This window comes from Solanum lycopersicum, chromosome 8 (genome assembly GCF_036512215.1).
Source record: "Solanum lycopersicum chromosome 8, SLM_r2.1".
Classification (NCBI taxonomy): Eukaryota; Viridiplantae; Streptophyta; class Magnoliopsida; order Solanales; family Solanaceae; genus Solanum; species Solanum lycopersicum.
The window spans coordinates 19011046-19083134 of record NC_090807.1 but is presented as its reverse complement, the minus strand read 5'-3'; the positions used below and the strand labels follow the sequence as shown (position 1 = coordinate 19083134).

The 72089-nt window shown below is 34.9% G+C and overlaps 3 protein-coding genes and 1 long non-coding RNA gene across 5 annotated transcripts; 1 reads left to right on the top strand and 3 right to left on the bottom strand.

The window, feature by feature from the left end:
* Positions 1 to 39638: 39638 nt before the first annotated feature.
* LOC101245186 (uncharacterized) lies at positions 39639 to 45453 on the bottom strand. The gene is made up of 2 exons (XR_183008.5): positions 45254 to 45453; positions 39639 to 39897 (listed from the first exon to the last, which is right to left on the bottom strand). It is a non-coding gene; the product is annotated as an uncharacterized lncRNA (long non-coding RNA).
* A 2573-nt stretch (positions 45454 to 48026) lies between these two features.
* Positions 48027 to 48590, top strand: LOC138337841 (uncharacterized). Its single transcript, XM_069288275.1, has 3 exons — positions 48027 to 48032; positions 48151 to 48225; positions 48339 to 48590. The coding sequence occupies exons 1-3, from the start codon at positions 48027 to 48029 to the stop codon at positions 48588 to 48590; spliced, it is 333 nt and encodes a 110-aa protein (XP_069144376.1).
* Positions 48591 to 49496: 906 nt separating this feature from the next.
* LOC138337688 (uncharacterized) lies at positions 49497 to 52813 on the bottom strand. 2 transcript variants are annotated; one of them, XM_069287938.1, is made up of 6 exons: positions 52144 to 52813; positions 51778 to 51945; positions 51467 to 51571; positions 50960 to 51383; positions 50678 to 50813; positions 49497 to 50399 (listed from the first exon to the last, which is right to left on the bottom strand). In XM_069287938.1, exons 1-4 carry the CDS (start codon positions 52348 to 52350, stop codon positions 51084 to 51086), a joined length of 780 nt encoding a protein of 259 aa, XP_069144039.1. In that variant the 5' UTR covers positions 52351 to 52813; the 3' UTR covers positions 49497 to 50399; positions 50678 to 50813; positions 50960 to 51083. The 2 variants fall into 2 exon arrangements, 1 of the variants encoding a protein (XP_069144039.1); XR_011211086.1 differs by lacking the exons at positions 49497 to 50399; positions 50678 to 50813; positions 50960 to 51383; positions 51467 to 51571; positions 51778 to 51945 and adding an exon at positions 52013 to 52080 and having other exon boundaries at positions 52144 to 52219.
* A 7386-nt stretch (positions 52814 to 60199) lies between these two features.
* On the bottom strand, positions 60200 to 64776 carry LOC101245385 (pentatricopeptide repeat-containing protein). The gene is given in 5 exon segments (NM_001346570.1): positions 60200 to 60503; positions 60681 to 60863; positions 61180 to 61251; positions 61363 to 61515; positions 62969 to 64776. Coding segments are annotated over 4 exon segments (2100 nt in total). The 5' UTR covers positions 64733 to 64776; the 3' UTR covers positions 60200 to 60503; positions 60681 to 60752.
* Between the last annotated feature and the right edge of the window lie 7313 nt (positions 64777 to 72089).

Sequence of the window (72089 nt, the reverse complement as noted above, 5' to 3'; positions counted from 1 at the left end):
GTAAGAACTCATACTACCCTTAACTTATGAACATCAAGACTAAACATCAACCATACTAGTTAAGCATAACACCCTCCTCTTTGGATTCAATCTAGGACAAACACTCTTAAAGATCTTCTGATTAAACTCTTAGGCATCACATAACTCAACTCATGGAAATGAAATTCCCTCTTTCTCCTTCCACGCACTAAGGTAGATTCATTTGGAAACAAACATTCTAGGTATATGGATTCCTCCATTTGCTTGGTAGACATAATATCTTTCCTCCTTAGAGTAAACCTACACAAGAACTTCAATACACTCATAAGCAAAACTATGCCACATAACCCACACAAGAGGGCAGATATCAACTCTTACCAAACTACCATATTCTCTTCAACACTTCTCAAACTTACACCTTAATACTCTACTATCATTGTACACAACCATAAGATAACTCATTTTCCCCCTAAAAGACGTCATTCAACCATTTTAACTCTTACTATTTTTAGAACTTTATCACTATACAAATTCACATCATAATACTTCCAATCTCATAAATCACACATATCCATAAATGGAACACATCATAATCTTCAAATCTCTCCTTCACATGTACTCTTCTAGCCACATAACCATTATATGCATCAAAATTCATATTCCTCCCTCTGAACTTAGAAACATATGCCCTTCCAAGCAATTTAGAAAATCATGATACAAGTGAAAAGAAGATAGAGACCTGATGGAGTTAAGTCATATGGCACGGTACAAGAGTAATGAAGAAAGTTAAACTTCTATCGCCTTAATGCCTCTCACTCATGGGTGTGTCATCACTCAACCCGAAGAATAAGACTCTATAGACGTGGTTTGTGAGCCTTTATACCCTAAACTGTTTCCCATAACTTATTCTCTAATACAAACTTTATCAAGACCGAAAAATACCCCGAAGAAGTTAGGCAACCCATAGGTAAGAACAATTAAGCACTTGACATTACGGAGGTCTTCTTCTAGCCATTTTCTATCATTCATTACATAAGACATGAAAATCAGTGCAAAATTAAAACTTTTCACGACATTAATAATAAAAAGGAAATATCTTTTATAAAAACTAAAGAGTAGTCTCATCGTCACAAGCCAACTTAAATCCACATCTTAAATATCTTAGAGACACGGCCCTTTACATTGAAACTAAATATATAATAAGTCTTAAAAGTAGAAATTAAAGAAATAGGACTATGCCCTCGAATATATGAGGACATACTTAGTCTTGAGAGAGTCGATTACCAATCTTGCCTTCTAGTCTTCAACTTGCCTCCAACTTATACTTATAGAGTATACAAAAGTACGGGGTTGGTTCAAACAATGTACGAAGTATGGCATATGCAAAATATGCAAAAAGGGACGTTTTGGTAGAAATAAGTTTTCATGCTTATTAAGTAAACTTTCATGAATATAGAAGTGAAATAACACCAAGATCATAATTAAACACATATGATAAAGTTTACGTAATCTTAACCTAAAAAAATGCACATTACAGTGATCCCATCAAAATATTACAGTGAACTCATTTGCTGAGAAGTTTCCCTAACCAAGGTTATCCTGCGACTCGCAAAGGTAAACATGAAGGAACCGCCCATACAATTCCTTCAATACGCACCTTAAGTGATTCTCAAGGCTACCCATTACAGTCTTACTTCGCATGGGTAACAAGTCCACACTCCTATACCTAAACATTAGAGAAACATACTTGTGTTTAGAACTTCACATAGGTTCCCTTCTCCAAGTGGTCTTGCAAGTTACACAAACTGCAATGTGAGAATAACATCCCATACTACTTCTCCCACTTTGTGCTCCTTGAGGATTCCATGATATTAGATAGACCACATTAATCACTCATAAACTTCATTATACAAGACAGAATATTAACATGGTTTCTTATCATTAGACATTAAGTCACGTAACTCCATTTTCATTACATGCTAGCACATTCACACATTAAATATAAAGACACACAAAGATTCCTCTTTTAAGTGCGTACTTGTGAAAGGATAAATAGCATCTCATACCACCACCTACCCTAAGTAGTACACTCTTTAGAAGACTTAGTTCATTACATTCGTTTGTGTGGGATGGCTTTAACCAAAATAGACCATAAGAGCTAGACATGGAATCCCGCAATTAACCCTTATCGGATGAGAGATCCCTACTTGCCTAGGGTATGGTCATTCTTTTAGCCATTACATGGAATCTCCAATAGCTACACCTATGCAAGCACATTGTTCAGAAATAAGAAGATTTATTTAAGAAACTCACTCTCTACTCACGACGAGTACTCATCTCAGCAGGTACATTAGGTACAACATCTCTACTCACAACGTGTAACCACCTCTTTTTCATATCTTCTCGGTTCTAAGAATAACCCCCCCCCCACAGAGTCTTAAACATTCATTTACTATAGGTTAAGGGATAACTAATTAGCATCACATATCAACTCACGAAGGGTACTTGTCCTTATAGGTTACAATGGAATACCACATCTCAACTCACGAAGGGTATCCAACCTCCAACCTATCTTAGAAAACTATTGGGAATAGTTATGTTGCTACTAAACACTACATCTCAACTTGCAACAAGTGTTCATCAAAAAACTCCCCTTTTCAATCACATTCTATAACTTCATTCATTCATTCAAATTGTAAGTGTCTGTATATGTGAGCACACCTTTCACATAATCACCCTTTTTAAAACATTGACTTCTAAACATGCTTACATCTTCATTGATCATATTACACACACTAGCATTCTTAAGATATACATAGTATTCACTTAAACATAGTATCATCAAGAAACACATTTCAATCTTCTAAACCATATCGTTCATAAACACAATAATCACCTTTTTCACTTCACATTATATGCCGTAAATGCCACATCCACAATACATACAATTATACAAAATAATCATGAGGTAAACACCACCATCAGAGGTGGACCATACCACTCAAGAATCATTTCAATGGAAACTAAGCAAGATGGAACAACTTACACTTCATCCAAGCTTTCACCACCTTTCATCAATCCCTCCAATAATTCATCATAAATTATCCCTTATGGGAGTATCTAAATCAAAAAAAACTACAAAGAAAACATAATTGTAACACCCTCTAATCATTATCATTAAACCCATTTCATAAGCTAAAAGTTGATAAAAAAAAACATAAACATGGTTTCATTTGACTTTTGACATTAATAATAATCTAAAACTAAAAACAACTAATATTAATCATTAAAACATTTTCATGCAAATACCATACTTGAAGTCAAGGAATAAAGAAGATTGAAATTTGAAACCCTTTTTGTAATTTCTTTGAAGTGACTTATTGAATGAAAGAAGGTTCAAGGATGACTACCATACCTTAATGAGAAGAAATGTAAAAAAAAATTCTGAATAAAACGTCCACAACCAGCCTCCTAGCAATTCCTTGATTCTTAGCTTCAATCGAGTTTGACAGAGCCTTTCTTGAGGGAAGGGTTTTTGGATTTTGAAAATGAAGTCTAAAATTAGGGATTAGTGTTTGAACCCTCTAGAAATACCTAAAATACGTTAAAATAATCATCCATGGTTCATAAAAGACTTGGGGTGAAATTACCAAACACCTCTAGCCTTGGCAGAATTTTTTACACCTTTACAGGCACAACCAACGACCCGCTAGCGAAGGACCGTAGACCACTCTACAGCCCTTTGATAGGGGTCCGTCATTTGTGTCTGAGCCTCCCCATGTGAAGGCCTTGCATATCTTGATGTTTCAATTGATGTCCAAGGTCAACAGGCAGTCGTTTGACCAACGGCCCATCCCTTGTTGCCATTGTTTGCCACTGTTTGGCAGCATCCTGCTAAAGAGATGTGAACCTCTTCTAGGGCCACTCGTGGGTCTTAGGTGAAGTCGTACCCAGACATTGAACCCCTATACATGGTAATCTAGGTATTAGGAACCTCCACCTTCAATTTCAACCAAAACGAACACACAACACTTGCAAAAACACATAAGATCACACAAGAACATTCCTGGGCATATCTTCCAAACATCATGGACGTTCTTGGATGTTTGACCTCCAAACATTACAAAAATTTATATACTTCCTAAAAACATCATCATTAAAATTTTAACACAAAATCAACTCATGAGACACATGTGAAGCTATAGTTCAACCTTGTTCTTTTAAGGGGCGTTACATTCTCCCCCACTTGGATCAACATTCGTCCTTGAATGACACTAAACACTCTTAACGACATCAAGGACTTAACTAGCAGCATATAACACATCACATCAAGGTTAAAACATCCATAGCTAATGCACCAACTTAACATGTAACACAACTATACATTGATAAGCATTTGATAGCAACACAGGCAACTTTTGGAACAAATTCTACAATTCAAAACACACCCTCATTTCTTTATTTATGGAGGACCTACCTTCTCCAACAGTAGACATGCTCATCTAAATCATTCCTAAACATATTGAAACTATTATTCATAAAATGTAATTTTGTAAAATCTTGAACTTCTTTACAGTGAACACCAGAACTTTAACATTAAAACATGCATAAAATTCAATAATTCACCTTTCAAGAAATCTAACATGAAGGCATGACAACATAATAGAAAAGACCATATAGACTCATCTTATAACACAAAGAAAACAACTTTGAATCAATTCAAAAATATCGTTAGCTAAACCTTAACGTGAGAGATATATGTTGACTACCATTCTTCCCATGTAATCATGAAATCATCAAGAGCATACAAAACATTATACCATCAAAGGTACTCATAGCATAAAGAGAAAGAAACTATTACTACTATGCAAGACACCTAATCATTACTAAACTACCAAGGATTGTTGTCTCAAGCATGAATACGAATAAAAGGAAGGATACGGGTATCAACTATTTTTCCACAAAAGTCATTCTCCCCCACATCAAGAGCATACAAAACATTATATCATCAAAGGTACTCATAGCATAAAGAGAAATGAAACTCTTACTACTATGCAAGACTCCTAATCATTACTAAACTACCAAGGATTTTGTTCACAAGCATGAATACGAATGAAAGGAAGGATACGGATATCAACTATTTTTCCACTAAACTCATTCTCCCCCACTAAGGGTAAAGTCATCTTCAAGGTCTTATACTCCTAAGTATCATTACACCTCTCATAAGGTAAGAACTCATACTACCCTTAACTTATGAACATCAAGAGTAAACATCAACCTTAATAGTCAAGCATAACACCCTCCTCTTAGGATCTAATCTAGGACATACACTCTTAAAGATCTTGTCATTCAACTCTTAGGCATCACATAACTCAACTCATGGAAATGAAATTCCCTCTCTCTCCTTCCACCCACTAAGGTAGATTCATTTGGAAACCAACATTCTAGCTATATGGATTCCACCATTTGATAGGTACGCATAATATCTTTCCTCCTTAGAGTAAACCTACATAAGAACTTCAACCAATCACAAACACATTTATGAAACATTACCCACACAAAAGGTAAGAACTAAACTCTTACAAAACTACCATATTCTCTTCAACATTTCTCAAACTTACACCTTAAATTCTCTACTATCATTGTACACAACCAAAAGATAACTAATTTTTCCCTAAAAGGACTTCATTCAACAATTTTAAATCTTCTTATTCTTAGAACTACATCACCATACAATTTCACATCATAATACTTCCAATCTCATAAATCACACATAGCCATAAATGGCATCACATTATAATGTTAAAAACTCACCTTCATATCTACTCTTCTAGCCACAACACTATTATATGCATCAAAACTCACAGCCCTACCTCATAACTTAGAAACATCTTCCCTTCCAAGCAATCACATCTAGAAGACCACTGGACAAGTGCTAAAAAGAGAGAGACCTTATGGAGTTGAGTTCTATGGCTCGGTACATAAGTAATGAACTCATGGGTGTGTCACCACTCACACCAATGAACAAGACTCTACGAGACGTGGCTTGTGAGACTTTAGACACTAACTATTTCCCATAACTTATACTCTGATACCACCTTTTTCACAACCCAAAAGTACCCCCGAGAAGTTTGGGGAACCCATAGGTCAGAACAATTGCGTTCTTGACCTTTCGGAGGTCTTGTACTAGCCTTTTGCTGTCATTCATCACATAAGACACAAAAAGTAGTGTGGAATTAAAACTTTTTATGATATTAATAATAAAAATGAAATATCTAATATAAAAACTAAAGAGTAGTCTTGTCGTCACAAGCCAACTTAAAGACACATCTTAAATATCTTATAGACACGGCTCTTTACATTGAAAAAAATTTACAATAACTCTTAACAGTAGAAGCTAAAAAAAAGGACAGTGCCCTCGAATATATGAGGAAATACTTATTCTTGAGAGAGTTGATTCCCAATCATTCCTTCTAGTCTTCATGTCACGACCCAAATCCGGGCCGCGACTGGCACCCACACTTACCCTCCTATGTGAGCGAACCCAACCAATATAAACCTTAACATTTCAAGGTAATATCAACATAAAGTAATGCGGAAGACTTAAACTCATTAATAAAATCAATAACTATTATTATCCCCAAAATCTGGAAGTTATCATCACAAGAACATCTATAATCAAATTACTAAACTAAGAGTATTCTAAGAAGATAAAAATACATAAGAAGCTAGTCCATGCCGGAAGTTCAAGGCATCAAGACTTGAAGAAGAAGATCCAGTCCAAGCTAGAAGCATTAGCTCACCCTGAATTTCCGATGTAGTAAGACTGGCTTGAGTTACTGTTGAGTCGAACATGACGGCACGTTTGCTGCACTCCACAAATAAACAAGAAGAAAACAATAAAAGTAGGGGTCAGTACAAAACACGGGTACTGAGTAGATATCATCGGCCAACTCAAAATAGAAAACAGTATGTATTAAGCAATATCATAAAATCAACTAATATCCTTAGCATGCAGCATTTACAGTTACCATAACCCTTGGTTATAATACCAAGCACATCAATGAGGACTCACACCTCCTCATCATACTCATTTGGGAATTTAGTTCATTAGATTGGATATATTAACATATTTCAAGATTCATTATCTTTATTCCCCTCGTGTCGGTACGTGACACTCCGCTCCTCAATATACTATCCTGGTGTCGGAACGTGACACTCCGATCCTCATTCTATCCTTGTACCGGAACGTGGCACCCGATCCATATTCTATCCTCGTGTCGGAACGTGACACTCTGATCCTCATATACTATCCTGGTACGGGAACGTGGCACCTGATCCATATTCTATCCTGGTGTCGGAACGTGACACTCCGATCCTCATATACTATCATGGTACTGGAACGTGGCACCCGATCCATATTCTATCCTGGTGTGGGAACGTGACACCCGATCCATATTCTATCCTGGTACCGAAACGTGGCACCCGATCCCCTAATCTCACTACTTTCATTCATCAAGCCTTCTTTTATACCAAGGCATCATCATTAACAAAGTAGATTAGGGTTTTTTTTCAAGATTTGGGATTCAATAGCTTCATCATGCTTATTTATTCATAATTACATAATCACATCATTCATGCAAGCATACAATTAAGCATATAGAAGGGTTTACAATACTACTAACACATATCATTCACTATTAAGAGTTTACTACGAATAGCATGAAAACCATAACCTACCTCCACCGAAGAATTGAATCAAGCAAGAATTTTCCCAAAGCTTGGTGTTTTCCTCTTCTTCTCGATCGTTTCTCTCTCTCCCTTCTTGTTCTTTCTATTTTCTTATTCAAACCCTCTTTCTTTTACCCTAATTAGTATATAATTAAGAATAAAAGATGGCAATAATACCCCACTAATTAACTTAGGGTTACCTCTTTTAACCCCCAAGAATTTGAGTTATTAATATAAACCCACGAACTTTATAATTAAGGCAAGAATAGTCAAAAACGTCCCTTAAAACTTAACCAGAAATCCAACCAGACTGGGATTTTGCAGTCTATGACGGCCCGTCGCGCCTGCGACGGTCCGTCCTGCTGCCCGTCACAGAGTTCAGAGACTTGATTTTGGGTGAATGGCCTGTGACGGTCCGTCACACCTGTGACGGTCCTTCCTGCCACTCCGTTACAAAGTTCAGAGAGTCGATTTTCAGTACCCAATTTCAGATTTTCTAAGTGTTTTGAAACGAGACCCTGCGACGGTCCGTCGTGCCCATGACGGATCATCATTTGGTCCGTCGCCTCAGCCTGTTTTTCCAGAATTGAAGTTTGTTGCTCAAAACGACTAAACAGGTCATTACAATAGATACCAATTTACCCATCGTTCGTCCCCGAACGATCAAAAGAGGGAAAACAAGGGCGAGAAGGAGTACCTGAATCTTTAAACAGATGTGGGTATCTTTCTTGCATATCCGCCTCCTTCTCCCAAGTGGCTTCTTCAACCGGTCGATTCTTCCATTGCACCTTGATGGATGCAATCTCTCTTGACCTCAACTTGCGAACTTATCTATCTAAGATAGCAACAGGCTCCTCCTCATAAGACAAGTTCTCATCAAGCAAGACTGAATCCCAACGGATAATGTAATTTCCATCCCCATGATATTTTTTCAACATAGACACATGGAAAACCGGATGCACTCCGGACAGCCCTGGAGGCAAGGCTAACTCATAAGCCACCTCTCCTACTCGCTTAAGTACTTCAAATGGTCCAATGTACCTTGGACTTAGCTTACCCCTTTTACCAAACCGCATCACCCCTTTCATTGGTGAAACTTTCAACAAGACCTGTTCACCCTCCATGAACTCTAAGTCTCTAACCTTTCGATCTGCATATTCTTTTTGTCTACTTTGCGCCGCTAGAAGCTTTTCTTGAATAGACTTCACTTTCTCTATCGAGTCCCTCAAAAGGTCAGTACCCTAAGGCCTAACCTCAAACGCATCAAACCAACCAATGGGAGACCTACATCTCCTACCATACAATGCTTCAAATGGAGCCATATCAATGCTTAAGTGATAGCTATTATTGTATGAAAACTCCACTAAGGGTAGGAAGCGATCCCAATGACCACCAAACTCTATCACACATGCACGAAGCATATCTTCCAACACTTGAATCGTTCTCTCAGACTGACCATCGGTTGAGGATGGAACGCAGTACTAAGGTCCAACCTAGTACCCAATTCCGCATGCAATGTTTTCCAAAACTTAGAAGTAAACTGCGTACCTCTATCTGATATGAGGGATAGTGGAATCCCATGCAATCGAACGATTTCTGAGATATAGATCTTGGCTAATTTCTCGGCATTGTAAGTCACCTTAACCTGAATAAAATGAGCAAATTTAGTTAACCTATCAACAATCACCCAAATGGAGTCATACTTACCCATTGTCCTTGGAAGACCAACCACAAAGTCCATTGCAATTATCTCCCATTTCCATTCAGGAATGGGCATTCTCTGAAGTGTTCCTCCGGGCCTCTGGTGTTCATACTTTACTTGTTGACAGTTTGGACATTTGGCAATAAAATCCACAATGTCACGCTTCATTCTACTCCACCAAAAGTGTTGCTTTAGGTCACGGTACATCTTGGTTGCACCTGGATGTATCGAATACCTTGAACTATGAGCCTCTGTCAGAATAGTGTTGATCAAATCATCGACGCGGGGTACACATACCCTTCCCTTGATCCTCAAAACACCTTCCTCATCGATTTGTGCTTCCTTAGCCTCTCCTCGCAATACCTTATCTTGAATTCTGTGCAGTTTCTCATCATCAGACTGTCTTCCCTTAATCTTGTCAAGGAAGAAAGATCTTGCCTCCACAGAAGCCAACAATCCTCCCCTCTCATTTACTTCTAATCTCATCAAGTCATTAGCTAGAGTTTGAACCTCTCTAGCCAATGGGCGTCTAGAAGCTTGCAAGTGAGCTAGACTTTCCATTCTTCACGCCTTCCTACTTAAAGCATCCGCTACAACATTCGCCTTCCCCAGATGATACAAGATAGTGATATCGTAGTCCTTTAGTAACTCCATCCATCTCCTCTGTCTTAAGTTCAAATCTTTCTGAGTAAATACATACTGAAGGCTACGATGATCCGTATAGATCTCACACTTAACCCCATATAAATAGTGTCTCCATTGTTTTAATGCAAACACTACTGCGGCCAATTCCAAATCATGAGTAGGATAGTTACGTTCATGCACTTTTAATTGTCTTGAAGCATAAGCAATCACACTCTTCTCTTGCATTAGTACTGCACCCAAACCAGAATAGGATGCATCACAATAAACAATGAATTTCTTACCCTCTACTGGCAAGGTAAGGATAAGTGCGGTAGTCAACAAAGTCTTGAGCTTCTGAAAGCTTTCCTCACATTCGTCCGACCATACAAATGGAACATTCTGCTTAGTCAAGTTCGTCAATTGGGAAGCAATAGAAGAGAATCCCTTGATGAATCGGCGGTAGCAGCTAGCTAACCCAACAAAGCTCCTTATTTCTGACACATTAGTAGGTCTTACCCAATTCTTCACTGTCTCAATCTTAGAAGGATCCACCATCACTCCATCCTTAGAAACCACGTGTCCCAAGAAGGACACTGCATCTAGCCAAAACTCACACTTAGAGAACTTGGCATAAAGCTTTTTCTCCCTCAACATTTCCAATACCATTCTCAAATTCTCTTCATGTTCCTTCTTGCTCTTTGAGTATACCAATATATCATCAATAAATACGATCACGAAGAGGTCCAAATATGTCTTAAAAATCCCGTTCATCAAACTCATGAACGCAGCAGGGGCATTTGTAAGACCAAAAGACATCACTACAAATTCGTAATGCCCATACCTTGTTCGAAAAGCAGTCTTTGGCACATCCGTTCCCCGTATTTTCAATTGATGATAACCGGATCTCAAGTCAATCTTAGAGAAGACACATGCACCTTGTAACTGATCGAACAAGTCATCAATGCGAGGAAGAGGATACTTGTTCTTTATGGTTACCTTATTCAGTTGTCTGTAGTCTATGCACATTCGAAAACTGCCATCCTTCTTCTTTACAAACAAAACCGGAGCACCCCAAGAAGATGCACTTGGTCTAATGAAGCCTTTGTTCAATAACTCTTGAAGTTGTGCCTTTAACTCTCTTAACTCCGCGGGAGCCATTCTATAAGGGGGTATAGAAATGGGGCGTGTGCCCGGTTCGAGATCAATACAGAAGTCAATATCCCTATCCGGTGGCATACCAGGAAGATCTGCAGGGAACACATCCAGAAACTCACGAACTACTGAAACTGACTCAATCGAAGGTACTTGGGTAGTGTCATCCTTGAGATGTGCCAAGAAAGCTAAACACCCTTTACTAACCATTTTCTTAGCACGAAGAAAGGAGATGATACGTACCGGATTGGATGTGTAGTCACCCTCCCACACTAATGGGTCTGTCCCAGGCTTGGCTAACGTCACCGTTTTAGCATTACAATCCAAGATTGCAAATTGCGGAGAAAGCCAAGTCATACCCAGAATCACATCAAAATCATCCATTTCTAAGATAACCAAATCTACATAAGTTTTGCTCCCCACAAAGTTTACCAAACAAGACCTATATACCTTTTCAACTACCACAGACTCACCCACCGGAGTAGAGACACGAATAGGCATATCAAGTAATTCACAATGTAAATTTAGACCATTAGCAAATGAGGAAGATACATAAGAAAATGTGGATCCAGGATCAAACAATACAGAAGCCATGCAATCACAAACCAAAAGATTACCTGTGATGACAGCATCAGATGCCTCCGCTTCAGACCGCCTAGGGAAAGCGTAACAATGGGCCCTATCGTTCATATGTCCGTTGCCCCTACCTTGTTGTGATGTAGTGGCTCCACTTTGCCCATCACCTCGGCCGTTTTGGTGACCACCATTTCCTCGACCACCACGTCCTCCAAAATAACGGCCTCTGCCATGACCACCTCTACCTCTAACATTTGGAGGTCTGTAACTCTGTTTTGGACAATATCTCTTAATATGTCCAATCTCCCCACATCCATAGCACTCTCTGGGTTCATGCATAGGTCTCTCAAAGAAGTGTTGACCGGTCGGAGGTGGACCCCCAACTACAGTCTATAGTGAAGATTGAATGGGTCGAACTGCGTAACTTCCCGAACCCTATCCTTTAGTGTAAGAACCATTAAACTCACCTCCCTTTCGAAACCTTTTTGATGTCGATGTTGTGGTGAAGTCGTCTGGCTTGACTCCTTCCACTTCTATCACAAAGTCTACCACTTCTTGGAAGGATTTTGTCGTTGCCGCTATCTATAAGGCCGAAATCCGCAATTCTGACCTCAACCCCTTCACAAACCGGCGAATCCGCTCTTGAGGACTGAAACAGAGTTGAGTGGCATACCTGGATAGTGCACGAAACTTAGCCTCATAAGCATTAACCGACATCCTACCTTGCTCTAGGCTCAAGAACTCATCCCTTTTCCTATCCCTCAAAGTCCGGGGGATATACTTCTTCATAAACAAACTAGAGAATGAGGCCCAAGTCATAGGTGGTGCCTCTATTGGTTGACACTCGATATGTGACCGCCACCACATTTTGGCGTTCCCTTGAAACTGATAAGTCACAAACTCCACACCAAACCGTTCTACTATACCCATCTTGTGTAGTAGCTCGTGGCAGTCAACCAGAAAATCATAAGCATCCTCCGATTCAGCACCCTTGAAGACCGGAGGTTTCAATTTCAAGAACTTACTGAAAAGTTCATGTTGATCATTTGTCATTATAGGCCCAGTAGTCAGACGTGGAAATGTGCCTATGTCCAATGGAACATCCATGCGGGGAGCCATAGTAGCCGCATGTTGTACTTCTGAAACCGGAGGTGTTGGCACAGAAAACACTGGAGGTGCCTGACCTTGATCAGATAACTCGCTAAGATAAGCCAGAACCTGATTGATCGTCTCTGGGGTAGGTTGGGCTGGCATTTCCTCATTTTGCACATGTTCAGTTTCCCCATCCTCCCCTTCTCTTATTACTTCCTCAGTCGGTGGAGGAGTCACTGCCCTAGTATCAGATGGGCTAGGTGTTCGTCCTCTTCCCCTAGAGGACGTCCTCCCATGACCTCTTCCACGGCCCCTCGCCGTTGTTATTCCTCGAGCCACAGCCCCAGTGGCTGGCTCAGTTGTTTCTTGTCTGGCTGGTGTTGGTGTTGACGTAGTCGTTGCTCTAGTTCTAACCATCTGCGAAAGAGAGTGAAGATGGTCAGATACCAATTCGTATCTCCTAGATACCAATTGGACTCAAGTAGTAGCACGAAAGAAAGAATGAAAGAGTGAAATTTTCCTAAAGTCTTATAGCCTCTCAAGGAAAAGTAAAGGCGTCCCCCTACCGTTCCTTAAGACTCTACTAGACCTGTTCTTGTGTGATGAGACCAACGAACCTAATGCTCTGATACCAAGTTTTGTCACGACCCAAATCCGTGCCGCGACTGGCACCCACACTTACCCTCCTATGTGAGCGAACCCAACCAATCTAAACCTTAACATTTCAAGGTAATATCAACATAAAGTAATGCGGAAGACTTAAACTCATTAATAAAATCAATAACTATTATTTTCCCCAAAATCTGGAAGTCATCATCACAAGAACATCTTTAATCAAATTACTAAACTAAGAGTATTCTAAGAAGATAAAAATACATAAGAAGCTAGTCCATGCCGGAAGTTCAAGGCATCAAGACTTGAAGAAGAAGATCCAGTCCAAGCTAGAAGCATTAGCTCACCCTGAATTTCTGATGTAGTAAGACTGGCTTGAGTTACTGTTGAGTCGAACATGACGGCACGTTTGCTGCACTCCACAAATAAACAAGAAGAAAACAATAAAAGTAGGGGTCAGTACAAAACACGGGTACTGAGTAGATATCATCGGCCAACTCAAAATAGAAAACAGTATGTATTAAGCAATATCATAAAATCAACTAATATCCTTAGCATGCAGCATTTACAGTTACCATAACCCTTGGTTATAATACCAAGCACATCAATCAGGACTCACACCTCCTCATCATACTCATTTGGGAATTTAGTTCATTAGATTGGATATATTAACATATTTCAAGATTCATTATCTTTATTCCCCTCGTGTCGGTACGTGACACTCCGCTCCTCAATATACTATCCTGGTGTCGGAACGTGACACTCCGATCCTCATTCTATCCTGGTACCGGAACGTGGCACCTGATCCATATTCTATCCTGGTGTCGGAACGTGACACTCTGATCCTCATATACTATCCTGGTACCGGAATGTGGCACCCGATCCATATTCTATCCTTGTGTCGGAACGTGACACTCCGATCCTCATATACTATCCTGGTACCGGAACGTGGCACCCGATCCATATTCTATCCTGGTGTCGGAACATGACACCCGATCCATATTCTATCCTGGTACCGGAACGTGGCACCCGGTCCCCTAATCTCACTACTTTCATTCATCAAGCCTTCTTTTATACCAAGGCATCATCATTAACAAAGTAGATTAGGGTTTCTTTTCAAGATTTGGGATTCAATAGCTTCATCATGCTTATTTATTCATAATTACATAATCACATCATTCATGCAAGCATACAATTAAGCATATAGAAGGGTTTACAATACTACTAACACATATCATTCACTATTAAGAGTTTACTACGAATAGCATGAAAACCATAACCTATCTCCACCGAAGAATTGAATCAAGCAAGAATTTTCCCAAAGCTTGGTGTTTTCCTCTTCTTCTCGATCGTTTCTCTCTCTCTCCCTTCTTGTTCTTTCTGTTTTCTTATTCAAACCCTCTTTCTTTTACCCTAATTAGTATATAATTAAGAATAAAAGATGGCAATAATACCCCACTAATTAACTTAGGGTTACCTCTTTTAACCCCCAAGAATTTGAGTTATTAATATAAACCCACGAACTTTATAATTAAGGCAAGAATAGTCAAAAACGTCCCTTAAAATTTAACCAGAAATCCGACCAGACTAGGATTTCGCAGTCTGTGACGGCCCATCGCGCCTACGACGGTCCGTCCTGCTGCCCGTCACAGAGTTTAGAGACTTGATTTTGGGTGAATGGCCTGTGACGGTCCGTCACACCTGTGACGGTCCGTCACACCTGTGACGGTCCGTCCTGCCACTCCGTTACAAAGTTCAGAGAGTCGATTTTCAGTACCCAATTTCAGATTTTCTAAGTGTTTTGAAACGAGACCCTGCGACGGTCCGTCGTGCCCATGACGGATCGTCGTTTGGTCCGTCGCCTCAGCCTGTTTTTCCAGAATTGAAGTTTGTTGCTCAAAACGACTAAACAGGTCGTTACACTTCAACTTGCCTCCAACCTGTACTTATAGAGTATAGAAAAGTATGGGGTTAGTACAAATAATGTACTAAATATGGCAAATGCAAAACATTCAAAAAAGAACATTTTAGTAGAAATAAGCTTTTACATTAATTAAGTAAATCATTTATGAATATAGAAGTGAAAGAACACAAAGATCATATTTTAGCACATAGGATAGAACTTACATAATTTTAACCTTCAAAATACACATTACAATGAACCCATGAAAATATTAGAGTGAACTTACTAAATATCACAGTGAACTCATTTCTCTATTAGTTTCACTAACCAAGGTTATTCTACGACTCACAACGGTAGACATGAAGAAACCGCGCATACAATTCCTTCAATATGCACCTATGTGATTTTCAAGGCTGCCCATTATAGGCTCACTTCGCATGATTAACAAGTACTCACTCCTATAACTAAATTTTAGAGAAACATACTTGTATTTAGAACTTCACCTAGCTACTTTTCTTCAAGTGGACTTGCAAGTTACACAATGTGAAATGTGAGAATATCATCCCATACTACTACTCCCACTTTGTGCTCCTTGAGGATTCCACGAGATTAGATACACCACATTCATCATTCATAAACTTCATTATACAAGACATTGTACTAACATGCTTCATTAATATCAGACATTGTCACATACCACCATTTTCATACTAGCACATTCATACATTTAAGATAAAGACACACAAAGACCCTTTCAAGTCCCTACTTGTGCATTGGATAAATAGAATCTCATGCCACCACCTACCCTAAGTAGTACACTTTTTAGTAGATTTAGTTTATTACATTCGTTTGCGTGGGAGGGCTATAATCGACATAGACCATGAGAGCTAGACAAGGAATCCTTAAATTTACCCCAATCAGATGAGGGATCTTTACTTGCCTAGGCTACGCTCATCTTTTAGCCTTTACATGGAATCTCCAGTAGCTACTACATCTACGTGGGCTCATAGTTAAGGGATAATTACATTGATTCTAAATAACTCACTCTCTACTCACGAGGAGTACTCATATCAAAAGGCACATTGGGTACAACATCTCTACTCACAACGTGAAACCACCTCTTCTTCATATCTTCTCTGTGCGAAGAATCAATCCTCCACAGAGTCTTAATCATTCATTTACTATATGTCAAGGGATAGCTAATTAGCAACACATCTCAACTCACGAAGGGTACTTATCCCTAGAGGTTACATTGGAATACCACATGTCAACTCACAAGGGCATCCAACCACCAACCTATCTTAGAAAACTCTTGGGAATAGTGAGGTTGCTACTAAACATTACATATCAACTCACAACGAGTGTTCACCCGAAAACTCTCCTTTTCATTCACATTCTTTAGCTTCATCCATTCATTCAAAGTGTGATTGTTTTTACATATGAGTACACCTTTTACATACTCACCCTTTTCATAACATTGACTTCTAAACATGCTTAAATCTTCATTCATCATATTATACACATAAGAATGCTTAACATAAACATATTATTTACTTAAACATAGTATCATCAAGCAAGACATTTCAATCTTAAAAAATATATCATGCATAAACACCATGATCACCAGTTCACTTCACATTATATGCCGTCAAGGAGACATCCACCATACACACATTTATATAAAATAATCATGAACTTCATGTAAACAACGTCACCAAAGGTGGACCATACCACTCAATAATCATTTCAATGAAAACTGAGCAAGAAAGAACAACTTACACTTCATTCAAGCTTTCACCATCTTTCATCAATTCATCCAATAATGCATCATAAAATAGACATTAGGTCAGTATCTAAATAACAAAATAACTATAAAGAAAACATAACTCTATCATTTTCTAATCATGCTCATAAACCCATATCATAAGCTAAAAGTTCATAAAAAGAATAAATATGGTTTTATTTGGGTTTTGACATTAAATCATCATTTAACACAAAAAAAAACTAATTTTAATCATTAAAACTTTTTAATGAAAAGATCCATACTTACAGTCAAGGAATAAACAAGTTTGAAGTTTGAAACCCTTTTTGTAATTTCTTTGAAGTGGCTCCTGAATGAAAGAAGGTTCAAGGATGACTACCATACCTTAATGAGAATAAAACCACGAACTTTTGATGAATAAAACGACCACAATTATACCTCCTAGCAATCCCTTGAGTCTTAGCTTCAATCGAGTTTGAGAGACTCTTTCTTGAGGAAGGGATTTTGTGATATTGAAAATGAAGTCTAAAATTAGGTCTTAGTGTTTGAACCCTCTTAAAATACCTAAAATACCCTAAAAATAATATATTCTTCATAAAATACTTGGGGTGAATTTACCAAAAAACCCAAGCCTTGGCAGAATTTTCGACAGCTTTAGAGGCACAACCAACGACTCTCTTGCGATGGATCGTCGCCCAATCGATGCCACTTTAATGGGTTTCCGTTATTTGGGTATGAGCCTCTACATTTACAGGTCTTTAGTACCTTTAAGGTTCAATCGATGCCACAAGTCGAAAGGCCATCTTTTGACCAGCGGTCCAAACCTTGTGGCTGTCGTTTGCCACTGCTTGGCAGCATCCTGCCAAAGAGATGGGGCCCTCCTCTAGGGCGCTTTGTGGATCCTAGGTTGAGGGGTAACCAAATAATGAAACCCTATAAATGTTAATCTAAGTTTTAAGAACCTCCACTCTCAATTTCAACCAATACGAACAGGTAAGACTTGCCAGAACACATATGGAAACACAAGCACATTCCAAGGCACATCTTTTGAACGTCATGGACGTTCTTGGACGTTTGACCTCCAAACATTACCAAATTTTATAAACTTCATCAAAGAATCATTATAAAACAGTTTTACACAAAATTAACTCAGGAGACACATGTGAAGATCTAGTTCAACCTAGTTTGTTTAAGGAGAGTTACGTTCATACATAATAAACGAGAAGTCTAAGTATACTTCATATGCAAAAGTTCTAAATTTTCCACATTTTTTCTCAACCAATGACATGATATGATGTATGCAAAGGGAATATATAAGGACTCTTCGAGGAAAAGAAGACAGTTGTGTAACTCTATCCACAAAGTTGGGTGGAAATCGTTGTGAATTAGTCCTCTTCTTGAAGCTCCAAGGTCCTTTTAATGGAGGTTTATAGAAGTGAGAGAAAGTAGAGAGAAGTGAGGGTTTTTTTGCAATTTTGAAGTGTGAAATATTGTTTATTGAGTTAAAATACCTTAATATACCTCAAATAACTAAAGTAGACTTGCTCTATATTTAAATAGCCAAGGGTGGAATGTACCAAACAACTCTTGGATTGGTTGTGTGTTGCACCTGTGTGCAGGCCTCAAATGACGTCCATGGTTGACGATCTTTCAATCCATGAATAAACCGTCCTGCCTACTCGTCGTTTGGATGAGCGAGTTCTCTAATGGAACAAAGGCTCCATAATTCTATGTATTGACTCACGACCTCCATTGACGAAGCGTGAGACCATCGACGGGGAATCATTAGCACTCATCAAGTGCAAGTTGTTTTTGACTTTTTGACCCTAAACATGCACTAATGTATACGCTATGTATTTTTACAAGGTTGAACCTTCATAAGACTCTTCAAACCCTTTAAAAGACCTAAAGGCAAACTAAATTATTTTCGCTCGTCTTTGAACGTCATGGTCATTTCTTGAAGTTTGGACTCTAGTACTGCAAAATCAAGTTAATTACAGTTTTAGATCTAGAATCACCATTATCCATTATGTGTGTCTCAAGTCTAGGTCATAGAATTTTTGGTTCTTGAGGAGTTTGCTTAGTATGAGTGAGGAAATGAGACTTCACTCATACATTGCACAAGTGCACTATAAGGGAGGTTATGATTAGGTTTAATTATGTAATACGGAATATGATTTACGAATATGGATATGAATACACACTTATGACTTTTTGATATTTTTTGCTTAGTATGTGTGGGGGTATGGCACTCCATGTGTACATTGGATAAGTAAGCTTGTGAAGGGATTGTAAGGGTAGTTTACCTATTATATGAACGAAATGGATTATTACTAAGATGTAAGAATTAGTTCTTATATGAAATTAATAAAGTATGTTAGTCTTCTGAATAATGTTAAATGAATATGTTGTGACTTGTTGAATATGATGTGCCTAGCCTTAGGTGGCCTGCTAATAGCACTTGGTGTTAGTAGTATTATGGGATGCTACTTTCACATTGCACTATTGTGACTTTGGGTTTTCTTAGGTGATGGTTCTTATGTGAAGGTTATGTTTATTATGTGCTTATGTCCTTATGAATGTATAGGTTGGAGTGATGGGAAACTATTCAAGCATTTCACTAAGCATTAATAAAGGGTTGCTTTAGGTAAGGAGTTAATTTTAAAAGGAAGGTAATGCGTTGTAGGTTTTGTGCCTCAAATGTGATAATTGACTTTATATGTTCTTGTGAATGGTATTCATGTATATTATGATGTATATGAACTATATTGTGCATATTGTATAAAATTTGCATGAAGTTTCTCTAAAAGAACATGATGCATAGTTTCCAACTAAATGTCCCATTTGATCATGTTTTTCATGGTTATCATACTTAGTGCATTCTTCTATCGAAACCATTCTTCTTCATCTTTTCCACCAAGAGTAGGTGGTGGTGGCTAAAGGACATTTCATAGAATGGAGTGCTTGGATTACCCAAGGTTTGGAATGCCCTCAAATCTTCGACATCTATCTTAAATGTTATATTCGAATTCATGTAATAAGCTAGTAGTGTTTCTTTTAGTATGGAAGGGTGTGTCCATATTATATTGAAGTTGTGTTCACATGGAAAAATGAGACTAAGTATCCCAACTTCGTATTAATGGTTTTAAATAAGATAGTTGTCATGATCGGGGAACACCTCCTAGAAGTAACATGGCATACTTGACTTCTCGGAGGTCTTGTACAAGCCCATCGACATCATTCATCACATTGTCATAGGAAATTTAGCAGAATATTTAAAACTTTTCATAGTACATCATATTCTAGAACCATCACTTGTATAAACATAAAATAGGTCATAATACATAGTAAGACTCTAAGTCTCTTTTGCGTTTGTAGTTGCAAATACAAAACCACCATGTATTTTTGTCTTGCCCGAGAGAGAGGTCGCGAAACCAAGGCCACTATATTGATGTCCTAAGGAGTGGGTTGACATGAGATTTAGCTCGAGAGGGTGAGCCCTAGAACCATATCCTAACACTTAGCTCGAGAGAGTGAGTGGGGTAAGGCGTATGTTGGCCTTCATACGGCAAGTGGGTGTCTGAGAGAAACCCTTTTGAAATGGGGTAAGTTTCTCGAGAGAGAGAACTCATTTCCATGTAAAGCTTAGCTTAGTCACTATTATCTTGACACATTTGTGTCACCCCCTTTTAATATATGTTATTTTTATTCGTAAATCTCCTTAGCTACGACTAATTAGAATGAAATTTTAATTGACTACATATTTTTGAAGCTTCTCCCTTGGGACAGGACCCCGACCCTAGGTTGAGTTACTATATTATTGATGATCGTGGACACTTGAACCGTAGGTTAGTGTCATTTATCATGATAAGAAAAAATCAAAATTGTGCCTCTACCAGGGCGTGGTGTTACTTAAATATGTTATTAAGTTGAGTTTTTGTTCTGTTTAGTGTAGTTTTACTCATTTTACTTTTTGTTTTGTTTTTTGTTTTTTGTTTTTAGTTGTTTGTGTATGCAGGTCCTCTAATCATGGCTGAGGGAGTGGGTGGAAATTTAGTTGAGGAAGATCAAGAATTTGAGGGTGACTTTAGGTTAACTACCCTGGTATCTCAAATAAATGACTCGACCACCAAAATCTCTAAGGTTGAGAAAATTTGTTTTGAGGACATGCTTAAAATCATTCTCCAAAAGATAACCAATCAAGAGTGAGTGTTGGACAGAATGAGAGAGAAAATGTAAGTGATAAATAATTGATTTGATCTCATTCTAGATCAATCCAGCACATCAGATCACTCTTGATGTATCTTGTGCCTCAGCTCCATCCAAATAATACGTTGGGGTTACCTAGTGACACTAGGTCTAACTCTGATAACAGAGATTCAGGAAGGACCTACATCATGCCACGACGTTAATTACGGGTTATTGGAAGGCAACCCAAGTTCTTAAATATTTTTAGGATTTACTTTTATAAATAATTATTTGTTGATGTTGAAGGATCAATCGAGGAAAGTGTGGAAAATTTTATGATGGCTAGCAGAAAGTCTATTTTGGGAATCGTTAAACAGACTAGTGCAGATTCGTTATTAGGCTTAATGTTGAAGCAATATAGAGCCTATAAACTCACTGAACATGGGAAGCATCTCGGCACATTGTCAATCAGTTTTGTGATCCCAATGCAAACTGCAATTTTATCCCCAGAAAGTTAAAGATTTTTAAGAAAATGAGAGATAAATGATTACTAGGTGTATCGCCGAGTGGTTTCGCGAGTGCAACTAATGACACTGAATGGACAAGAACTGGACGGTTATATAATAGTCAAAGGTCAAAACTTTTGAATTTATTACTTTACCTCATTTCAAACTCCTCAAAATCAAACCAAAGGTTAGTCTTTAAAAGCTCAAACTTATTTTTGATAATTTTGCACTCTTTTGCATGTTTAATATAAGTATAATTTGTGTTGGGACTCTCTAATAGAAATAAGTTGTCATGATGTTGTCTTCAATTCAAATTTTAGTTGCCTGAAATAATTTAATAGTCGAATAGATTGTGTTTGTGCTATAATTTAATTAAGGTTGTATTGGGTGTTTCTTGATTGTTTTTATATTGGTTGGGTGAAACCTAAATAGCCCAAATTCGTGATAAATAATGAAAATTTCTCAAAGAGATAATTGGTGACAGCATTCTTAAGGGTTTCATTGTTAAATGGTGAAGGTTTGGCAAGACCGGAAGAAGTCAGAGTATTCCGGGATGATGGAAAGCATTGTTGGGAAAGACAAGGCACTAACAAAGAATGCCTGACAGGATAACAGCGGAAGAATACCCAAGTCTGTACTTTCCCTTTTCGATTTGAACCAAGAGAAAACAAACAACCACAAGCAATATGATAGTAAGGCAGCAAGTAATTCAACCAAACAAATATAACAAGACAATAATAAACCAATCACACAAGACACCAAGATTTACGTGGAAAACCCTTCGATGTGAAGAGTAAAAAACCACGGGACCAAAAGCTCCACTATAATCACCAAGAGTTACAATATTGTTCTCCAAAATTTTCCACAAAACAAAGTGCCAAACAACGAGCAACAACAAAATAAGATTGCACCAAATCTAGAGAATTAAAGGAGCAAAATCACCAATTTCGCAGCTACTATTCACGACAGCAAAACTGAAGCTGAAGGCCACCAAATCCAACTTTGTCAGTTCCTAATCAAAGATTGAGATGAAGATAATATGCTATCCAAAAATCAGCTCAATCGGACAAGAAACGAAGCGGGAATCGCAATTTGAATTTGGCTGTTATGGCTGAAATTTGACTGCGAAAATCTGCTCTTTTTCTCTCTTTTTGGCTGATAAAAAACTCTCTGTATGTCTGAAAATAAGACCCTAAATAGGTTTATATTTGCCTCATAAGAATGGGCCTATGGGAAAAAATGGGTTGGTCCAAATTGGGCTTTTATTTATCCACATAGGAAAGGAAAAAAGACCCATAACCCAACAAGCATGGGTCTCGTGCGAATTTTATATATGCATGCTTTGATTTTTTTCCGGTCTTGTAGGGTTGGTTTCATGTAAATTGTAGAAAAATAGGCACGTAAAGCCACACGGCGAACTGAGTCAAACTCATTAAACGTCTGGGTGGATCTCAATGGTAATCGAATGCCCTTACTCCATACCTAAAGCGTTGGTAGATCTGTAATATTTGGCAGAAAATCTTTCAATCGCCGAAAGTAGTTGGTACTTTGCCGAGTAGAATGTTAAATCACAAATTTTCCTAGACTTTAAGCTAATCCCTTTGGCGAACTCACTTAGCTCGCCAAAGAGACTTGAAGTTCGCCAACTATAAAGGCGACCCTTTTTGTAGCACATTTATTGTGCTCGAATATGATTGTTCTTTTTACTAATCACAAACTTTTGCATATATGGTACGCACTAGCTTCAACACGCAACCCCAACAATTAAAAGGAAGCACCAGAAATTCTTATTAACAAAGGAGTCTCAAATCCATCGAAGAGGGGAGGATAAGAACTCTAACATGGCAAAGGCAAAAAAACGAAATGTATGTCAAAAAAGAGTAGTCGCTGAGGCTAATAAAGAGTAGGATGAGTTCGTGGATGATCAACCAATGATTAATTGAAAAAATAGGCTTCGAAAGAGATCTACGTTTACATCCACCAAAATTGCATCATCCGTAGTTTCTCCTATGCCATTTCGAGAATCAGCACAAACACGTACAGTGATCCCCATGCTCATTCCCCATCTACCGCGACTACTAAACATATTCAAGGGTGATGGACAGCGAACCATCATTGAGGAAAAGCTCTTGTTTGTAGAGTACCTGTAAAGGAAATACCTTCATGCCTTGCAAACCTTACAGTTCGATGAGTATGAACAATTCACGAGGCCCCGAGGCCTATACATTCCTTCTTGGCTCAGGGATTTCTACACAATCTAGGAATTATCGGTGCCTAAGAATAAGAAGCAGGCAAGTGAGTTCAGGTCAGTGAGGTTAGTTATAGTCCAATGCTTGGAGGTAGAGTGTTACAGCGAACATGTCAATGTTGGGATGGGAAGGCGGCTACACTCACTACGCCCTTATGAGAAATTACCCCCTGTTGCATCATTAGACAAGCTAAAGGGGTGGTGGGGTACTATGATTTCTAAAGACACCGAGAGATGGATCGGGATTGGCACTCCTATTGAGAAGAGGGATTTGAACATTGTTGCCAGATTATGGTTTGGTTTTATCAGCAGAACCATCATGCCATCCCAGAACGAGGGTTCTTGCACCTCCCTAAGGCGTCTTTCATTGACTGAATCATGTACAGAAGTAGTATCAACTTTGGGTTGCTGATATAACAAGATATGGCCATGAGGGACAAACAGAAGAAAACATCTCTCCCATTTCATGTCATGATCACGGAGTTGTACCGCCGAGCTGGAGTGCCTTTCGACACTAATAGGGATGTTAAGGTCATTAGATTGTCCTCCACAAACATCCACCATATAGATGCCGAATACATGTTCAGGAGTCTGACAGTAGGAAACAACTATAGCAGATATTTCTCTGGAGATTGATGTTGACGTGTTATCTACATACGCAGCCACACCGACTTACGTCCTTGGACCATCATGTACATTTGTTCCTTCTTATTCTAAATAGGATCCAAGTGCTTCTTCCTCTAGTTAGCCGATCAGGATCTTTCATGCCATGGTCCTAATTATGGGGGCGTCTCCCAATCAGCTAAGGCATGGGCGACAAGACTGGAGAGATAATTCCCAGGAATGACATAGAGTGTCATATCTGTTGCACTTGAATGACTTCATGCTCTAATGATGCCTTAAATTTGAGGATTACATCTTGTGAGACTAGAGAGGTGAGACCATTTGAGATACCGACTATGAAAGCCAACATCGCATACCAGCGGCATGACGTATATTATCTGAAATGTGTCGATTTCAATGATACGATGAGGATGGTTGAGGATGAAGGTGCCCCTGCAACTTCAGATATTCCTACAACTACCACTTGTATGTACAGAGTGGATATGCAGTATATAGAGCTTCAGATGCAGAGACTAATGAAGACCTAGCAGCTGAATAGAAGAGAAAAGGAGGAAAGCATTTTCGTCAGTTTACTTAGTCTGGTGGAAAATATTGTGCAGCAGGTGACCCATACACTAATGGATGCGACATCCACAGCAGCTGCTAGTGGTTCAGGCACTTCTACTCTACTTGAGACCACCACGAGAATTGATGCCAAAACATAGACAGCTGACCAAAGTATTCATGTCCCGACATGAGGGGAGACTGCATAGACAATATCAGTCTTTATCTCTCTCATCTTACTTTTAGTATTGTCACGAGCCAAAACGAGTCGTGATGGCACCCACCCTTAACTATGTAGGTGGATGAAAAAACGAACTAAACCTTAAATTATATTATAAAATAATAATGTGAAAGCTAAAAATCTAAATAAATATTGTTTTCCATAACTTAAAGCTCATCACAACAAGGACATCTAATCTCCAATTACTAAGTATAAGAGTATCAAAGACACCAAAATAAATGAAATACAATAATTTGTGCCTGAAAACTAAAGACATCATGTATGACTGAGAGAATCCAACCTAAGCTCGAATGAATAGCTCACCCTTGAACCTGATATGCTAGGAGTGGATAGAGATGACGGTGAGTAAAATTCCTTGGTATACTTGTTGCACCACATAAAAAGAAAACAAAGAAAAAATCACAAGTAGGGCTCAGTACGGAGAAACATGTACGGAATAGGTATCATTGGTCAACCCCAAATAGAAACAAATATACGGTAAACAATGGTATGAAATTAAAAATGACACTTAACAGGTGGCAAGAAAAAACAATAGTAACGAGTGACAAGAACAATAAAGTAATAGGCAATCAATCACAATATCAAGAACACAAATGAGGACTCATGCCTCCACACCACGCTCATTTGGGAAATGGGTTCCTTCAGATTGAGTACATTGAATCAATTTAATATATTCTTTTAATATTTCATGTCGGAATGTGTCATTCTGATCCAATTATACTGTATCGGAACGTGACACTACGATCAAATTATACCTCCTTGAAACGTGACACTTTGATCTAATTATACAGTGTCTGAACTTGACACTCCAATCCAATAATACCATAAATTTATCCTTTGTTATTTATTTACCACTTTTCTATTCATTGATAATATTTCATTAAGTCTTCTTTATTCAAGGCATCACTTCGATAAAGAGATTTTCAAATTATAAATCTCATCGTTTGAGGATTTCAGACCAATCACAAACCACACAATCAAGTACATACAGGACTTAACAATATAAATAAATTCATATCAATCACTATTAAGAGTCTATCCATTAAAAAGAATAAATTGTAACCTACCTCTACCAACGAACCAAAGTAAATCAAGTTACTTCTCCAATGCTTGTCCTTTCCTCAATGCCTTCGAACCTTTCCAATCTATAAAGTATGCATAAATTGTAAGTTAACGAGTCTCTAGGCACCATAATACTATATGTCTAGCCTAGACCTAAAACTCACCCAATTGTATGGTCAGATTTCTAAAGATCAAGCCTAAGGGTAAATCTTATTCCTCCATTTAACATAACTTTAATATAATCCATATAATATAAAAATTAATATTAATTTTTCTATCTCAATATACTCAAAAATAATTTATAATATAGTAACACAATAAATAACAAAGATTGAAAGATCGTTGAGGGTTAAAGCCATTGGTCGCCTAATACAGTTGCAACACAATAAAAAAATAAAGGTATAACTTTTTTTTCTCTAAGTCAAACATATACCATATGTAATACATTTTAATTATTTCCTATTGAGTAAACACCATAACCTATTAACTAGTTAACATCCACATTGTAAAGAGAAATTTTCCAACCCAATCTCTTTTCAACCAAGTACGTATCCAATTTCAATTCTAATGTTACTTGTAAATATAATAGTATAAACCTCACTTTGTTAAATTTATGTTGCACTGTTTAATTCCTTTAATAATCATTAGGAAGTCAAAATAATCAAAACACTAATTAATAACCAAAACCTTGTCCCCCAATATCAAAAACATTAACAGTAAATTCCGAAATCAAACCCTAGAAGTTAGGGTCAATCTCGGATGCAACTGGCGTACTTGACCTCTCGGAGGTCTTGTACAAGCCCTTACATATTTTTCATCGCATATACATAGTGAAAAGTAGTGCGGAATTAAAACATTTCATAAACTTTAAAAACCCTTTCATATAAAATCATAGGAAATACTAAGTCTCAATGTCATCAATCTTAGACAGGAGAATACTTGGGGCACGGCCTATAAACAGTACTAATATAGAAATACTTATTTATTACAATACTTTAAATAGAAACATAAAAAAGACATTTATGCCCTCGAGTCAAATGAGGACATACTTGAACTTCTATTGAGGGATGCTATGGTCCAAGTCTTGCTTCCCAAATGATCCTCACCTACCAACAACTATAGATATAGATAAAAGGATAGAATTAGTACAACCACATGCACTATGTATGGCATAATGCATAAAAATCATTAAAACGGACATTTATTGCAAATATGCATATTTTCATTTAAAATTCATGATATAATCATAAGAACAACATTTATCAACTTAGAAACACATAAGAGAACATTTAGCAAATTATTCACATTTTTAGGCCACTTAGTAAGCCATATTCACTGTACAGTGAATCAATTCACTGTAACAGTGACTATTTGACCTTCCTTTTTAACACTTCCTAGCATGTAATTATTCCCATCAAATCTATCATAAGACTCACTCAAGCAACACAAAGATAGACTGTCCATACAACCTCCCTAAGCATACATAAATGACCCTCAAGACTTACTTATAATGAGGCACATAAACACTTACAAGACATCATACATATTAACATGAAATTCTCCTACCAATGGTGATTCGAAGTCTCATTTGAGTAAGTTGTGAAGGGACCGCTCATACAATCCCTTGCACACACACTTAAGGGATCCTATAGACTACCTAGGATTATCATTCTTTCTTAACACATCAACATATAGATAATATGACATTCTCTTTCCAAAGGCTATCAAAAGACCTACTTAAGTAAATCAAGAAGATAAATTCAATGATTTACCTCTTCAAGATTACCTAAGTAATCCTTAAGACTACCAAAGTTTAGATCATGTCGACATAATCAACCATCTTCCCTAACTAGAGTCATCCTTAAGACTTATCTAGGTAAGATAAGAAGTGACCATTCCTATGCCCCCTTCACACCTTAACTAGGCAACTCTTAACTTCTCTAGATAAGTACTTATTCACTTAACATACCTTCATAAATAAGTCATTATATTCATTAGTTCATTTAGGATACATTTATCACATAAAGGACATTCAAGTAATGGTCTTGAAGAAAACCTAGAGACTCTCAATAACACCTTCAAAGCCTATTGTGCAATGTCTAGATAGCGTTCCATACCACCACCTAAACTTTATAGAATTTCTCTAATTCTAGTAAATATACCACAAGATGAGAATATTCATTAACTGACATGGACCATGATAGCAAGACATGGAACCCAAAGTTCCAACCTACTCTGATGAGGGTTCTGTACTTGCCAATGGTAGAACTTAGACACATCCCATGTAAGCACATGGTTAAGGAATATGAAGAGAATGCTTTGTAATATAGTCTCATTCTTTAACTGTAACTACTTCCCTTACCATACTCATTCGGTGCTAGATCTTCTTTCTCATAGAGTACTTCACATTAAGGTTCATATATGGGGTTCCATACTAGTTCATAACCCAATCACATTTACCCTATCAAAGAGGTCTTCTAGGGTTACCTTACAATGGAGACAAGAAGCTCGTGATGAAATTTCCTAAGGTTTGATATGATGTCGTTGCATCCAATCAACCTTAAATCTATCATTCCTTTACTCTGAAGGATACCATTACGGCTTTCGACTTCAACATTCATAACCTTACCACTAGGTTCAAATTTTCACATAAAAGACTCTCTTAACATCATTTAAGGTCTCATGTCATTAATACATAAAATAATAAGATGCTTTAGCATCCTAAGTCAAGACATCACATATTCACATTCATACATGCATCAAGTAAGGGACACAAGTCAACCAAGACAAGACACAACATACTTCACATTAACACATATTACATGTCATTCTTGAAACACATAGACATAACCATATCCTTTTTAAGTCACCCTAAACACTATCACACCATCATCAATATGATCAACATAGACTCATATAGCCAAGTAGGAATAACCAAGTATTAACCCTAAGATTATACACTCAAAGCAAAAGTCATAATCTAATATGATCATCTAAATCACATCTGTAGAAGATCACATATACTTTCACATTACTTAACATGTAGAAAGATATTTTCATACTTAACATAATCAACCACACAAATAACCACATCACTTCAAGTAGTTGTCGACAAGTCCATGATCATCATAATACATAAAATAACGCCGACAAGGCCACATCAATTGCAGGTAAAATGCATAACACAACCACCATATGTGGAACATACCAATCACAATTAGTTGGAGTCTAATTAACATCAAAATAAGGGAAATAGGTCAGTGTACCACCACTCCATCCTCTACACGTCAAGTCGATGTTAAATCATCCAATTCAATACCATAAGGCCCTTACCAATGGCCGTGAACAAGAATATAATGTAAAAACTATAATACTAAATGAAACTGGGTAAATTAAATGTAATTTCATTAATATAAGACAACCTACATGTCAATTGAATACAATTATTACATCATTAGATAACTCATAGAAAACTACACCATTATTCATAAACATTAAGTCAATATTAAGTAACCCATAAAGGAGTCAAAACTATGGTTCATCAATTACATGGGTTCATAGGTTAATTGAGTTAAAATCATAAATTATATAACAATTCAATCAATATTCAATTATCAAAACTATTAATGCAAGAACCAATGATAGATCATTAAATTGGTAAAGTTCATTTTTGAAAACTTTAGAAAACATCTTTGAAAGTTGGGATCCTTTATGAATAGAGTTTAAAGGATAAAAAATCATACCTATATGAATCTAATTATTCAATTTAATTAAGAATATCCACTCAATTCTCCAATCCAAGCCCTTTCTTGAGTTTTGACTTCAATGGAGCTCTAGGGAATTTCTATGGGATTTTAGGCTTTTGGTTTGGAAGAATGAAATCTTCTAAGTGTTAAAGACTTATATACATGTTGAAAATTCCCAAAAGACTCTTAATAAAATTCCAATACTCTTATTTTGAAGTGGTGTGAATTTACAACTTCACCCCTCAAATTACAGTGAACTGCACGCAGGAAGGCAGCCCACCAACGGTTGCCAAACGACGGCCCGTCCCTTGACCAACGAACGGTCCTGTTGGTACGTTGTTGGGGAATGACACAAGTATTTGGATTCCTATCCCCCAAATCTAATTTCCAAATGATGATACTCCACCAACGGGCCATCAGCTGACCCACTGGGCGTCGATTGCCTCCGTGGTTTAGGCTGTCTTGGGCAGCCTTGGGAACCAACTTTGGGTCCTTCATCAAGGACCCTTGGATAGTCCTTGGGGATGTTTTCCTGGACATTTCCAACCTAAAAATGATCATACATGAGCTAAGGACCTCTCTCACGAATTTCTACAAAACGAACACGTAAAACTTGACGAAACATACTTAGACACACAAGGTCATTTCAAGGAAAACCTTTTGAACGTCATGGTCGTTGTTAGACGTTTGACCTCCAAACTTCATGAAACTTGACTAACATCCTTTATAAACCATAATAAATCATTTAAGTAACTTATAACCTAAGGAATCACACATAAAAACATAGAACAACATTTGAGGCACATAGGTGACTTAGTCATCAAACGTCTGAGTCGTGCCTTGACGTTTGACTTCTAATTCACCTAAACTCTTAGACATTGCCTCAATATCATATTATATACATATTTAGGACCTTATACCATCCTAATGAACATTTTAGTCTCTAGTTCAGCTAAGTTATTTTCGAGGTCTTACAGCCTCAATGTGTTGTTGATAGCCATGATGTAATCATGTTGACCAATGTACACACACCCTCTCTCTACATGAATGCTTAAAAGTAGTATAGGATCATAATGTCTAATGAAATTTTGTCCACATATTCACTAGTATCTACTACTATGCATGTTAACTTTATGTCTATGAAAGTATGATATGTGTTTCCTTAGCTAGGATGACTTGATAGGTGTACTAGTATGGGCAACGGAACGGGACCTTGTCTATGAATTGCTTATGTGTACCTTGATATGATTGTTCCTAGGTTTGGTTTCTATGTACATGAAAATGAATATATGGGCATATTATGAATATGACTTATATGATATGATGAAGTATGAATGTGCATAGTGTCTTATTGTGTTTATGTGAAAGGATTGCTCATATAGTTATACCTATAGACTTATGCATTGATATATGAACATATATTACATTTATGTGTTATGAAAAAGGTTTGCTCATATATAAGTACACACACACATGTATGAAGATCTAGTCAATAGAGGATCCTTGAAAGGTGTGCCCAAGAGTACTCTAAAACTAGATAGGTGCTCAAATATGCTATAAGCATATGAGGAACAAATATCCTAAGCCTATATTTTATAAAGTAACATTAATAAAGGCTTTTAATTAAGGGAATTTAGCTTAGAACAGAGTGAACTTGACAATAAGGTGTTGGATTCCCTTGGAGGAAGATTCACCATTTGTTCCTTATAGAGTGTTGACTTCCCTTAGAGGAATATTCACCTATGGATCCACATGAGGTGGTGGCTTCCCTTTGAGGAAGGTTCACCCATGTTTTCTCATGAGATAAGGCTCCAATTTCAATGAGCATGTCAAGGGTTATGTATATCTCTTAGTTCCATACACTATGCTTGCCACATAGGATCTAGCAAGTGAATTCACTTAGTAAGCTAGGATATATGTTAAGGTTCTTCTTTGGCTAAGTGGAACACCTTCCATTGGTGTAAGGCTCTACAATACCAAATTCCTTGTTTAGCACCGATGGTCTTGGTGTCGGTTAAGGCTATAGTTTCCCTAAAGTAAAATGGACAATGAACGTAAATGACTAAGGACCCTAACTATGATAACCTAAGAGAATATACTTAGGATAGGTGGAAGTAATTAACCCACCTCGACATTTCACAAGTATCTCTCTAAGGTAGTTCTAGGAAGGTGGTTTAATGTATGTGCATATGTTATGGTTCCTTATGCATGACAAACTTGTTGTCATGAAGTGCATGGTATGATTCCTAAAGACATATGTCATGTGATCTTGTTCTTATATGCAATATGTTGGTATTAATGACCATATGATGAAGGGATTGCTTGACATGAATGAAGTTGTCTTCACTTACTTCTTGGTGTATGAAATAGAGGGTTAAGGCTTGTGGTCTCATGATAGGTTTACTATGTATGTGTGAGGTTATGGGGCTTCACATGTACATTGAACTAGTAGACTTAGATTGGGGTCATGAGTAAAGTCTTATAATGATTTATTTGAAGTGAAGTGAATAGATGTGCAAATTGATGTAACTTACTATAAAGCAAATAGAGTCTTGACTTAAATATGTCTATGATGTATTATGCTTCTATGATGGTATGTGTTGGTTTATGTAGGTTGTATCTATAATTTCCTTGTAACCCTAGGGTGATGCATTGCACTAAGTATCACTAAAGGGTTACTTGGGGAGGTTAATGAGTAAAAGAAAAGAAGTTCACTGTAAAGGAAAATAGTTTAATGTAAGGTGAAACGAGCTCATTGTAAAGTGCCTCAAATGTGCCTTAAACTCTATATGCAATTTTATATGATGTTTGGCCTTTATAAATGTCTATATGAAGTATGTCAATGATATAAATGCTATTGTATCAAGGTTTTATAAAGATTTCACAAAAAGGCATCATGTATGGATTTCAAGTAAAATATTCCTTTTAAATTCATGGTTGTCATACTTAGTGCATTCTTGTAATAACACCATTCTTCTCTACTTTTTACACAAAGTGTATGTTATGGATGCCTAAGGTATGTCTCTATAGATGAAGCTTGGTATGTGATTCCCAAGCTCAAGGAAAGGAGTTCATAAGTCCAAGGATGTCCTAATGTTTAGTTTACTGTAAAGTTCTTAAATCTTGTATAGTTATGTATTATGTTATAAGAGTCGTGTCCCTATTGTACTCTTTGGATGTTGTTTCTAGTATGGCAAAGAGACTTAAGGTCTAAGTATGTAATATGATATTAGATATATACGAAGCGAAGTTTCTAGCATACGACGTTCTATGAAATTTTTTAAATTCTCCGCTAAATTTACATGAATGTGATAAATGATAACTATGGGCTTGCATAAGACCTCCGAGAGGTCAAGTACGCCATTTATCTTCTAGGGGGTGCTCCCGCAGATGTTACATGAAAGATCTATGAATCTTGAAAATACTTCAAAATGAATAAGAAGTCTTTTATCTTCTTCCCACTTTATTCTTATCTTGTTTTATATAGTTTCATAACATATTATCAACACGGGTCTCTTTCATTCATGATTTAAGGTTATCAGGTACTATTTGATCTTGTCATATTCCACTGTTGGATTAACATACAGTATGCAGGAGCGAAATAATTTTGACAGGAAATATTTTCATTTTCTTCTCATGAATGTTGCAAAATGGAGTGGTAATAGACCATTAATTTAATCTATCAATTTAAGTATACATTCTTCCTGTAATTGTACAGATTCATTCCTTACACAACTCGACATGGCCACCATATTAAGTTGATTTAGGAGAACACATGTCAGTATGAACTTGGATATCTACTTGACAATTTGTATTCATATATATTACCATGACATGATATAAATTTATCTCTAGATGAGATAAGTTTTTAAAGTTTAACTAATATTGTTATGTGATGTCTCATATCATTAGTTAATTATTGTTAACTTTGTTATGTGATAGTTTAATATCAAAGTTAATTATTACTCATCTTTTATGAGAAATTTATGGTAAATAAAAAGGGTAAAGAGTTTGTGTTGATGCACCATGATAAATATATTGGATTCATGCCTCATCTACTTATGACATAAGACACCTTTATATGTGTAAGACATTAGATTTAAGTACCAATGCACTAATATTGATGATATGTTGACTATTAAAACAAACAATGTGCTTTTAATAAAAATTAGTCATGAAATCGTTCCATTCTCTAAAGTGAATGTGGTAGCAGTATATATTATGACTGAAAGAAGACATATGATTGAATAGTGCATATGAATGTGAATGAGACAGTAAGTATCATAATTTGATGTACTTAGATGATTGTGTTGCATTCATTAAGAATGAAAAGTTTTGATAAATGCTAAAAATACAAATTCATTCTCTAAAGTGAATGAGGTGCATGCCCACCATGCTAGGCGTGGAAAAAGTCACGATCTTTGGTCATAGATGTTGTATCACTAAGAATGTCTCTAGGCAGACATGTGCTATTTTTTTGTTTGTATTGGACATAATTGGTGACACATTCTATAATAAATCAAAAGTTTCTTACTTTAAATACTTTCATACTTTGTCATGATCATCTAGGACATCATGGGTCTATAAGGACGAGATGAATTATAGAAAACTAAAATGGACATTCATTATAGAACATAAAGATTCTTTTAAATGATAAATTTTCTTTTAATGCGAGTTAGCAAGGCAAGTTAATTGTGAGACAATCACAAACAAAAGTTTAGATTGAGTCCCTTACGTTTGACGAACCTATACATGAGGATATCCATGGACCTATCCACCTACTTAGTGAGTTGTTTAGATACATAATGGTCCTAATAGATAATTCTTCTAGATGGTTTCATGTGTGCATATTTTTATCTCGCAACTTGATGTGTCCAAAAGTATTGTCATAAATAATGTGATTACAGACACAATTTTGTGATAATCAGATTAATCTATTTAGTGATGGAATAATGACTCACCTTTAGAAGAGGTAGAGTAATTGAGAAAAAATAAATCTAAAATTTACTCGTGGAGTATTAAAACTAAAATTTTCTTATATAATAGCAATAAATTGGAAATTTACTAAAGCAAAAAAGGCACATGACATAGTAACATTGGAGTTTACGAGGACTAATAATTTATAGTTGACATGAATAATCCCTAAATTCTGAAAAGTATTAAAAGTGAACATGAGCCCGTTCACCTATCATGAAATATGATAAAGAGATGCATCTATATTATAATAACATGTGTGTTTTTTGTCAACTTGCAGTTTGACATTCACAAAATTATTTGTGCAAGATAATTGAGCTAAGAGTACAGGTTTCATAATATGAAATCAAGAAAATTCATCTTGATAATATTGATAAATATATAAGATGATGTGACATTAAATGTCTCACATAGTGAAATCATTGATTATGAAAATGAAGACTCATGTGTTGATCTGAAATATGATACTTCATACAAAAGCAATTGTATCATTCAGACCACTAAATTATGATCAAATTTTATATCAATTGATTTATGCTAAGGGACCAAATATTTTCATTTGATTATTTTGATATGTATTATATAATTAATGAATATACAATGATGCACAAAGATAGATTCTCTAAATGATTGAGATATATGTTAGTTTGTCTAACATAAGGGGGAGCTAAGAAGCAACACAAGAGTTCTAAATACTCCTATTGGATGCTTCTAGACGATATAGTCTACGACATGCATGAATACTGACAGACGAATCATTCTAAATGAAATAATCCTTGAAATGGGGAAAGGATCAAATAATCAAAATGATCATAATAAGGAGATAATGTGCTCTTGGAGAGCCCATGACATAACACTTTATGAAACCTCTTGAGAGGGGTAGCTACCTAAAAATAATTAAGTGATGAGATCTCAATAAGATTTGTCGTATTGTGAATCGATACAAAATGGTATATTGTTGCGATATATTTGATACAATAGCGCGCAATATTGTAAAGATTATTATGATATAAATTCTACGACTAATAAAGAATGGTGTGTAGAAATAATTATGAAGTGAAAAGTGGAATTATGCATCTTGGTAAGCGTAAAGATTATTTGGCTTACAATCAAGAGACTAGAAAATGTCATACATTTAATATTTAATGTTGTCACTTGACAAAGTTGGTATGAAAATATCTATTACGTTCCAAATCTAAAGCATATACATGTTTTTGGAGAACTTGTTTATCATCCTCATAAGGATTAAATAGATTCAAAATGCATAGAGCATACACAATTATTATTATGCAAGTTGATGACACGAATTGGAACTCTTGAAGGTTTTTCAAAAGGCAATAGATTATTTGCTTAAAGAAGTTGAAATTAGGAACTTGCAGAAATATTTGACCCTGATGGGGAAATTCATCAAAGGAGATAGAAGGAAGCATATTTCGTCAAAGTTTTTTTTACACTTATGAGCTCCCAAGAATGGTGATATCAACATGCAACAGGTTTGTTCAAAATAATACTATAGTTGATTTATTAACAGAGTCTCTACCAACTACAACTTTCAAGAAAATAGTACACAATATTGGAAAACAAAGATTCAAGTCTCTGGATTGATGTTCTCATAAACGGGAGTTAATACATTATGTACTTTTTTTCCCTCACAAGGTTTTGTCCCATTGGATTTTCCTTGTAAGGTTTTTAATGAGGAATTCATAATGCGTATTATTAGATATTGTATTCTTTTTCCTTGACTAGATTTTTTCACACTGGGTTTTATCTAGTAAGGTTTTAACGAGGCACATACTCTACGGAAATTCAAGGAGGAATGTTATAATTAATTTGTATTATAGTGAATGTCTAAATGTGCGGAGTCTATTTATGATATGGTTAGGAATTCAACTTGGGGACCAAGTTAGGTTTCACCTATAAAGGGGTTTTTCTTCATTGTAAATAATATTTGTGAAAGATCTATGAATCCTAAATATACTTCAAGATGAATAAGAAGTCTTTTTTCTTCTACCTACTTTATTCTTCTTTTGTTTTATATAGTTTTTGTAATACTACGAATGTCTAAAGCCTAATATAGATCCTAACATAAGAGTATAAGATTTGTAACATTGTTTTTATGTCAATTATAATGTATATAAGTCATTTAGGAATTTTTAGAATCAAAATGTCAAGGAACGTCCATGACGTCCGGAAATTAGTTCAAGAGGTGCTAGTGTGCCTCAGCCTATTTGACTGGGTTTTTAAGAGTCAGAAAATGAAGAAATTTGGTGGTGAGGTATCTAACACGTATTAGATTTAGTTTATAGTCTAAACATCTAGGTACGAATCCCCAAGGACCAACAAGGGCTTTTGAGGAGGACCCTTGCAATTTGGCAAAAAGCTGTCAAAAGGCAGTGTCTACCACGAGTTGCAGGAGACAAGGCGTCATTTGATCGACGGGACATCGATGCCTCCATATACAAAAACATAGACATTTTGGATAATGGCCCATTTGTACCATTATCTTACACTAACGACGGGTGTGCAGGACGAAGGGGCACATGGGTGTCGATTGACCTACGGCCCGTCAATCAGGGTCTCATAGCTCAGGCCCCTGTGTTGCTGCATTGTTTTATTTAATTCATTTAATTAGTTAGTTTATTTAGGAAGTTAATTAGGTATTAGGGGGTGGTTAATTAAGTTAGTTAAGTCTCTGTATAAACTACCCTAAGACTAAAACCTCTCTTAACTCCATAATTTCCCAAAAAACAAATTGCTCCTCCTTTCTCTCTTCTTTCTCTCTCCCAAAGAAACTCCATAGAATACCAAGCAAAGGAGGTATCTAGGTCTTAAAAGGATCAAGTTTTCTCCATCAAACTTCATCAATTAGTAAGGTATGAGATTCCTTTCACCTTTGGGATCTCTTTCCCCAAAAGGTTCCTCCAAATTGATTTCAAAAGTATGAAATTCAAGTGGGTTTACTTCCAATACGAAATTGATCTTGTGAATTGTTTTTTTTACTATTAATTTTGGTTATTGTGAGTATATTAACATGTATTGTGAATCACTTGGACTACATCTTAATGGATTGACCTAGTTTGTGGAAACATGACATTTTCCCCTTAACCCTAGGTTATGATCTTGAATTAAATTATGAAGTATTGATAATTGGATTGGTTAATGTATTACTATTTTTTGTTGTTATTATGCCAAGTTATTAGTAGATTATGATATATTGTAATTCAATTATGCCAGTTCTTGAGTAATTGACCTAGGTTGTGAAGTAGATCATGAATTTGACCTAAGTCTCTAATCCTAGGCTATGAACTAGTGATAAATTCTTGTGTAGTGATTCAATTAACTTCATTATTATGTTGGTTACTATTGTGTGATGATACCACACCCATTATTGAGTTGAATTGAATGGTTGATGGTAAGACCTTGATGATGGTTTGTGAAGGAGATTCGGGTAAGTCTTGTGATCTAAATTCCTTACTTTAATTATGATTACTTATGATTAAGTGATGAAGTTATACTGAGGTATACCTTATGTTACGATTGATTAGGTTAGTATGATGTTGAATTGGAATTTCTTGAACTATAGTTTGTGAGTTCTTTGCTAAGATGTAAATGTTATAAGGATGTTGATAACTTATCAATGGCCTTATTATGATATGACTTTGTAAATATGCTAACCTCACATGTATAAATTGTAATGAAAGGACTATACACAGGCAATTCTTATTTGAGCTATGATGATGATTATATAAAGGATATAGCCTATGACCTACATTAAGTTGTGATTATTAATAAAGGAATTAAAGGCATTTCAAAAGAGACTCTAGCTTTCCACCGAGTGAAATAGAGTAAGGAGTGTCCCTTCCCACATAGGGAAGGTAGGATCACTAAAGTACTCATGAGATTGGAGACTATAATGCATGTAACATAAAGAGGGTCCCAACTACATCTCCTAGTTCTTGGACTATGTTGCTCCTATAGGAATACTAGAAAGTGAATCCACATAGAAGTTATGTTAATGTTTTGGTACTACCTTAGCAAGTAGTATGTCTTCTTTCGGTGTAGGGTTCCATGATACCGTATTCCACATTATCTCATGTGGTATATATGTCGGTTAAGGCAAGATGTTCCAAAAAGGCAAAATGAAGTAATGAATGAACTCTAACTAGGGGTGACCTAAGGGGTATAGCTTAGTCTAGGTAGGGGTATGGGACTCTATTGTCACGATCTAAGAGTACCCCCTACAAGTTAGGGCATTATTGAATCAAAACACGGCGTACTCGACCTCTCGAAGGTGTTGTACAAGCTCTTTGACTTCGTTCATTGCATACATGTATGAAAAGTAGTGCGGAATTAAAACTTTTCACATGAAATAATAATACTTTAAAATATCTCTTTTATAGAAAAACATAATGGAAGTCTAAGTCTCAAAGTCGTCATCTTAGACATACGAATAAATTAGGACACGGACCATAATTCATCACATAGAATATAGCTAAGTCTATTACAATACTTTCAATAAGGAAATCTAAACATCAAGACGTCCTCAAATCTAGTGACGACATACCAACTCTTTACTTGAATGAATCACTAATCCAAGCTTCCACTTCGAGACTTCTCAAACGCGACCTATACCTTTAGAGATAGAAAAAATGTATGGAATTAGTACAAACACTTTTAGTAAGTATGGCATAATGTATAAATCATGACAAACAGACTTTTGTATAAAACATGGTCTTTTTTATTAAAATATCATAGTATAAGCATAAGAACAACATTAAACACCATAGAAACATATAAGATATGCATTTTATCAAATATTGGAGAATGTTATAGTGAACTATGTCACTTTACAGTGAACTAAGTTCAACTTCACAGTCACCTCTTTTAACTTGCTACCCTTTCACCAAAGGTTATCCAAAGACTCGCTTAAGTGATACGAAGAGAGACCTCCCATACACCCTCTCTAAGAAACCTAAATGATCATTAAGACTACTAAGATAAGACCATTATCACTTTATTTGTTAAACTCCCTTCCTATAGTTACTGTAAGACTCACCTAAGTAAGACATGAAGAGACCGCTCATACACCTTTTTCAAGCCTACCTAAGCAATCCTCAAAGATACTCTAGATAACTACTTTTTAAATAAAATTTCTTTACTAAAGTCATTTAGAAAACATTCATTACGTATGGACATTCACATAATGGTTTTAAAAAAGACCTAGCGCACTCGCACACTAACATCTTCAAAGCCTAATCATGCAATGTCTAGATAGCGTCTCATTCCACTACCTAAACTTCATAGTACTTATCCAACACTAGTATGTATCCCACATGATTAGAATAGGCAATAACCGACATAGACCATACTAGCTAGGCATGGAATTCGAAGTCTACCCTACTCCGTTGGAGGGTGTTCTACTTGCCAAGGATAGTACTAGGACACATCCCATGTAGGGACATGGTTAAGGAATATCAAGGTCTTTTATGCACTCTAGTCTCCTTATCAATCACATATACAGTGTACTCTACTCTCCTTCTTAAGTAGAGATACAACCCATAACATATTCACTTGGTGCTAGACTTTGTTCTCATAGACTTTGTGCTTCAACTAGTTCGTTCATTTTCAGTTGTTCATACTTCTACTTCACTCTAATCAGATGAAGGCTGGTGCTTCAAATATAAAAATTTTATCTGTCAAAATAACAAATTTGTGTCAACTTGAGAAGAAAAGTTCTAATACATTTTTTCTACTATGTTTATCTCCTTTTCTCTTCAACAAAATCAAGATTAACCACAAACAAAACAGGAGTCATCCATATAATTTAGTAGAAAAAGATCTGAGACATAATGGAAGTATTTCAAAAGATAGAGAACATAGAACCAAAAGATAGGTGGAAATCAAAACTAAGTAGAAAGAAAGCTAATAAAGTACAAAAAAATTTTGAAAAAAAAAACATAGAGTGCCAAGTATTGCATCACAGTCCATGCCAGCAAATGTTGGATTTTATAGAAGGCAAAAATGTGATGTTTTGAACGGAAGATGAGTACTGTACAACAACTTAAATATAATTTTCTATAAGTTTTTAATTTTGATGTAATATACAAGATGTAAAGGACGAAAATAACATAGTAGATTTCATAGTTACTCTACAAAGATAGGACTTCCACCGTAGGAAACCTTCTTTTCGTTTACGTACAAAAGGTTTTAACTTATTTACTGCCTTAGCACCGCCATAGTGCTAAGTTGTTCCACTTTTGAATATATAACATACTTACCTACTTTTATTTTTTAAAACAAATAAATACTAGAGTATATAAGTACGATATGTTTTCTTGAGATATTTTCATAAATTTAGCCACACCCTTTAATTTAATTTAACAATTTCAAATATTAGGTGTAGATATGAGAATCAAGGGGGGAACAAATGACAAATTAAAATAAAAGTTTACTACAATACCATAAAACACAGATCAATGTGCAGACAAAGATAATTTAAAAATAAAGAACTTGAGAAAAGAATTGTCAAAGGAGGGGGGTAGGAATTCACTAAAAGCTTACGAAATCAATGGAGTACCAAAGATGACGCCTTGCTTCAAAATATTTTGTATTTTCATGAATGTAAAGAGTTATTTGTGGTGATTTAGTTGCTCTTTGGTAATGTCAAGCTAGAAGATTGTTGGGCCCTCAAGCTGTAAAAACAGGAGACAAGTTTTGAATATTTGAACAACAGGTGTGGAAATCCAGTTGATCATGTTTGAAAGAGGTGGCACACTGCAGGATGCATTACTTGCCGATATAAAAAGAATTGTGCAGTCATCTTTGACCATCAAATGTATGACTAAGAGAAACTCTGCAGAGAAACTGTTAATGTGCAAAGTAAAGAAAAATACACGTGCTAAAATTAAATCATTATGAATTTGCAGCATGTATTTTAAAGTAACTATTCTCTACTAATTAAAGAAGAAAGGAGCATGTAAGTGGTGCAATCACTGTAACTACTTCTACCTGGTGATCTAACAAATATCTTTATTTGACAATATTCAGTTTGAAAGATAAGAAGAGTCACTCTACTTCATGTACATCACATTATAAAAAAAAATTATACAATTTCCCTCTTCCTTTTGAAAACTTACTTTATAATTCTGTGTAGAAGATTAGAAAGTAGACACTTTTCTAGCAATTTCAAACTTCAAATTGATATTTTAAAAAACCAATGCACCTACTGCACACATGACACTTCAAATGCTAACAACAGTATGCTTGATCTTGAGTAAATGAACTTAATAAGAACATAACTTTCCATCACACTAGTTATCATAGAACAATTATAACATATTAAATATATTATATAAAGATAACATATTCGCAAGAAATTATAGTTCCAACCGTATGATAGGGTTTGCATTAAGGTGTACACTAAGGATCATTTGGTTGGAAGTTAGTTATCCTCTTATTGTTATTCCCCCATGTATGTGAGATAACTTATCAGTAGTATAAATAGTGGAATAAATAACCAAAGAATACCTAATACCTCCAATCAAACGTAGGATAAAATAATTCTATATTTCATCCCGAGATTGTTATATCGTATACCTCACATAAAACAACTCCTAAGCTTCTGCGAAAGCTAAGGAAGCCAAAGGACAAATGGTCTAATTCTTATCTGGTTCCTTCAAACTTGTAGATGATATTTTTATCCATTATCCTATTATGTTTAGCATGACCAATAAAATCAAATGCCTTGATGGTAAATAATAAAAGCTTAAACATTTGTATGGTAAACTAACATACTTATCCAATCCAGGAGTATTGTGGTAAATAAGTAGTAACCATGAAAATTATAGTTCACGAATCAAGCACTCATAGCATAAAATATGTTTGATTGTGGAATTAAGAAGACCAAAGGATCAAGTTTTAAAAGCTATAACCATATCCTCATTAAGTAACCATAAGTGCTTATGATAAACTTGCACAGTATCACTGTCCAACGCCACCTGATAACAATAAATTATCCATGATTTCTGAAGTTATAGACAGTCTTATTGAACATGTTATGAGAGTTAACTGCATCTCCTATTTTATCCCAAAAAGTTGCACAAGGACTATTATTTTACTTAGTTGTATGTTAACTTTGTAACTCAACACTAAATTGTATTGTCAAATAATTAAAATTATCTTATTTTCATGTCAAAAATATTTCTTTTATAAGATTAAATTAGTTGTTACAATCAGCATCCCTATCTTGGAGAGTCTCCGGAGAAATTTCTTGTTGAAGCTAGGCTTACTACTGAGGAAATTCCTGCAGTTGAGGTTGTTGAGTGGCCTACAATTATGAGGATTTTGACAATGTTTTTCGGCAAGGAACAGAACCGTACCATGAATGCAAGTGACTGTTTGGCCAAAGAATGTGCACTGCAATGCGCTATTCTCAGTCTTACCTTTAAAGTGCAGGAATTATAGGTCAATAAAAGGTTCCCTTTCCCAATTTCATTATCATGGAAGGGGCCTGCACCAGGTGCATGAATGGACTTCGAAAAATCATCACCTCACAATTTTTTTCTCAAAGAAAATCCGATACCTAGTGTCAGCGTCATGATGCTCTTCAGAAATATGACAACCCTGTTCATTTGTCTGTAGGCCTATAATAACAAAAACTAAGACAGCGACTCCTGATATACCATCATGTCAATCCCCTCAACAAAGTGAGAAACAACCTCCGAGTGCAGAGAATTCTAATGCAGAAAATGCAAATGCAACTATCGGTACCAATGCTAGAAGCGAGTAATACCTGCTGCCAAGCTAATTTAAATAGACAAATCTGAGAATACGCCAAGTTTTTCATGAGTTAAGTTGATTGTGTGATGTTCAAAGAGTTCATGAAGGCAGAGACTTGGTTTGATCTGTATTACTTTTTTCATTTTATTTGCAACTTTAAAGGGTCCTATAACAGCATGCAATCAATATTTTGTCGTTAGATTGGTGTGATCAATATCGACCAGCCATGGCATGTCAAGTTATAATGATAATGAAACTCCAAAACCAGATTTTCAAGGTGCTTTTTGAATGTAAAATTCAATTGTTCTTAAAAAATAGTTTTTACCACTAACATCACTTGGGATCAGATAAATATAATATGAGAAGAAGTGTTATCAAAAGATATAAAATGACACTCAATTAGAAGATTTAATGTTCAATAAACAACTTAATATTTTAATAAGCTAGGGAGCAAGAACTATGATCAGTAAGCATATAATTTCACAATCATCTATATGTATGACATTTCAGCAACGACATCTCAATGTTTTACAAGTGATTCTAACAATTCTTTCAATCTATAATCAATCAGATACACTAAAATAGGTAACTCATATAACTTTATCAAAATCTAATAATGGTAGAGTTGAAAAGCAAAAACATTATATGTCAAACATATCCTTATTAAGCATGAATGCATCTGTATTTTATAGAAGATATTCAGCATACCAAATTCTACAATTTGTACAATATAACAATCATACAGAAGCCAAATTGGCCTAAAATTCACATAATAAATAACATGAACAGTAGGACAAATGATAAACTATTTCATTCCACAACAAAAGACATCCAACTATTTTCTAAAAAAAGTTATCCAAATATCATAAAACTACCTAAAGAGCTTAAAATTGTTCAAAAAAAAGTCAAACTTCAACCAAAAAATAGTAATGAATCGCATATCCAAAAGAAAATATAAACAAAAAAATAGAAAATGGATGAAAAACACTAAAAACAGAGAAGAGAAAAAAATAAGAGTCACGTTAGGCAAAGGGTCGTGTATTTACCACATTCATAAAATTTAGCATTATACCTTAAAATAAAAGGAAAATGGATACATTTTTCCTTCAATAATTGAAAATTTCCAAATTGTATGTTCCTAATTTGATTTTCAAAGAAAATTCTACAATGATAAAAGTTAAACTCCAAGAAAAAATGATCAATAACTTACCTTGATAAGAAGGAGAACAAACCCTAAGACAAGAAAAATTCACAAGATGTGTAGAGTGGGTGTCCAAGTTCAAATCGCCATCAGAGAAGGCAAGTCATTGCAATGAAGAATGGGAGTTCAAAGCTCCACTATAGAGGAAGGCATCGTGGTGTTTGAGGAGTGTGGTTTTTTACGTGAGCGAAGTTTAAGAGAACAAGGTTAAAAACTTTGGTTCTTTTTTATATATAAATTTAAGGAATTCATACCGTAATTCAATAATTACATTCTGTCCCGACAAGTTTAGTAATTAGAAAGAATCTCTTTAATTTGTTGAGTCATGATACTTTAGACAGTAACGATACATGATAAATGATACATGATAATTTAAAATTGTTAAGAAAAAATAGGGGAGAAAAACGGTAAAGTTAATGTTGTTACTAAAACAGCTTAATTTGTGGTAACAGATCATTAATCAGCATTAAATCAGCACTTAATTGGATATTAATTTCAAATTTTGAAAATCAAAGATTATATCATCTATTTTGAAAAAACAAATTTTTTAAACAGTCTTTTAAAATTGGAAGTACAGAAATTTTATTGTTGTTACAGTGGATTTTTCAAGATGAATACTTCGATTTTGATGAGACATTCCGGAATTTGGGTGAACGAATTGCAGTATGAAAGTTACAAAATCGATGGAAACGTTGTTGGAGATTCAATTTCGTTTTCTAATCTCAAAGCAGCAATTGCAGCCGAGTTGGACATTGATGTATCAAGGAAAGAAATTAAAATTCGATACATTGTAGAAGGTAACTTCTGTCCGATGAAACTTAAGAACGATATGAGTGTTAAACTATATTTTGAACTGAAAAAAAAGGAGCCTGGATTTTCAGTGTATCCATTATGTATTGACACAATTGAAAAGAAAAATGGTACTGTACATAACTTTGATGGAACAAGTGGAGAAATAACGTGTGTAGAAGGCACAACACATGATACACAGGCTTTGGCAATGGTTGAAACTAGATTATTTGAGTCAAATGTTATAATCAATTCAGATATTGTTGATGTGAAGACAGGTCAGATATATAAGGATAAAGCAACACTTGTAGATGTGATGACGAAATATAAGATAAAGAACAACTTCAAATGCAAAGTAAAGAGGTCTGATCAACAAAGGTATGATAGTGTTTTGATATTTTAATGTATCAGGTGTTGTTTTATATTTTAATTAGTACATGAAACATTACTATTTTATATGAAAACCTGCATGTTTCATATGTTCTTTTATATTTTAATGTATCATCATTTCAGAAATTTGTTTTTGATACATTGAAATAACTATTTTTGATACTTGAATATACTACTACTGATATATTAAGAATTGTATCAGTTTAAACAGTCATATCACAACTAGTGGATACTTTTCATTAAATTTTGATACTTTTCTTAAAAATTGGTTGATACTTTTTGTGTAATTCATTGTTTGATTACTTTAAACATTATTGTTGAATATATTATATGATGCATTTGATATGTGTATTAATGTGCTTAAAAAATGTACGCAGCTATGTGTTGGTATGCTTTTCAGACAAATGTGGTTGGACTATGAAGGCGTCGTGCAGAAAAAACCTGATATATTCATTGTTAGAAATTTCAATAGTGAACATACGTGTCCGATGAGGGAGAGGGTATTAACCAAAGTCCAAGCAACAGTCGGATTTGTAAGTGGAGTGACAGCTCCAAAATTGGTCAATTATAAACGAATTTATACTCCAAGAGATATAATTGATGATATTAGAGAATATTATGGGGTTGAAATATCTTACCAGCAAGCATGGCGTGCTAAAGAACGTGCACTCTCCATGATTAGGGGAAAACCATCTGCAGGATATAGACGGATGCCGCGATACATACACATGCTAAAAACTGTGTATCCAGATTCTTATATAAGAATGCATAAGACTGAAGAGGATGAATTTATGTATCTTTCATCGCCTTAAGACCATTCATTAGGGGATTTAAATATTGCAGACCAGTAATTGTTGTGGGTCGTGCACATCTGAGTGGAGCTTACAAAGGGACATTTGTATCAGCAAGCACACTTGATGGCGCAGGTATTTTTTATTTATAGTAATGATGTCTTTTTATATATTACATATCAAATAATATAATGTGTGTGTAATCAGGTTGCATATTTCCATTGGCATATGGTGTTGTTGACACCGAAAATAATTGTTCGTGGACATGATTTTTCGAACAGTTCAAACATGCATTTGGCGATAGAAAAGATATGTGTGTTGTTTCAAATAGAAATGAGAGTATCATGAAGAGTGTTAGGATTGTGTTCCCCGATGTACCTCATTATGATTGCATCTGGCATCTTTGGAAGAATGAATGTGGAAACTTCAAAAGGAGCAGAAAGGCCATAAGTGATCTATTCTACTATATGGCCAAGGCATATAGAAAGGAAGATTTTGATAAGTTGATGGCTAAGGTTGATAGAATTGATCACAGGGTTAAGGAGTACCTTGAATATGCAGGTTACGAAAAGTGATCAAGAGTTCATGCAACAGTAAACAGAGGTAGAATGATGACTTCAAACATTGCAGAATGTATCAATGGTTGTCTTGTTGAAGCACACCAATTAACTATATTAGAATTCTTGGAAGAGGTTAGAATTCTTTTTGGATCTTGGCATTGCAAAAACAGAGAAGTAACCTCATACACAAAGGACACATTAGGTAGAAAATTTGAGGAATTGTTGATTATAAACGCGGCTAAAAGTTTAAAAATGGAGGTATGTATCATTATATAATACTTTATATTATATGTATATAATTCAGTGTATCATTCTGCTTTTTTTAACATGATTTGTTTTTTAAAAGTTATATATTTAAAAATTTTAATGTACACAGGTTGTTCCGTCATCTGAGTTTATTTTCTCAGTTTATAAAAATGGAAGAAGATATATTGTTTGTCTTGAGCGGAAAGTATGTTGTTGTGGCAGATTTCAACTAGATGAGATACCTTGTTCACATGCAATCGCTGTATTGAAAAAAAGAATGTCACCAATATGAATCCGTATTGATCTGATTATTACAAGCCTGATGCGTTGGCAAAAACATATGAAATTCCAATGGTACCAATGCCAGATAAGGAAAATTGGTCAGATCCTAAACACGTGGTAGCTGAAACTGTATATCCACCTAGATACAGAAGATCATCTGGACGACCAAGAAAAAGAAGAAGAAAGAATGCAGATGAAAAGATTTCGGTGAACACAAACTGTTGTGGACAATGTGGACAAGAAGGGCACAATAGAAGAACTTGTACTTTCTACCCAAAAGAGAAGTGAATTAGTCATAATGTTTCTATGATATCAAGAATAATTTATAACGTAAACATTTTAATGAATTTCAGTTTTCATTACAAACTGCAAATTGAACACTTTGTGTTTGGATAAATAAACTTACAAACATGTGGTAATTAAATTTGAAGTCGTGCTTTTGATTATAAATACTTTGTTATTATTGGTGTTGATAAATATACTTGTGTCAATATTTGTTTTTAATATAAAATTTTATAAATCTTATGCTACAGTAAGATATGTAAATTTAAGAATTATTAGGTAACATAATGTACATGATACATATGGTTTATCTAGTGTATCGTGTACTTTTATTGTGTGTTTTCGGTACACATTGTTTATATAATGTATCATGTACTTTTAGTGTGTATCATTGATTTGCACAATGATACATCTCCATTAGATAAAAAATACAAAAATATTATTGAGGTTATTGTGTACTTTACAATGACTATAAATCATGTATCATGTTAATATATATAATTTAACTTGTGTAATGCTTTTTTTGTTATGTTTTTCTTGAAATATACAGTAAATAACTTTACTTTTAAAAAATAATACCAATTCATATAACTATGCTATTCAATTTACCTAAATATCATGTAAAATTTAAGGATTATAGGGTAACATATTGTACATGATACATACGGTTTAGCCAATGTTTCAGTTATTTTTAATGTGTGTTTGGTATATATGTATCATTTGGTTTTGCCCAGTGTATCATCTCCATTAAATAAAAAATTTAAAAATTTTTATGTCTATGTTTAATTATAAATACTTCGACTAAACTTTATTAAATGAATTAAACCTGTGTGGGGCTATAATATGTCTGATATTTATATGTTCAATATAAACATATTTGTTACGTAATGTTAAAAAAAATATTCATGGAAATTGACAAAACCAAAAAAATAACATTAAAAGGATAAAAATATTTGTTCAATAACATATAAAACCAATAAAAATAACATTAAAACATTGTTTTATCATGAAATGCTACACTATGTGAACTAAATCTTCTTCTGGTGGTGGTGTGACTACGCCCCTGGATTTTGGTAGATCATCATTGTCGCTAACATATTCGCACTGAGCCTTCTCACTTCCATTACTCCACAACAATGCTCCATATCTTTGACGCAGGTAATCAGAACTAAAATCAGCATATGATATATTGATTTTGGTCACTGATATACTCGGCAAATGCAGTAACATATAACCCACAGTCTCTACATTAAAAAGGGCAAATGAAATTTTTTTGATACTTACAGGCTATCGCATTCCTGTGTAGGGATGTCTTGTGCAAATTCAATCATGAAAGGGACTTGAGGCTCCAGAAGTGAACCAGTAATGTTGTCTTTATATGCATGACAATCAACAAATTTTGTGCGTTCATTTTCTTCAAAAAATCCACTATCAAGTAGGTATGAAGGAAGCATTTTAGACAACATCTTGATCTTATGAGGAATTGTTTTTTTCGCTGTGCTAATTGATGAGTCAAAAACTCGTATCAACCTGTTTTTCAACTCAACAACAGCCAACACCCAATGGAATTCTTGATCACAGTTAATTGGGATGTAGACCTCATCTACAAGATGCCATGGTAAAGCAGCTGGTATTCCAAGCCCTTTGATGATGTTAATAATTGACCTCTCATGTACAGATACAATTGAAGCGCGATCAATATGTTCTTGAGTAGTAAGACTATCATCATCATCGTCCATGTAATATCTATCATAACAGTTTTTTACATGTGACATGAACAAACAGTGGGTTGTTGTGTATCTGTATTGATCCATGCTGCAAAGTTTTGATTTTTTATGAAGGTAGTAAAAAATCACATCGATGTGCTATAAACAAAATGAAAACATGGTAAGAACTGATATACATATAAACAATATAAAAAATGAAATATAATTATGTGAATACATTATGATATTTTTGCAATTAAATAGTATGATACTTCTACAGAATGTATCATTGCTAATTAAATAGTATCATACTTCTACAGAATGTATCATGATGTTATAATATAGTTATGACTGATACATATTTCATAAATAGTTTAATATTATTACCTCATCAGACCAACATTTGTTTGGCTGTGACATGACATAAAACCAATTCTTGTTCATTGGAAAAGCAACAACAAAGTCCATCATCGTAAATCCAAAAGAAGAAGATTTTGATCTGTATTTATCGTCCGATGGGTTCCTGCATATATGATACATAAGCTTTCAATGTATGTACATGATACATAACACTCACTTATTTACAATTTTTATATAACAAAGTATCATGAATTAGTTGTATAAAAAATGATTACGCCTAACACTTGCAAAAAAATGTATAAAACTTACTTATTGTTATGGTTTTTTAGAAGCCCCCTTGACAACCAATTCATGTATTCCTCAATAAGTTTCGTCAAAACATTATCTGTAATGCCACATCCTTCGAACGGGAAATAGAGTCGAGTCATATCCTTCAATTTCTCTTTTCCCTTCTCGCTTGACCCAAAAGAAGTACAATATGGAGATTGAATCCTTCTCGAAGGCATTCTATTTCTATGCGCAGAGTGACTACATCAGTTCTAACAGCAATCTCCGTTATTGGAATATCAGTGGGTAATTGACTGTCGGTCAACAAGTACTGGCTGCTAGTTATATTCTGCGGATCGTAAGAATATAATGGTCTAGCATTAGTAGGATCTTTACCCAAATCTTTGATAAGTGCATCTATTGCTGCTTGAGTTGATGGCGATATTGTTGTTAAAGTGGAAGAATCCTGTATAATATGATGTAATTATTTGTATAATAAATTTGTGTGTAATGAAATTGTGTGTCATAAATCAAAATTGAAAAATGTACCGATGCATCCGTTGTTGTTTTTTCTGGCAACACATGAGGGATGTTGAGCTGAACATTGTCATCAACGTCTTGGTCCATGATATGTTCATTTAAATCTTGGTGTGACTGATGTGCGTCACCATCATGAATATGCAGTTTTGAAATAAAAATTGTTAATATAATTTGTGCTGATACGTAACATTGATTATAATCACATGAGACATAGTATTGAGTAAATATGCATGATACATGACATACCCAATGTATCATGATACAAAGCATTGAGTATATATGTATGATACACAACATACCCAATGTATCATAAACATTACCTTTGGATTATCACTGACTATTTGTTCACCCTCATTTACGGAAACACCAACACCACCCACATCGACGTCTCCTGAATCGTCGACGATATGATGCTCACCATTTTTACCAGAGAAACCACCACCATCCTCAGCTACACCACCCATATCATCGAGACCAATTGGTATTTCCTGAGAAGTTTGTTTGTCAGACTGAAATGTGTTTGTATTAGCCTACAAATTGATGTTCTCTTTGCCTATAGATTGCATCAGCTGGGAGTGATTTGCTTTTATCAAAATAATCAGTTCCTCAAATTTCTTGTCAACCTAAAAATTGTAGATACATTTAGGATAAAAAAAATTGTTTAAATAACAAAATAATTTACTTACGTAAGTTTTCAAATGTCCTTTCAACTCTTCAATATGAAGAATTATATTATTGACATTTTGTGAATCTGCATATCCATGAACATCAGCAGCCGGGTTCGGAGAAACGTCTGGAATAGAAACATGTGCATCAGCAGCCGATTTCGGTGACACTTGTGGAACAGAACCATGTACATCATCAGCATTCGAATGTTGAGGCAAACTTGACATGAAAACATGTACATCATCATCCGGTGTCGGAAACACATTTGATTGATCAGGCTGGTTCTGTTCTGACACCTTCTTTTTTTGAATAATCGATTTTTTTCTTCTTTTTGACGGTGGTGGAGGAGATGTATCAGACACTCTAGAATATGTCCTCAATAACTGTTCGGGCGGTTTTGTGGAGAAATTATCTAAATCATCTTCCTCGTTTGGTTGTACTAATGGTATTGATGTAGAATGAGCATGTTCAACTTGAGTAATATCAAAAGCTTCAATTTCCTCTGCTGTTGGGACAATGTTTGAACATGCATTCTGAATGTATCACAAACACATAAGATAATTTAATTGTTAGATACAGTAATATTTCATAATGTATCACAAAGACATAAATAACGATATTCCATATACAAAAATAAAATTTTACCTCTTGGAAAATGGTAGACATAAGCATTTCAAACTTTGCCTTTTCAGACACAACTCTCCAATTGCATATTCTTGGGATGACATTGCGTTCTCTCACAGCTATTTTAGAATTCAAATTGGATGTACATTCGTATATCTAAACATTTACTGCATATGGCATCCCATATAATCGGTACAACTTTTTACTAACGTCAAAATCCTGTCTAAGTGAACCAATTAGTTTGGAAAATGATAGCTGACCCCAAGGAAAATGTTGATATCTACCATCTTCAACCATTAGAAAGTCGACAATAGATATAGCTGTATTATCAAGAGTAGCTAATACAAATGTATGAATAAAGAACAGTATAGACATTTGGAGTGCATCCTGATTGCTCTCCCAATTACCCATCTTAAACCTTTGAACTAGTCGATGCTGTGTAACACTATTGACTGGACCAGGGAAATACTTTTGAAAAAGCATACAATTAGTTTGTTCTGGGTATTTGAAATCATTGGTATTTCCTCTAACCTTAAGTCCTGTTAATAATGTAAATTCATCTATACCAAATTTCAGGACACACCCGTTGCAATGTCTAATATGCAACACATTAGGGTTGCTTTGTTCCAATTCTAAAAGCAATAAGCACTTAGTTATTTGGCCCTGAAAATTACATTTAGAAATGTCTAAAAAGGGTCCAAAAATTGTATCCTTAAACATTTGGATAACATTCTCCCCTATGTATTTTTCAAAGTCCTTTAGGAATTTGTTGATAAAATTGACAGCAAACCTTATGGGATGTGTTGGTATCTTTTTAATCTTGTACTTCAGTGGCTGCAATTTGAAAATAAAACCACAAATTAAAACGATATAGAAATATAAATACTAAATAAAACAACTAATAACTTACTGATACATGGTTTCAGTTTTCAGAATTTCATACTACATGAAAAACATGTGATACATGTCTACAACATGTATCAGTGAATTAAATAAAACATTATAACATGTGATACATGTCTAATACATGTATCATAAACATCGACTAAACAACATACACAAAGATTCTATATGTATCATGAATTACAGCTGATGAAGCATTTATTAAACTTAGTGAATGATACATTATAACAAATTTCAAAACATGTATCAGTACATCAACTAAACAACTAATACCTTACTGATACATGATATCAGTTTTAAGGAATTCATACTACATGCAAAACATGTGATACATATCTACTACATGTATCAGTGCATTGACTAAACAATGTACACACAGATTTCTATATGTATCATCAAGCACAATTTATACTTTACTAAACTTATTGAATGATACATTATAATAAATTTCAAAAACTTCATGATACATATAAAATATTATGATACACAACAAATTCATGTATCAGTTGACCATCTAAAACACTATATACCCTTTTTCAAATGTATCAGCAAGCACACTTGAGTCCTTAAAATTTTTACTAATTTAAACAACACCATTTTTAAGTACCAAAATACTAACCCGAGACAATGTAGGCCTAACAACAATGTTTGCTGCTTCTTTTTTCCTTTTTTGTTGTATTTTGACAACCTTTGAGTTTGATGTTTCGCCAGAGTCTTTGTTTGAATCCTTCTGAAGATTCATAGGATCATGCAAAGACTTTTTCCTATTTTCTTTCCAATTTTCATCGTCGGAATCATATATCCTTCTATTAATTAACAGATACTATGATGTAATAGAACAATTAACAAAAACAAAAAAGAGAAGAATATACGAATTGATGATGGATTAATAATAAAAAGATGCTGGGTTCAAACGATTCCAGATTAGGAAGAAATAGACGATTATGGATTAAGAATAAAAAGAAGAAAAGAAAAAAATATGCTGGGTTGAGATGAATGAAGATGATTAAGGAAAAAAAAGAAGTGAAACTTGATGTTAGTAAGAACAAACGATAAAAGATAATGGAAGTTATCCTGCTTCCTAATTTTTTGAATTTTGAAATTTCAAAATTTGGTCTTTTATTTAAAATTAATTAAATTTAATAATTCAAAATCAAAAAGCTGATTAAAAGGTTAAAATTTAAAATTCAAAAACTGATTTAAGAGGTTGAGTGTTTTAATGGAGAAAAAATAGGCATTAAAATTGGTAAATGTGTATTATAGGAGAGAGAATGCAATGTATCTAAAAACTTACACTAAAATAAAAAAAAGAATTATGTAATATTTAAAAAAAAGTAGGGAAAATTAGAGAATATAAAAATTATAATTGTGTATTTAAGTTATTTTTTCCTTTTTTATTTAGGTTAGTGTTTACTAACCACACAAAGTTATATTCTTAACGACGGATTATTTGTCTTTTTTTACTGTAAATTTAATATTACACGTATAAAGACTGGAAAAAAAATTCGGGCGCTAAAACTACAACAATAGCGACCACATACATTATCCTTCGCTAAGAAATTGTCGTTAAAAGACATGTTTTTTGTAGTGATGGGGCTTTACTTAGTCATTGCACTAGTGGACTTAATGAGGGTTCACCAGTAATGGTCTTGCTTTGGTTATGTTGTTATGAACTCATATACATGTTTGTTAATGTTGTAACTTGATGATAGAGTTGGCTTGACTATGTGCTCAATTATGTTGACTTGTCTAGATTTAGTATTGCTTGTCTTGTGATGTACACGGTCTTGACTTGATGAATATATATTATTGACTTGTATTGGTTCTTGAATATGCGTAAGGCTTTTCAAAGTAAATTGCATATTTTAATGAAAGGTCCCTTTTTTGCATGATTTTATGTTGTGTGTGCATATGATCCTATATTTAGTACACAAGATGTGTTAAACCCATTTTCTACCTTTTCCTCAATATTTTAGGTTCGGATCGTTGAAGGGATTGTGACAACTTTTGAAGGAAGACTTGGATTCTCATTCTCCAAGTTAGGTAGGTCCTCATCACTTCGAGGACAATGTCATTTTCTAGCATCGGATATTGAATAGTCTTAAGACAATATGTTCATTTCCTTTGAGTATTAAAGATTGTATAGCCTATATGTGACTTTTATTGTATTGATTTTACGGGCTATGCTTAATTGTTATACTCTTGTTTAGATTGTTATGAGATGATACATCCGATTTTAAGAATATATATATATATATATATGCAATAAAAGTAGAAGACTATGTAATCTTCTTATATGAAGGGTCTATGTATAGTCGATATGAATATATATTATGTGTATGCGAAAGGCCAATGTAAACATGATGATAGATAGAAGAAAAGTTTTAAATTTTCCTTATTTTTAACCTATGAATGTAATGATGTAAGCTAAGAGGCTAGTCTTAGTCCTCTATGAGGACGACAACGCCGGTTACGTTTAAGGGGTGCTCCCCGGATGTGACAGTTTCATAACAAATTTTAAATTATCTTGTGAATTTTAAAATTGTTTAATTTTTGTGGTGCTGACATGTGTCACTTTTTATTTCTCTTATTATATATAGATAGATTATGAATTTGACATGTGTTATTCCAGAATAAATATAATACATTTCTAAGACCATCTTCAAACCACCTCTATTTTACTCTGAATTTCTTATATTTGGAGAGTAAAATAGATAATGGGAACTCCAACCCACCTCCCAATCATCCTCTATTCTCCATTTATAGAGAGGTGAATGGTAGCTCTCCAAGTTTGAAAAACTGCTATTCAGACTCTCTATTTAATTTTTTTATTTTTTAATTATTATTTGAGAAAATGCACAAATACCCCCCCTCAACATATGCCCGAAATTTCAGAGACATACTTATACTATACTAAGGTCCTATTACCCCCTGAACTTATTTTATAAGTAATTTTCTACCCCTTTTAGGTCTATGTGGCATGAACTTGAGAAAAAAAGTCAACCAGCATTGGGACAACAAGATAGTGCCACGTAGGCCGAAAAGGGGTAGAAAATTATTAATAAAATAAGTTCAGGGGGTAATAGGACCTTGGTATAGTATAAGTATGTCTCTGAGATTTCGGACATAGCTTGAGGGGGTACTTATGCATTATCCCTTATTATTTCTATTACTTTCTATTTAACATATTATTTTGCATATAATTCCATTAATTAAATATCTAATATTTATAATTCTTTTTTAAATGCAATGTAATAATTTTGAACTATTTTTTAATATATACTATTTTAATTTCAAATTAGTAGTATTTTAAATTTTTTTTCTAATATTCTTCAATAATAACATTTAATTTTATCATTAATTTTCATTATAAAGAATACACAAAATTAAAATGACAAGATTAATAATTTAATTAAAAATACATATATGATCATTTAAGTACAAGATAATAATACAATAAAATAATAATTTAAATACAAGATAATAATACAATATAATACATGACATAAGTCATGCTTAATTTAGTTTGTCTAACACCGATAACGATATCAATATTTTAGAGTCGTCACATTTATTTTCCCATCTTGCTAGCTGTATTGCGCCTCCCATCCATTATGTTATTCAATGAATAGAATACAATATGGTTATTATTAGCTGATGGTATATACCCTAAATGGTTTACAATTGTTTAAACTATTTGCATACTCATTCCTAAAAGAAGAAATATTTTGCAATGAAACAGGAATCGCACCAAAAAGATAACGGACGTGCATTCAAATTTTTGCAATCACGTTTTTCAATTATTGCAAGACCATAACGTTTTTGGAGAAAAAAAAGTGATACATGATATAATAACTACATGTATTATATTGTACAACATGATAATTGAGGATGAACGTGATCTCAATGCACCAGTTCAAGATGATGTAGAGGTTGCAACTCCAACAGTAGAAATGGTGGTAGATGAAAATCTCCAGTTTGAACAATTTTTGAACTCCTTTTATGCATCAATAGAGAAGTTATGGGAGCAAGATAATGATTTTTAAAATTGAGCATATATGCAATTGTATATCACTTTTATTTGAATTTGGACCCTAAATTATGTATGATATTATATTATCTTGCAATTTATGTTATATTTAAAATTTTAGAATAAAATATAATTTTACATCACATTAAAAATTATATAAAGTAATTATTTGGGAAAAAATAAAAAAATTATATTATGAAATAAGAAAATAAAAATGAAATAGAAATAATAATATAAATATTAAGTAGAGAGAAAATGATTCGTTTTTAAAGAGTAAAATAGAGAATTGGGTTGGATTTGTTTGTCTGAAAAAAATAGAAAACTTTATATTTGGAGAGCAAATAGAGGATTGGGTTGGAGATGCCCTAAGAACAACATTTGTTTAGATTTGGGATATTAATAATCTAATGGTAGTCAAGGAATGGTTATTCATCGAACAAGAAGGGTGAAAATCTAAAATATTGTACTAAAATTATATTAAATATAAACGATAGTTGTAATTCAAGTCGAATTCAATATTATACATTATTATATATTCGATAGTTCTTATTCTGGAACATATATAATATATTTCTAACAGCATAAAATTATTTAAACTTGAGATACTGATAATATGATGATAGTCTGACAATGGTGATTCGTTGCAGAAGGGTGAAAACTTTTAAAAGATTGTGCTAGATAAAAAAAAATTATTGTAATACAATTCAAATTCAATTTTACACATTATTAAGAATTCAATAGTTTTATTTCATAGAAAATATAATATATATTTAAAACAATGTAAATTAATTTAAATAATATCATAGTATTTAAAATTTACATATACTTATATTATATAAATGTTGTAGTTATATATTTTACCATGTATGTCGAAACGTGTCTATAATGTGTGTAATATGTTAAATTTAAATGTATTACAATTGTTATTTATTTTTCTCTTATAACGGTGTTAAAATATATTTTTTATATTAAAAATATATTAGTTATGCATTTACAATGTGCATTTCAAAATACATATAATACATATGATGTATTATTGAATTCAAAATGTATTACAAATATAATTTTTATTTATTTATTTTGTTAATGATGTCAAAAATCATATTTTCATAAACAATATGTTCATCTTCAACCGTCATCATTAATTATCAAAATAATTGAAATTTAAAAAAAAAAGAGTGATAAGAAAAATGTCAGGAAAAAAGAGAGAAAGAAAAGAGAGGGAAAATAGTGTTAAAAACAGATATGAGAGAGAAAGCTGAAGAAAAGAGAACTGCCAGATAAGAAAAGTAAGGTCATTGTGTAGGAGTATAGATAATAATTCATATATAAAATAATAGGGGAAAACATACAAGTACCGTTGAACTATGCTTGAAATTTCTGAGATACACCTTAACTAAACTAAGATCTTATTATCTTCCTGAACTTCTTATTTTGTAATTTTGTACACTTTTTGTTTTACATGATACACTCCGTGACTCGACACAATTGAGACATGTGGAAAATACTTTAATGATATGTAATCGAAAAAGGTGCACAAATTTACAAAAAAAAAATAAGTTAGGGGGTAATAGGATCTTAATTTAGTTAAGGGGTGCCTCTGAGATTTGGATCATAGTCTAGGGGTACTTGTGCATTTTCCCAAAATTGTATAATATGTTATTAATGTAAACGACCCTTAATATGTTTTAGATTAAGCAAGTTTAATTAGTCGAGTCGTGTTCCAATCTAATTTTTAGCCCAAAGTAAATAGGGATAACAATGGGGCGGAGCGAATGCAGGGTGAGTGGGTTTAAGGCTATGTGAAGCGGCATAGGTTTAAGATTGTGTGGAGAGGGTGGATGCGGGGCAGGTTGAAGTGGATTTTTTTCAATTAAGGCGAGGCGGGGCGGGACGCGGGTACATGTGATTTTATGTAGATTCAAATTTAATTTTAATTTTTTTTTATATATTGTAAGAGTGATAAAGCATTATTTATTAAGATGATTTCTATAAATCTACTAAAATATTTAAAATCGTAAATGAAAATGGTTCAACAAAAATAATACAATATCTTACATGTTTTCGAATTAACCTTTAAAAATTAAATTTTAAGTCACTACACTATTAATTAATACAACTTAATGAAAAAAATATTTTGTTATGAATTTTAGTTTTAGTATCAAATTTAACTAGAAAAAAGAAGATACTAAATATGTTAGGCGGTATGGGTTCATAATGGGAGAGTTTATGCGGGACAGGTAAAAAAATTGTTATGCAGGGCGGGGCGGATTAAAAAATTTACCGGTTATGCTCAACCGACCCACCCCACCATGCAGAGCCCTGTCCCGTTGCCATCCCCAGAAGTAAATTTGAACAATCCAACCAAATTGCAAGATTGGCCTATTTCAGTGTCTCCAATTTCAGCCCATTTGACTGACACCCTTGGAAAAAACATTGGCAAGTGTCATTGTGTAGATTCACAAGGTGAAAAGACGGAGAGCTAGAATTAGAGGTTTCCACGGAGCTCAATTATTTGAAAGCATACTGTATTTGTGACCTCTTATCATAAGATATATGACACGACTGTCGAGCAACTTCTGTTGGTAGACTCAAAACACAGCAATTACATGTTACACAAAAAACGCAAGCTGAATGAACATTCGCTTTGCAGCTATAGGAACTGTACAAGTAAGTATGTAGATCAAAGTATGCTGGGACGAATATGGACTTTGGATCCTTTCTCTACCTTCAATTTCTGACTTCTATTTCTCCCAAAGGCTGTCAAACATTAAGTTCTTGAATCGTGACATAGGCTACTGCACAAATGTGAACCATACATAGCTGCACATTAAACAATTAAGGATAAGTTATTACATTACAAAACACCCAAAAATAACTACATTTTTCAAGTTCAACATTTCTAGTTTGAGCAAAACATAAGCGCCAGGAAAGATATTTTCTGACTCAAGCACAACGTAATAACATGCTACTTCAAATACATACAGAATAGTCCCTTACCTTAAATTTAAAGTTAAAACTGAAAAATCATGATTCATCAAGGTCAATATTGTTAGAGTGACTTGCAGTCTGCTACAACTTCAATGTTGACTTCATGTATCTTAAAGCAGATCGTAGCATCGCTCTAGCTTTCCTATCTGGGATGCATCCAGACAACAACATTTCTTCATAAACAGCTGGAACCTGAAAGCCAAAATATTTAGCTGACCCTTGCACAACTTTAATGTAGCAATGCACAATCCCATAAATTTGACAAACATAACAATCTTAATGTGATAATCATTACAATTCTGCCATATATTCTAAAAACTTAATACTTTTACTGCATCAAAAGATTGAAGTTCAAAGCTTATATAATAAAATAATCCTTCATAGGCTAACTTAACGTAAAAGAAGATCCAAGAGTAAGACATTAGGTGGATAAAACCAAGAGAAATAATCAAGAAGATAAAAAATGGGAACTCCAACTCAACAGAATAAATAAAAAGTACGTGTTTACCCTTTCAAACTTCTCCACACGTATCAAGGTTTTCATGAGAGTGGTGTAAGTAACAACATCCGGCTTCATATCCTGCAGTTGTAGGATATGTATGCAAGTTAGAATGATATGTAGTCACTAAGGGGAGAAAATACAGAAATTTGTATATTTACTATGTATAGGAAAAAGATAAGGCGAACTCACATTTTCTTTCATATACTTCAATACAGCAAAAGCTTCAGCATCTCTCCGATCCTCACCAAATGCATTAATTAGTGAATTGAGAGCTAACAGGCTGGGCTTTAGACCATCACCCTTCATAATCCTAAAGGCATTTACTGCTTGTTCAGACAATCCCTATAGGTGGAGAAAGAAACTTTTCACATATGTATTCATAAGATATGTTGAAGATAAAGAACGTAGATCTTCAGAAGGAAAAAATTATTGAGATCAGATATGAGGTTAACGTGCAAGGCATATATATGTCCAGCCCCTGATTGGTGGAGTTAAGCAATCTCAGGCTCCATTACAGATTTTGTTTTTTGGTTCTCGTTTTTTTTTTTTTGTGTGTGTGGGGGGGGGGGGGGGGGAGGTTGGATAAAGGGGGCTGCACGAACTACCTTCCATACTACATGATTCACAATTACAAAAGTCTTGTGTTGGAAGAAGCACACAAGCCCATTGAAGAGCATTTATCAAAGTGCTACATTTATTTGGTGACCTAAATCGAAAGAGTCCACAATGTTGACGATTGTGGTCTTAATATCAGCTACTAAGAGTCCAATTAAAAAGGTTCAAAGTTGCCTAAAATTCAAGGCAAGAAGCTTGAAAGCCAGCAATTATGGGCTTCTAAATAAAGTGAATCGGGGTCCCAATAAACATCAAGAGCGAAGGGATTTTGCGCAACAAGCTAGGTCAAGAAGTACAAATACATCAGCACAAACTTGGAATCAAAGTCAAACCTTTCAAAATTTCAAGTTCCTTTCCTAGGTCAGGTTTTATTAGTTTCCTAATCTATTCATACTAAGTTTAATACGTTCCTAATTCCCAAGGATGTTGGGAATTCTCTCCATAATTAGCTAGTTATTTCCCAGTTTTTATTTAGTTTGCTTTTCCAACAAAATTTGGTTAGACTTTTTAGTTAGCATGGCTTCTCCTTATAGTTTATATGAAGGGGTTTATCGTCATTTTCTTAGACTTATATTATTAATAATATGGAAATGTTCTCTTTCTTACACCTGTGTATGTGGTGAGTTTAGATTTACCTTGCAACCCAACAGAGCAGTCTTTAGGAGGTAACACAATCTTGTTCTTGATATCTTTGGTTTTTACTAGGGACCTAACTTAAGAGATTGGCTAAATAAATCTTCATAATCATTTTGCTCCATTCAGAACCTTTTCATTCTAAATTTCTAATAATCAGTAATTCGTCTTTTAGTACAACTAGTGATTCTGGAAATCTCACCTTTACCAACAGACTTGTAATCTCTAACAAAATTAAGAAACCTCCTGCCATACTCAGTACCTCATGTAAGTGTACTAGCGACTAAATATACCTCTAAGTTAATCATTTTTCGAAAAAAAAAAAAGTTGATCATTTTTTGCAATGTTTTGAAATTGAAGTGACCTAAACGTGAATGTCATAAAGAATTTGACTCAAGTAACCAATTAGTTTGTACTACCTATATGGATACACATAATAAATATCTACTCAGGGAAATTATGACCTAAGATATCGTGTGAGTAAGTAAGCTATGGAAATTTCAGAAAGCAGCTCATCAAAGGTCATGATAAGTTTAGAGTTCTTTACCCTCTGTGCATAGGCATTGATCAAGGCATTATACATGGTTGAGGATGGCTTTAATCCTGCAGACTTCATTACCTCCAAGCACTCAATAGCATCATTGAACCTTCCTGACTGTCCATAAATATTTATTAGAGTGGTATATGTAACAACGTTGGGAAGTAAGCCCTGACTCTGCATTTTACTCAAAAGGCCCTTCACCTCCTCCCATTTTTCCAGCTCACCGAAAGAATTAATCATTATATTGTATGTGGTGGTGCAGGGAGAACATCCACTTTCCTGCATCACCTCAAACAACTCCTCCGCCTTATTGTGATGGCCATGTTTGCTATGGCAGTCTATAAGTGTGTTCCATGTAACAGTATCAGGTTCAATTTCCTCCAACTTCATCCTTTCAAAGGTAGACATTGCATGATCCAAACAATTGTACTTCCCAAAAGTATCAATCATTATGTTATAGAACTGCCTATCAGGATTGACCCCACTATTCTTCATTTCTTTAAGCACCTGAAATGATCTCTGCCACTCTCCCCTATCACGATAACTAGCTAAGATCCTACTAAACACAAATGAATTTGGCTGAACATTATTAGCTTCCATTTCTTTCAACACAATTCTTGCACTTTCCCACCTACCTGCATTTCCATAAGCATCAATAAGCAAGCTGTACGTATGTTCATCTGGTGCGACCCCACTCCTCTCCATCTCCGACACAATATACTCAGCATCCTTCAAAGATCCAGTTTTAACATACCCTTTTAAAAGGGAATTAAACGCCCTCGTCCTTGGCTTTAACCCGCCTTCTTTCAACTCCTCAAATATAGCCTCAGCTTCGTCAGTCCTGCCTGAATTACCCAATTCAGATATCAAGTTAACAACAGTGGCTATTTTAGGGCTCAATCCATTACCTTGAACAACACTCATGAAACCTAAAGCTGTATCAACATCACCAGCTTTAGCGAAACCCACAATCATATCATTCAACAATTGGCCATCAAGTTCAATCATATCGGCTTCAATTTCATAACAGAACTTGTGTAACATGGTCAAATCAATAGAATTACTACGAATAAGGGACTGAATAATCAAACTATAATTAACATAGTCAGATTGATACCCGTCTCTGCGCATTCTACACATCAAATTAAGTGCTTTTTCGAGATCACCGTTTCGTGCACAAGCTCCAATAAGTGCATTGTAGGTTAAAGGGGTGAGTGTTTGCCTCTGAGAGAGCAAAAAAGCCTCGTACAACTTCTCGGAGCGTCCGAGCGCGTGAATGAGAATAGAGTATAGGAGTTCGTAAGAGTAACAAAGGTTGTGCTTCTGAAGCCATATAACGAGTGCATAGGCTATGGAAATTGAGGATGGGGTGGAGGAGAGATCTTTGAGAAGAGAGTGCCAGAGTGGAGCCGGCACAGCTCGATATGACTCAGCCAAGCGCAACTCGGTGGGGTCGAGTTGTGTGGGTGAAGAATTATCTGAATTGGGTTCGGTGGTGGAAAGAAATTGAAGGAGACGAGTGAAATCGTAGCGTTGATTTGAGTATGAACCGACATCATCGTCCTCCTCCTCCTCTTCTTCTTCTATACTGATATTGAATTGGTTGGAGATAGATAGATGGGAAGTTGAGGAGTGTTGGCCAAGAATTTGACGTCGGGGATGGAATTGATAAGGCAGTTGCGACGGCGGAGGAAGTAACAGAGTGTTCATTCTCCGTCTTCTTCTCCAGCAAGTTCCGGTGAATGTTGAGGGCACAGATAAACCAACCATCTTTCTCACCTCCACCTACTGGAGCAAAGATATTTTACTTTTCCAAATACTATCATAATACCAGTTTGAGTTATAATACACAATATTGTGTCTTATTCAACTCAAATAATTTAATTTGCCAAACACACACTCAATACTCGGTTAATTATTAATATCTTTAAGATAATACTTTTTTTTTATAATGAACTTGGCTAATGGAAAATAAAATCACATATTTTGATAACATAATATATTTTTACAAGATCGCTATTTAAATATATGGTCTTATTAGTATTACAAATTGATACTTTTTTAAAAGTACTAATGTATGTATGTATATAAGACATTTCGGTGAAATATAATTCTATTTTGTTATATTTTTTGTTAAAGTTAAATCTAGTTGAAACACATCTCTAACTTTTCTTAGTGCATCCAAAAGTTTAGGTGTTGTCTTTTCGAATTGTTTCATAAAACTGTGAAGAATTCTAGATGTGATAAACGTCTCTTTACGCGTGACTAATTCCAAAGGTATTCTATAATCTTCAACTTTATCATCAACATAATTTTTTTTCGATGGTATCAACAATTTTTCTAAGATATGAACCTCTGAGCGTGCATCACTTTCACTCATCCAACAAGTTATTAACGTCCAATTTTTCATGGTAATCCAGATTATTAATCATGACTTCATCGTGTTCAAAAATAATGTTTTTAGAAGTAGACTCATTGAAATTCTCAGAGATTTAATCTTCGAAGGAATATTGTGGTATCGAAGCTCGAAACACTCTTTAAATTAATAAAATATTAATTTATCGTCCCTACAAAATAATAATATTTTATGGTTCCACCTATATTAAGATAGTAAGGATTTACGGTCTCTGAAATAAAAAGAAAAAAAAGGGAAAATTACATGATTAAGCAAACATATACTAATTAATTAATCATTAAAACTAAAGCTTTAGTTAATTAGCACTTGCAATTAACATTCAGTAATAATTATGTGGGCTGAGATTTTGAGTTTGTATGATTCATATATTTGTATAATTTAATTTGTATAAATTTCGTATGATGTAATTTTATATAATATAATTTGTATGATGTAATTTTATATAATATAATTTGTATAATTGTTTAAAGTTCATATGTTTATGTTTGTACAAATTCGTTATTTCTAGTTTATACAAATATAGCTCAATTATATAAATGTATGTGCGAATTATATTATACAAACTTGTGAATTATACAAACTCATGAATTCTACGAACAAGGAAACTTGAACTGTAGATACAATCCATATTATGCAAACTATAACTATGAAACATAATTAAATTTACAATAGTGTCGATTTGTCAAAAATTCTCAAAAAGGAAAGCAAAAAAAAATAAAGACTCGATAAAAAATTAGGAAAATTTTGGAATCCCTTGTTCAATCTTTATTTCTCAAACCTTATTTTCAACGACTTCACTCCTCAATGTTGTTATGAGACAAAATGAGGTTAGGGCTCATCCATCTACTTCTTAGTTAGCAATGAATAAGTGAAAGATCAAACAATTTTGGATGATTTCATTAGAAATATTCAAATCCCTCATGAATGACATAAGATTGAATATCATCTAAGATCTCTTCAACTCTATGACTGCAAGTCTCACGAGCAAATAGAGTAATTGTTACCTTTTTTTCTTATTCTAACAAAAACATTAATCGTTATCCGACAAATTTGTATTATTCTGTAATGACCCAGTTCAATAAAATTAATTAAGCAAATAAATGAATGTCGACAGTGGGAATCAAAGTCGAGTTGCAGATTAACAACGCAGTCCACATATAACGGCTAAATCTCGAGTCATTAAAGTGGTGAGCAGCAGCAGTTATATAACGACCTAGAAGAGAGGAATCAAACAACAATAATCTTGATAAATCTTCCTCCTCTTCTCGTACTCTTTCTCTCCTCTGTTCTTCTTCACTCTTCTAATTACATATCTTCTCCTACAGTTCGAGACTCACTGTGGATGCCAATTTATTCTAGTTAATCAAAGTAGTTCAGTTTTTTATATCCTTGTAGTTAATATCCTATTTTCATATTGAATAAAATCAGAAAATTGTTCCAAAAACACGAGTTTCACTAATTCGCGCACTACAGTCAGGTCTTATTGAGATCGTGACAATTGGTAGGAGAGCAACATACCAGTGATGTAGAGAATGGCTGAAGGAACAAGAACTAGGATGGTGGATGATCGTTTGGCTAGACATGATGAGATCTTAACGGAGGTATTGGATAATCAACAGAAGATTTGAAATACACATACGGGGATCCAAGGAACGTTGGAGTTGATCCTTGATCGACTAACAACTCGAGAGAGAGTACCTAATCGAGGCCAAGGAGAACACCTACAAGGAGACGGCATACTTTCTAACCCGACTCAGGATCAAAGGCCTAACAGATTACAGATGGTGCTAATTCCCCCTCCTAAGTGGGAGTTACCTAGTTTTAAAGGACATGAACCTAAGGTTTGGCTGTGAAAGGTATTTCAACTTGTACATAACACAAAAGCATCAGAAGGTAGAAGTTGTTGCCTTGTATTTGAATGGGTTAGCAGAGACTTGGTATCATTCTCTAGTATTGAGTAGAGGGTTGGTTAATTGGGTGGATTTCAAGGAAGAGTTGATTAGTAAGTTTGAAGATGAGTTACTGGATGACATTGTTGAACAGTTCAACAAGTTGGTTCAAACAGGATCAGTGGATGAATTTCTCAGGAAATTTGAGGACCTCAAAGCGCAAATGCTTGTGAGGAATCCACACCTTAATGATGCACACTTCTTGTCTAGTTTTGTGGGAGCATTAGAGGAGGAAATCAAGTTTGCTTTAAAGATGTTCAAACCAACTACTTTGAAGCTAGCAATTGAGAAAGATAGAATGCATGAGAAGGCAATTGAAGTTGTTCAAAGGAGAAACAAGGGTACCATTAAACCTGTTACTACTATGGGCCAAAGTTCTTTTCCTAAGGCCTTAGGAAGCTCGACCAGTAAACCTAATGCTTTTAAACTTAGTCCTGAAGTTTATGAGTACAGAAAGAGCAATAGGTTGTGTTTTTGATGTGGAGACAAGTACGCTATAGGGCATCAGTGTAGACCAAAGAAACTGAATTGCTTAATCGGAGAAGTAGAGACTGTTGAAGGAGTGTCTACGGAGGTGGAGGACCCCTCCTATACTGATCTAAGTATTAAAGGGGAAATAGAACAAGAAGTGCAAGAATCAGTTTGTTTGAATGCATTAACAGGGAGCAATCAAGGGGTCAATACTATACTGATAAGTGGTATTGTGAAGAATAGAAGACTCACTCTGTTGATTGATTCATGAAGCACTCATAACTTTATTGATCAACACACAGTCTTGGGAGCAGGTTATAAGGCTAGTTATTGTGTGCCAGTAAGAGTCACAGTATAGCTAACGGTAACAACTATGTCATGTGCACATCTCATTGCCAAGGGTTTAAGTGGAAACTTCAAGGGAGGTCCTTCAAAGAGGATCTGCTTAATATTCTTTTAGGTGGGTGTGATCTTGTTTTGGGGAATGACTAGATGAAAAAGTATAACCCAACCAAGTTTGATCACTAAAAAAATGTGTCACTATTGGCAAGAAGGGCAATAAATTGATATTGAAGGGCATATTTGAAGAGGGTAGGTTGAACATGATACATAGTGGTACCATGAACAAAATTTTGAAAAAGGGTCATGCTTTAATTGTTCATTTGTTCATGATGAACACAAAAACCCAAGGTGATCATGAAGTAGTGGATAAGTCTATTCAAGTCGTTTTAGACACAAAAACCCAAGGAGTGTTTGAGGAGCCAAATTCACTGCCTCCTATCAGGGCACTTGATCATGGCATTCCTCTCAAACCAGGCATGGCACCAATAAGCTTGAGACCTTATTGATACAACTATTACCAAAATAATGAATTGGAGAAACAAGTTACTGAAATGCTCAATCATGGTATTGTCCAACCTAGCCAATCTCCATTTTCATCACCAACTCTTTTAGTCAAAAAGAAGGATGGTTCCTAGAGGTTCTGTGTAGACTATAGGGGACTGAATGACATCACTATAAAGGACAAATATCCTATACCTATAGTGGATGATCTATTAGATGAATTGCATAGTTCTGTGATCTTCTCCAAGGTGGACCTTAGAGCTGGTTACCATCAGATTAGGATGAAGACCGACGATATCCATAAAACAGCTTTTAGAACCCATATGGGTCACAATGAATTTAAGGTGATGCCTTTGGGTTAACTAATGCCCTTGGAACATTCCAGGCCTTGATGAACTAGGTTTTTCAGCCCTTCCTGAAAAGGTTTGTCCTAGTATTTTTTATGATATACTTATTTATATTGTATCATTAGAAGATCATGTTGAGCACTTTGTTGCTGTTTTTGATACTTGAGGGAGCACTCTTTATATGCTAAAATATCTAAATGCTCTTTCGGACAACCTAAGGTTGAGTACCTAGGTCATATTATTACGGACAAGGAGTGACTACTGATCCTGCTAAAATCCAATCGATGTTGGACTGGCCTACTCCTAAATCCTTATTGGGCCTTAGAGGATTCTTGGGGTTGATAGGGTACTAAAGGAAGTATGTAGCTGGTTATGGTATGATTTACTAGCCTCTCACTTATCTACTAAAAAAGAATGCTTTCAAATGGAATGAAGAAGCTGATTTGGAATTTGCAGCTCTCAAGTCGGCCATGTCCTCAACACCAATATTGGTTTTTACTTGATTTCACCAAGAAGTTTATTGTAGAGACTGATGCTAGTCATAATGGCATTGGTGTTGTCCTTAAGCAAGAAGGAAGACCGATAACTTATTTCAGTAAAGTACTAGCATCTAAACACAGGGGAAAATCTATCTATGAAAAGGAATACATGGCCTTGCTAAATGGTGTCGACAAATGGAGGCACTATATTCAATTCAAGCATTTTGTGATTTGCACTGACCATCACATCTTGAAATACTTGATGGAGCAAAAGGTTACTTCAGCATTACAGCAAAAAGGGCTTACTGAGTTACTAGGCCTTGATTATGAGGTTCAATATAAAACAGGAGCTGAGAACAGAGTCAAAAATGCACTATCAAAAAAAGAGGAACAAGGAAAAGTGTTAGCTATCAGTGTCTCAGTTCCATCATGGATGCAGAAAGTTTCTAATATTTATGAAGGGGACCCTCAGGTACAAGACTTGATCAGGCAACTATTTGTAGACTTGCAAGGACCTAATATATGGTAATATTCTTGTGGGATCCTTAGGAAGAAGGGCAAGGTATACATTGGAGATACTAGAGAGTTGAGACAACAACTTGCGAGATCATTCCATGCTTCACCAGTTGGAGGACATTCGAGATGTGAGATATGCCAGAGGAGCAAAGACGACAATGTTGCTTATCCAGGCTTATTGCAGCCCCTTAGTGTACCTAATCAATCTTGGAGTCATATCAGCATGGACTTCATTGAAGGCTTACCCAAGTCTAGGGGCAAAGATGTGATCCTCGTAGTAGTTTACAAGATGACTAAGTATGCCCATTTCATTGCCTCAGCACATCCTTATACTGCTGTTACAGTTGCTGAACTCTTCAGGAAAAGGATACATTGTTTGCATGGCATACTCGTCCATAGTTACTGATAGAGATAAAGTATTTCTCAGTAATTTCTGACAGGTCTATTCAAGCTTTTGGGCATATTTCTCAGTAAGTTCTGGCAGGCTCTATTCAATATTTTGGGCACTCAACTGCATTATAGCACAACTTATCAACTGCAAAGTGAAGGACAAATGGAGAGGGTGAATTAATGTTTGGAGAACTACCTGAGGTGTGTGGTATCTACTAGACCTATAGTATAGGAACACTTGAAAACTGGAGCGGAGTGGTGGTATAATACCAATTTCCACACTAGTTTGCAATGTACTCTTTTTGAAGCTTTATATGGGTACTCGCCCCCACACTTGTCAATGGGACCCTTGGTAGAGTATAATGTTACTGCAGCTGAGGATACCATTCTAAAGAGGCAACAGATGCAACAACTTTTGCAAGATAACTTGTGCAAAGCACAGGAAAGAATGAAATATTATGCTGATAAGAGGAGATCAAATAGAACATTTCAGGTTGGTGACATGGTCTATCTCAAGCTACAACCTTATAGACAAACATATGTGCCACTAAGGAAGCATTTGAAACTCTCGTCCAAGTATTATGGACCTTACAAGATCTTATCTAAGATCGGGTTAGTTGCGTAAAAGCTTGAGTTACTTGTTGACTCAAAAGTTCAACCAGTGTTTCATGTGTCATTGCTCAAGAAGAAGGTGGGATCTACTGTAGTGGTGCAAACTGCCTTGCCTAGCACGGGAGAGGATGATTAGTTCATTGTGCAACCAATAGCTATATTACAAAGACAAATGATCAAGAGGAACAATACAACTCAAGTTAAAGTTTTAGTTCAATGGTCCAATTTATCTCCAGAAGATGCTACTTGGGAAGATTACAGCTTTCTCAAGGCCAAGTTTCCAAGTTTTGATTAACATCCTTGAGGTCAAGGATGAATTATTAGAGGAGGGTATGTAATGATCCGGTTCAATAGAGTTAATCAAGAAAATAAAGAAATGTCGACAGTGGGAATCAAAGTCGAGTTGTGGATTAATAACGGAGTCCACATTTAACGGCTAAAATCTCGAGCCATTAAAGTGGTCAGCAGTAGTAGTTATATAACGACCTAGAAGAGAGGAATCAAACAACAATAATCTTGGTAAATCTTCCTCCACTTCTCGTACTCTTTCTCTCCTCTGTTCTTCTTCACTCTTCTAATTCCATATCTTCTCCTAGAGATTCGAGACTCACTGTGGATGTCGATTTATTCTAGTTAATCAGAGTATTTAATTTTTTAATTTGCTTGTAGTTAATATCCTATTTTAATATTGAATAAAATAAAAAAATTGTTCCAAAAACATGAGTTTCTCTTATTCGCTCACTACAGTCAGGTCTTATTGAAAACGTTATATATTCACCTCTGACAAGTTGAGTTCATAGATCTGATATTAGTGCTTAGTAACAAAGAACATGAGTGAGTCTTTGAACTAACCTCTTAAGCATCTCAAAACTAGCAAGAGCACTATGAAGGTGTAGTTGTCAATTTGATTCCTTTACCCCTCTATGATAAGTAATAAGCTTATGAGAAGATATTATCATTGAAAAGTGAAGGAGATTCAACTAATAAAAGACCCGAAGTGTGCATTTGAAAAAGAATTTACAAATTTTGTTTCTTAAGAAAATGTCTTTTAACTCAAGATGCATCTTAATAATATCTTCAATGGAATTATTATATTCCTTCTAT

What these genes read in the sequence shown, in the direction of transcription:
- LOC138337688 (XM_069287938.1), bottom strand. Translation starts at nt 52,350, where the DNA reads ATGTCAAGTTTGCCTCAACATTCGAATGCTGATGATGTACATGGTTCT. An exon ending in TAGTCAGTGATAATCCAAAG is followed by an intron (nt 51,572 to 51,777) that starts GTAATGTTTATG and finishes GACGCACATCAG; the next exon opens with TCACACCAAGATTTAAATGA. An exon ending in AAACAACAACGGATGCATCG is followed by an intron (nt 51,384 to 51,466) that starts GTACATTTTTCA and finishes CATATTATACAG; the next exon opens with GATTCTTCCACTTTAACAAC.
- LOC138337841 (XM_069288275.1), top strand. An exon ending in TTGTTTGTCTTGAGCGGAAA is followed by an intron (nt 48,226 to 48,338) that starts GTATGTTGTTGT and finishes GATTATTACAAG; the next exon opens with CCTGATGCGTTGGCAAAAAC.